This window comes from Uloborus diversus, chromosome 9 (genome assembly GCF_026930045.1).
Source record: "Uloborus diversus isolate 005 chromosome 9, Udiv.v.3.1, whole genome shotgun sequence".
In the NCBI taxonomy this organism is placed as follows: domain Eukaryota; kingdom Metazoa; phylum Arthropoda; class Arachnida; order Araneae; family Uloboridae; genus Uloborus; species Uloborus diversus.
The window spans coordinates 77560776-77632864 of record NC_072739.1 but is presented as its reverse complement, the minus strand read 5'-3'; positions in this window follow the sequence as shown (position 1 = coordinate 77632864).

The window sequence follows — 72089 nt, the reverse complement described above, 5'->3', positions numbered from 1 at the left end:
TAAAATTTCAGCAAATAAAAAAAAATAGGATGACTAGCACAAAGATCAACCTTTTTTGCTTCTTGTCTTGCAATAATAAAATTAAGGGTTTTATCAATTGAATTAATTTTAAAAAAGAGGGAAGAAAAATTAAGTATTGGTGTACATATAAAAAAGAAAAGAAAGCCTAGCATATGTTTAAACACCCGTAAAGTCAAATGCAAACAATTCGTTTGTTGTAGTTTTTAAAATTCCGCTCAACCCAGCACGATGTGTGCAACTAAACACAACAATTTTGTCAATTTTTCAGGAAAAATATATTAACCAAGCATATTACCTTTCGCTTTAGAAAACTTATTTCAAACTCTAGAAATTCAACTTTGCATTCTATCTGCTAATGGATCTACATAATGGGCAATTCTCTTTTTTGTTCTAAAAATCTAACTATAGCAAAAACATTTTTTTCATTCAAACAAAGATTTGACATCTTTTTCAACTTGTTTAAGCTCATTTGGCTGATCAGAACAGAATTCATCAGTAGAGTTAGTTTATGTTTAGATGTTAGAGGTGTTATGTGGGTTACAAGTGCTATCTAAGATTTTAATTGTTTAGCATATTTACTGCAGTGATTGCTTAAATCTATCCCTCATACTATGATAAATTTTATTATGCTAACATAGTTTTGAATAATTAAAGTTAATATCAACTAAGTAAACAACAGTTACATTGTTTTCATTGTGTTTATATTGTCATACGGACACTTGTGATCCCTGGAATCATATGTCCCTCTAAACGAAGGGATCAAGTATCAGTAATATGCAATTTTTACAAACATACTTGTTCTATTATTAACAATAAGTGGCAATTAACTAAAACCATGTCTCAGTCATTAAAGACTGTCTATACTTTAACATTACACTTGGATATATTTTATTTTATTTGTATGGAACGGATAATGTAAACTTCAGAATGCTTTAATTAAAAAAAGTTTCCCTTGACACATTCAGACAATCATTTCTTAAGCTAAAACGAAATGGCTGAAAAAAACAGCGTGTTGCCAGTTTTTATGTAAAAGTATACCTTTAACATAATTGTCAGGTTTCAAATCTCTGCTTTATGATTTTGGTACATTTTTGGCTGTGGGATCATGTATCCCTTGGGATCAAGTGTCCCCAGTCTCCCCTATATGCTTGTAGTTTTGCCTTAACGTGACGTAATGTCAGGTAACTGACAGCTTTTTACTCATACCTATTTGTTTTTCAAATTAATGTAATATGCTAAACAATTATACACCGTTTTTAACATTTTTTAAAAGCATCTAAAATCTATTTTGGGAAAATAACTAAAAATTAGCTTAGAAAACCCAACACTCCAAAAGAAATGATCTTCTGTAAAATGTATTTTTTGCGTTCAATGTTAAAAAATAGTTACTGCTTTGCCTTCAAAATGTCAGTCGGTTATCCCACAAATTGCCCTTAATGGATATTGCTTTACAAAACCACTGAATGAAAAATTAAAAAAGTTCCAAAAATGAAATTTTCTGTTGCTTATTAAATAAACACAATCTTGTCTATGTAACTCAAGTAAATCCTAATAATCAACATGAATTTGAGTAACTAATTAATGCAAATAGCTCTAATTAGTGGCGTTCTTATCGTTTTCAAATGTTAGATAATGTGTCAGCATAACTAAAGCCCCAAATATCTCGCTATCCTTTCCCCACCCATACAACAGAACAGCTTATGTACCTTGCTCACTGCTAATGATTCGTTAGCTTAACAATCTTGCGATGATAAGTGGCGTCGTCCATTCGCAGATTTGCTCCACAATCTTCTTTAAGCGACGACATGTACTAACTGTTAATCTGACCCTCCCTGAATCTCAGGGGGAAAGAGGGGGATTTTCTGCGTTTCTGAATGAAGATGAATATACAAGTGTTTCATATTTAAAGGTTTCATACTTACTAAAACGGTAGAGCAATAAATTAAACGTTGTGTTATTTATGTAAGCTTCTCCGCTCGGCAAACTATTGCATAGTAAATGTAATTACAAGATAAAAATTTAAAATTGTCAATATAATTTGGTAATTCATTCTTAAAATACCAAACTTGAAATATAATTTATTTTAAACGTTTTAGAGTATACTTTGAATATTGTTGGAAAGATTTTGGAGTACAGCATTCATGTTTAAACCTGAGCACATGTGACTTGTGTATTGTTAAGTTGTTGACAAGAAATGCTAGAGGCCAATAGGATTAGTTGGAATGGGAATTAGACTGAGAAAGTAATAGTCTAAATGAGCTGGAGGTTTTTAATATTAGTGAAAGGTTTGAGAATGTTATAGTCTAAATGAGCTAGAGGTTTTTCATGTTAAAAAAAGGTTTGAAAATGTTATAGTCTAAATAAGTTAGAGTTTTTTCATGTTTGAAAGATTTGAGAATGTTATAGTCAAAATAACCTAGATGTTTTTCAGGTCAGTGAAAGCTTTAAGAATGTGATAATCTAAATGAGCTAGAGTTTTTTCATGTTAGTGAAAGCTTTGAGAAGTGTGATTTGTTAGCCTATTCTTCTTTTAACTATACAGAAATAAAATCTTTAAGAAAGTAGGATTTTCATTATAGTCACCGTTCAAGCAAATTCTGTGTCTATTCGAACCACGTTAACACAAGACCGCTAAGCAAGAAATATCGTTTTACATCAACTACTTGTTTAGCTTCTTAACAATAACTTAATAATTTATTGAATAAGATGAATTCTGGTAACATGAAAAAAATATTATAGTCATGTGGATTTTGCGTTAACTAGGTTCAACTGCATATCATTCAATTATTCCAGAAATAATTAATATTCATTTTTATGCTAGTTTTGCTAGCTAAAAATCAGCATTGTAAGCATTGCAGCTGTAGCTGGACACAGAGGACTTTTTGTACTTTTTACGTAAGATATTCTCTGCGTCAGTTTTAAAAAATACTTAAATAAAAGATATGTATCGATCTGTGGATGTAATGTCTTTGTGTTGTATCATGATAAAATATTATTTCGTTTTAACCAATCTCTTTTGTTATTGAGAGAATAGAGAAACATCAATCACACTAAATTCACGAAGAAATATGTTTAAGACAAAAGTTTCAAAGAGCTGAACAGATTGGCATTGAATTTTCACACCGAAAGTTTTGCATTTCAGACAAAAAACACAATTTGATGATCATATATGTTTATAGTTTTTGGTGTCAAAACTAATATTTGAAATTTTTTATTTGCTATTTTAGGTTATGTATCGAAACAATATTTCTTTTAGAACCCACAGGTTTTTCAGAACTGAAAATTTTCTATTTTTGACATAGATATGAGGGAGGCAAAATGTACCAGACGGCTATCTATGATCCGCCATTTTTGATAGATGCTCACATGGGATATTAGGGGACTTTTCAGGATATTTGCTACACATGTTCAGGAACTAATCCTGAAAATTTCAGCTAATTTTAAATTTGTGATGCATCGACCCTATTTTCGGCTAAAATTTGCAGGCTAAATATACCTTTTCCTCTGCAGCCTCAAATACATGTTAAGATTTTGGCAGTTTTTGTACTGCCATCGTGTGAACTTCTTTTCATTCACGTGCCGTGCTTCCATCGCTCAGCATTCAGTTCCAAAAAAACCTTTGCTTGTTCTGCCATTGCAGAAGAGGGACAATCCGTGATTGTTTTTGCGTTTATAACCATAAAAGGTACGAATCGTAAATTGGCGGCGATTTCAAACTATTGGTTTAAAAACTTAGAATCGATACAAATATACATAATTTATAGCGTATGTCACTCAGTAAGAATGCACCTTTCATACAATGAAAGAATTTTTCAAATAGTTTTAAAGGTTTCGGAGATTCCCTCGAACATATAAACATACAAATATTCACTGTGTCTCTTTATAACACATTAGTATAGATTCATTTAATCTTCAATGTTCATCCTGAAACCAAGATTCTTTGTCAAAAAAATTACACGTGGATGTGCAAGAGGACTATATTTATAGGTTTTGCCAACAATACTGCATCATCCACATGAACTCCTTTGTTCCCTTAACTCCTCAGGACTTCTTTTCTTGATTTTAAAATAAGAGGCGATACCCTCATAATTTAATGGAACAACTTTAATTGGCCAAATCTATGCACTGGAATTAGATTTTAATTAAATTCACTATGTAATAATATGATTTAGAGTATTGTTCTTACAGCCCCTGCAGCCGATCAGTTGACTCATATTTCTTGCATCCTCATGGTCCCTGCATATTTCCTTTTCCAGTTTAAGAGATTACAATTTCTAAAGAAAATTTCTTCTGCCACCATCATCATCAAAACTAAAGGCCCAAAACGTACAATTATATAAGTAATACAACGTTACATATGCGAAGATTATATTGTTCGCGGGGAAGTTAAAGTTTATCTCTCTTGATCAGGAAATGACTTGAATAAATTTGTTTCAAAAGTCATATAAACGAAACAAAGCATGTTGCTTACTATTAAATTTAAAATTAAAAAGTGCCTGCATAGTATTTATTCAAGATAGTTTTTTAACCTGAACAATGTGGGAATAGGTGGCTAGTACTTAATAATAGTGTGACTTAAAAATAAAACATAAAGGGTTGGTATATTGTGCATTTTAAATTGTTTACCTAATTTCTACAAATAGTATGGCGTCTCTCCCACTTTCATCCCACCTTATTTTCTCGTGCTTTGAGTTATTTAAGAATAAATAACAAAACCTTCAGCTTTAGATAATAATGTGCAAATAGTGGAAACACTCAGAGGACGGAACTGCTTGACAATTGATATTTTACACTGAAATATTGTGAAATAACCCAGAATATAGTTCCGGAGGAATCCTGTAGATTGTTCTTTAACGCAATGACCTCAAAAATATTTGAATCATTGTCTATTTTTCTGGTTAGTAAAATGCCTACTCAAAATCAAAATAACAATAAATGCTTAGTTATGTGGGCATCCTTATTTTTTTAGTTAAAAAAACGGGGGGGGGGACAACTTCCCTCATCATTTCACGATTACATTGTCCTTACATTTACAAGCAAAATTTCCTATTTTCTCCTAAAAACTAAAGTGTAGAATCTTGGAAATATTCCCCTCTTTCATGAATCTTAATACATTTCCTCCCACTTGAGCTAATCGCTTGACTGAATCTCAACCAAGAGGAGTTTTCTTTCTTTGGCATGTATATCTATTCTGCACACATAAAAAATATCTACTCATCTATTTTCTGGGTATGGTTTATTCTTCTAAGAGACTACGGTATACGAAGATTAAGCCGATAAGCTCATGCCCCAAAAAGTTCCGATTCTTTCTTCCAAGCATGATAAAAAAAAAAAGCATGACAGACATCCAGATTTTGTGCTGTGCATTTTCTCTGCAAGATAAATCACGCCTAGAGAAGATATAACAAACGCATTGGAAAAAAACGGGAAACTTAGCGTAAAGAATTCAATACATTTTTCAACACGTTAAATAAAAAAAAAAAATAACGTAGTGAAGTTTATAGTGAAAACTGCAATGCAAGATCCGTAAACGTTCCTCAGTACTGGGTTTCATAAAATTGCTGTTTTTTTACGTAAATAGAATAGATTTTATCCTTTTTACACATCATTTATTTATTGGTTCTTTACTAATTAACGAATTACTTAAGTAATTACTTAATTCTTTACATTATTTTTTTTTAATTGAAAGCATCCCATTTTTAAGTAGACATTTTGTGGATCCATTACGTGGTGAAAAGTCTCTAATGTATATTAAAGAAATATTTTACTTTTATCGTATTTACATTGCGCAGCACTCGACTGCTGCATGCATATAAGAAATAGAAAATTTTGGGTTTCAATAGATTCACAAGAAAACCCAGGGTGACTTATCGAAATTCTGGTATTAGTTCAAATGTGCAAACAACAATAGTATTATTATTCTCCTTGTCAGATGTACCATATCGCAAATAGTGCATATGCAAGGGTCCCTAGGATATAAGGACTCCGAAATGTATACTCTTACACAGTGGCGTACCTAGCATGGGTGATACTTGGGGCGGTAGTTTAGAGTGTCATCACCCCTCCCCTTCTGGCGAATGAAAAAAAAAGAAGTTCCGTGTTACATGAAAGCATGGAATTCATACAATTTTCAGAAACAACTACATTTGTGAGACATCGAAATGTTTTGGCCAACTTACAAAAGACAAAAAAAAAAAAAACTTTGAACGCTTTTTATATAACTTGCTCAAACGTAAATGTGCAGAGCCGTCGCGAGATCTAAATTGTAAGGGGTGCATGAAATTGAAGGCCTCCTTATTATTTAGAACGTATCTCAAACACAGGGAAAGATGATAGTTCGGTTTTTAAGAGGAGGTTTTTCAGGTTCAAGAAGAAGTCATTACTTGGGCCAAAAGTATTGACAGTATGAACCTAATCCTAAATGCATAAGGGTTTGGGGTCATGGAGCTTCTCCACCTGAAAATTTTCCAACTTAAAAATGCATTTTAGATGACTTTAGACAATGTTAGGAAATAAGAGGTTATTAAGAGCTCCCACGTTCATTTTTCGAAATTGAAACGTAGAAAACGCAAATGTTATCTCCAATTATGTTAGGAATGGAGAGCTTTGTGTCCCCCGAAAATTATTTGAAATTGTAGCTCTTAAAATGCAGTTTTGGACAAAATTTGGTGATGATGCGGGTCAGTGAGACTCGAGAGTCTGCACCGTATTTTTTTCAAATTCATAGTCTTAAATAGTCATTATTGACAATCTTTGGTCTGGAGAATGTTAGGAGTCGAAGAGATTCGGGAAACCAACTCCGGGAGTTATCGAATTTGGACTCTTAAAAAAAAATTTCTTGACCATTTTTAGAAATGTTTAGAGGACCGACAATTTCTCGAAACAGAAGCTCAAAAACCGAATTAAAACGACTCTTTAGAAAGTTGTGACCAATTTGGTATCAGCCCCATTTCAGAGGGTGTCTCCCGGGGCAAGAGCACCCCACCTCCCTGCTCCCGTGGCGATGGAACTGCGTTTGATAGCGTAACTATAATTTGAAATACTGGGAGAAATTTTGTAAATTAAAGTATATATATTTTTAAAAAATTTGCAGTTCCACTTCGGATGCCCCCCCCCCCCCAATCGGGTAACACCGGAGGCAGAACGCCCTCCTCGCCTTACGTAGCAATGCCACGGTTCTTACTCTCTTGGTTTAAGGAGAAAACTTCACTTCAGAATAACACACTTGGAAACACTTCAGTTCAATTCACACTCCAGGGTCCCCCCCCCTACCTACCACTATTTGTGGTATAATCGATTAGATACAGCTGTGAGGACAGTTCTAATTTTATAATGCAGACCAAAAGCCGAGAAATCCCTGGCCCATACCCCCCAGAGTTATTGATTCACTTGGTAGACTTTGCAACCACGACATGTTTAACGTGTCCCAGTCACCACTAATGAACATGGTGGACCTTCGACCAGGCTGGGATCAAAATCAGGGCTTTTCGGTTACGAGTCCGATGCCCAACTAATCAAGCTATCACCGCCAGAGAAAGAAAGGAAAAGGCACCTCCGTTAATGTATTGCAATAGACTCAAAATTATGTAAATCCTCCTTTGCTTATACTATTTTTTACGTACTGTACCAATATCATCAGAAAAAAAAAACAGAACACCATGTTTATTTCCCCAGAACGAAATTATATCATGATTCACAAATTATCATAGTGTTTGGCACCATGAAGTACAATTAAATCAAAGACATTCAATAGACTTCTATTTTCGTCTTGAGGTCTTGCAGCTACTTTTTCAGCTAAGTAGCCAGTTTGGCGATGAATTTTGTCATACACTCTCATATATAAAAAAAAAAAGAAGAAGAAAAGAAAGTCTTTGCGATATTAGTAACTCTGACAGTAGGTACATAATCAATAGAAAAAAAAAGCTACAGAAACTTCGTCTTCATTGCACTTACAGAATTAATGTAAAAATATGAGGGAGATCTTTGAAACAATCTACGCATTATATGCACTAATCGATATCTCTCCTTAATAACTGTCATAACCCTGTGCCTAAAACTTCTTGAGACTGGTAGACCAATTTGTTACAATAGTACCATACAGTTGCAACCCTGTCAATACTTCTAAGTGTGCAGTGTCAATTAAAGTTATTCATTTTATAGTTGAGGAAAAATAAAGTGAGCTTGTGTGTTATGTACGTTTCGTATGTAGGTAAATTATGTGCATATTCTTTTAGTGATTAGTAACATATAACTAAGACAAAGAAGCAAATATGTTGAAATATTTAATTTATTTATTCCAAGCTCGTCGTATTTTTTGAAAAAATAATTGATGCCACCAATTTATAAATTTTTACTTCGCTTACTTCATTTTAACAATGAACTAATATGAATAATGTATTATTTCCTGAATGACAAGAAAAATTTTAATAAATATTTTCGTTTTCAAGAATCCATTAATAAATCTTACTTTAATACACAGAATTCAAAAAGATTTCTGCAAAGGAATTCATAATTAGAATTATCCTCATATGCTATAGAATTTTCGTCCAATGATCATTGATCATAAGGGAATGAAAAGACAACTAGAATAAAACTCTGCAAGTGATTAATGACTTCTGCTTCAAACACGTGAGTTTTCAATTCCTTTTTTCTTTTTTGCTTGTTTTTCTGTTTCTGTTACCAGTTTTATCAGTTAGAATTTAAGAACTTGAAATATCTTTTAACCCCTTTTAGTCGGAATTATGAAATATTGGACCAAAAATATTGATATTTGGTACACAGTGTACTATGGTAAAGGGTATCGTACAGACAAAATTTTGAAGTTGTAGGAGAAAAATTAAAAGAGCTATGGCACGTCCAATATTCCGGACTTATATTTTTGAAATCAATATTTCATATAAAAAAACGATAAAATACCGAACAAAACTTCATTATAAAATGTTCTACAAACAATTATAAAACAAAATATAAGCGTTTGAAACGATTAATTAAAGATTATATATTTTAAAAAAAATCAGGAAAAAACCTCGCTTTTTAGATGAAAATCCATGGTTAGAAAAATGAACCACTCTCTATCTCTCAATCCTTATATGTCAGTGTTGTCAATCCCAAAACGAAAAATTATTTCACAGATTATAATAAGTAGAATGTAAAAAGTCAACTACAAAAAATCAACTAATTAAATCAATTATTAAATGATTAGCAGCTGTTTAAAGTTTATGTCCGGTATACCGGACACCAGGTCTGAAGGGGTTAAGAATTTATTATGGAAGTATTGGAAAGCTTCGAACTTTCGGCTTCTTTTGTATTTTTAGAGATCATGTTTCTTTATATTTCTTTTTTTCTCCTAGGTAATCATCACGCTTGTTTCTATATTGAGAGTAAGTTGTTATAGAAGAAGATCAAACTTCTCCTCTGCAGCGGTTCCCAACCGGTGGTTGGGAACCGCTGCAGTGTGCCAGGAGTTCGCGATTCGCGATTGGTTTTCAGGGAGTTCGCAAAAAATATTGTAAAGGCGGAGTTTTAACATGCCTGTTTCTGATGAAGTCTCGTGTTCAAGCGGTTTCAAGCAAATTTTGCTCATTTTTTATTCATTTGTCTCTCGCCCATTCGATACTCTTAGCATAAAAATATTTGCATACTTGCTGTCATATTTTACATTTAAATAATTTAGTCTGTCATTGCAAAGCGCCGGTTTTAGCGCTTTGCTGACAAAGCTCTACTTATGAATACAATGTCCTCAGATAAAAGAATTTGAAAGCGTTTGTTTCCTCTGAAGTTTTTGATCGGAAAGATTGATTCAACTTGATGAAAACATTACATGGAGCATATGCATGAATCTCAAAGATTTTGATGTTTAGTTTCTTTACCACTTGAGTCCGACGAAGATCTATCGATCTTCTCTTGTGTTGAGTCAAAAATTCATAGAAGTGAGATCGCGCTGTTGTTTTTTGCTGTAATTTTCACACTACATAGACTACAATTTACTTCAAGCTATATTTTAAAGAAAGGGAATAAATGGCTAGCAACCCACAAATACCACATGAAGTATGACAAAATTAATTACTTGATAAAATTTTAATGGGTGAAAGTTTGGCAGTTGAGGTTTACAAAGCAAAGGAAAAAAAACAACGGAATTTAACGATGCGGATTTAAAGCATATGCAAGAATCTCAAATATTTTGATGTTTAGTTTCTTTACCACTTGAGTCCGACGAAGAGCTATCGCTTGTGTTGAGTCAAAAATGCATAGAAGTGAGATCGCGCTGCTGTTTGTTGATGTAATTTTCACACTACATAGACTACAATTTACTTCAAGCTATATTGTCAAAAAAGATAATGAATGGCTAGCAACCCAAAAATACCACATGAAGTATGAAAAATTAATTAGTTGATAAAAATTTCATGGGTGAAAGTTTGGCAGTTGAGGTTTACAAATCAAAGAAAAAAAAAACGGAATTTAACGATGCAACTTAATATGCGCTACATGTAAATAAGGATTTGAAATTTGTGTAGAAAATTTCTCTTGTAGTAAGTAAGCTTAAAAAAATTTGTTTTGTTAAAAATTACATTTTGTGTAAAAATTAGAGTAAATGCGTATATTCAAAAAAAAGACGCTTCTATTTCTTTTCAATATATGCATTTTACTCCGCACTTATAACAGAATTACAAGAAAATTCTTCAGCAATTAAACGATTAATGTATGCAGTATATCTTAATCAAACAGTTAAGCTCGTAATCATTTTCAAGAAGACTTAAAAAAAAAGAGATCTTTCTCATTTTACCAGAAAAAAAGTCCATTTAGTTAATCTGAGACAGTTCCTTGAAAGGTATTTAAAAGATCATTCTTCAATTCACTTCTGATTTAGTGATAGAAATAAATACACCCTTGTGCCAGAAACATTTCAGCCAAACGTTGAGCCTCCACAAATATTACATTTTCAAAATTTTTTCAAAATTGTTTGAAGCTCAACACAGAGTAGTCACTGTGTTTATGTTTTGGTGAACTTATTTTGCATTCATTTTTTAGCGATCATTTTAGTTCGTTGCAATATTTGTAATTCTATATTTTGCAATTATGTTTTCGTTCTTCGATTCACCATCGAGCAGCATCAATCTAAAAAAAAAAAAAACTCCCAACATTATTGTCTATTCTATGTGCGTGCGCGCAAGGAGGTTCACCAACTTCTTTGGGAGTTTGGAAGGGGTTCGTAAGGAGGAAAAAGTTGGGAACCGCTACTCTATAGCAACTACTACTATAAATACCCCGGGAGTGACTTGGAGTTCGTTGATTGATTGGTTGTCGTTCTGGTCGTGAATTCCTATTGTTTGACTCATTTGGTATAAATACCGGTGTCCACGTGGTGACGTTCAAATCTCCCACGACTTTCTCATTGTGAACTGAGTTTTTTGCATTGATGAAGAGGTCCCATTGTTGCCTTGAAATAGCTATATGCGTCATTTTCTTGAGATTTTGTGCTGTATTTACACTGGTTTTTCACTATAATCATATAGCCACCTATTTGACTTTTGCTTTTTTTGGAAACTGCTCTAAGTTTGGAAAAGACAAATCTGGATATGGTATCGCAAGATCAGACAATATCTGACAATCCATCATCGAAAATGAACTTCTGGGTAAAACATTATTAGCAAGGAAAAAAAACGACCACAGAATAACAAACTTTTCGTACGAATCCTTTGTATATATAACGATTAATATCAAAGTCGAATCACATACGGGCTAGTAGATTAAAATGCTTGAAAATTTGAAACTCTTGAAAAAAAACAAGATAGACTTTGTTCTCTTGCGAGTGATACAACAATAACAATCAGTATACTATCACTGCACTATAGTTGTTCATAATATTCCCACTTGCTAGCAGCTCTACTAAGAGTCGAAACCTGGGCATTATATATTTCATGTCTATTTCAGAATATCCTACTAATATCGATATAAATAAAATTTAGTATTAATGCATACTCCGAAAAACTAAGCATTTAAGAAACATAAAACTTCAGAACGCTGAATTTTTCTAAGTTTCATTTTCAAAAAAGTGTTTTCTGCTTTTTCTTCCCTATCTCACTTTAAATTGATTTGGAGTATTTTACTTGGATACTTTGAACTTTTAACTACTAGTAATAAGGATTAGATTACTGAGTTAGCGAGACAAAAAAGGATTGAGAAATCAAACAAAGATCTAACAGAAAGTATAACAGGGTTTAAATTTAATTTTTTGCAAAGCTTTTAGCTAAATGTCATTTGAAACAAGAAGTGAGGAAACTTATCACAATAACATGTCAACTTAACGCATCAAGAAATCAAAACTTTCTAAGATGTAATATGGATCAAACTCTATTTTTCCGAAATCCAGAAACCTAATATGATAAAGAATTTCCTGCATCAACTCTAGTAAAATGTATTTCCCTTTGATTTTGTTGATACTTCGCTTAAAAGAAATTTTTACTTCGAAGTCGACTTGATTGAAGCAATACATTCTGTTTTTATTTTTATCTGGCAGTAGCAGTAACATTATTTCTTGAATTTTGCAGTTTTTGTTACTGTTTTGTCAACTTTTAGTCTCAAAACTGTTACAATTTAAATAATAAAACATCCACGGTATATTCATTAAGAAGCTTACAAAATATTTTTTGTGTTTATTATAGCACCTAAGATTTTTGGATGATTTTTGATATCTGGATGATAAAACATTTAAAATGAAAAAATAAGACTTATGTTCAATTGTGTATGTGTGTGTGTGCTAAAACATTTTAGTTTTTCTTTCTTTTTTTTTTCTTTCTTTTTTTTCGTTCTTTGTCAAAAAACAAAACAAAACGAGCAAAATGCGCCCATAAAACTTTAAAACAAAACAAGTTCATAAAGAATTTTTTAAATAAAGCATTGATAAAAAGAAAAAAAAAAACACAAAACCCTTATTATTTTTCCTTAAATTCAAATCTAAAGTGTTTTGTTTCATTATTATTTGATTTTTCATGTGGAAATGATTTTATTTTACATTAACCTTCACAGATGAAATACATCTTTAAATAAGATCATTAACGGGATTGACAGATAAGTTTTCTACATCATTCTTGTTTTGCTATAAGCAGTTCTTGGTATCAAAAAATAAACGAGAATATATATTGCGTCCTCAATGAATCAACATTCAAAATGATCATCGCACTCCTCCACTAGAAACCTTTACCTGTCCATGCTGTCAATAGGAATCTTGATGAAGGACAACTTCCAAGCACCCGGAGCATCTTCAGCGATAAGTGGAGATTCAACTTGAAGAAATTTTAAGTAATGTGTCGGTGCTGAATGCTTTAAAGCGAATGGAACTATAGCGTCTTCAGCGATTAGTTGAGAGTCATTTGCGAAGGTTCAACAAACGTATCCATGCTGAAGGCTTTAAACCTGACTTCGTTTTAACCATTCAAAGAGCTCTAGCAGCAGATGCAATGAATCATTGCAAAACAACACCCAGGTAACTCAATTATTTATTTACTGCGTCATGACAGCCTCGCGATACAGCTTTCACATCTTTCATCGGCATGTCCTGGGAATGCTTCCGACATATTGGTGCTCATTCTTGTGATGCCTTATCCTTGGTTTTTTTTTCACCACCGAATGTGCATGGGATCAAATATGGCGGTAAGTTGGACATGCTGGGAGTTTAGTTTTGAAATAGTAGTATAGTTACAGCTGCGATGGAACGTGATAGCACATAACATCTTACGCTCTCCGTGTGTCTCAACCGGTCTGTGCCACAGCAAATATTCATAACTAGTGGTACCCGCACGGCTTTGCCCGTCATAGAAAAATCAAAAGGTCTTTTGGTTCGCATGTATATTTACAAACAATGTATGGTGAATTTCCTCGCCGATTGGCTTGTGCCTATGTTACTGTTCTACGTTATGATGATTTCGTATCTCGCCAATTGGCTTGTGCTCATGTTACGGTTCCACGTTATGATAATTTCGTAATTCACTCGTCCATCTTATGAAAATTTTGTTCTTAAAATTGGAGTAGAAAAAGAACCACATCGAATTTTTGAAAAATCGCTTCGAGGTGCACACCCACATGCTACAAACTAAATTTGTGGCAAATTTCATGATAATCGGCCGAACGGTCTTGGCGCAATTTGCGTCACAGAGATCCGGACAGAGAGACTTTTAGCTTTATTATTAGTAAAGAAAACAGGGTACTGTACTGTTTATTCATTTGCATTTTCTCACCTGCTAAAAGGTGCTTCTGCTTAGATTTTGTAAAACGTCCATGATGTAATTAGTTTAATCTTCAAACTTTCGTTAGGTAACCACAGATTTTTTTAAAATTTAATTTTAAGTTTTTTAAAATACCGGATTAAAAATAATTTTTTAAATGTTCAATTCATTTCAACTAAAAGTCATACGAAACGAAAAAGAACAGGTTTGTATTTAACACCAATTATTATTGTTTTTTAATCAGGCATTTTCCCATATTACTTCAGCAGTCTATTTACACCTACTGTGCTGTCACCCTTTTGTAGCACACAGGAATTTTTAAATTAAAAAAACAAAAAATGTTAATTATTTCAATTTACGTAATTTTCATCCAACACATGTGAGAATTAATGACTCAACAGTGTTAATGATGTGCGCCGAAAATAATATGAATATTTCAAAACAGACGTTGATAAATGATGAACTAACTTTTTAACTTTGTAAATTTCTGTTGGAACAGAAACACAAAGCTATTAGCAATTGTTATATTTTGTAAAAATATTTTGATTAATGTTTTAAAATTCAGAACAATAAATTATTTCTTCCTTTGTGCATGAAATATTTTGAATAATGGAGCGGGATTATCAAATAAAACAATGATTATTTTTCTGTATCTTAAATACCTGGAACATGTAAACAAAACTTGTACCTTAGCTGAATTCATTGTCGTAATCTTAATTTTTATATGTTCTGAATTTGAAAAAAGAAGATATTGTTTAGAATATATATGGTCTTTGTTTCAACGAATCTGTGAACCTGATCTCTATGTATTGCATTTAAGCCACAAAGAAATTTAAGACACACGATAAACGAAAATAATGTTAAAAGAATATAGAAGTAGTAATAGAAAAATGATGAAACATATATTCTTAAATTTATTTATTTTACAAGTATATTTTTGACTTTTTGAAGGTATCTTTTGTGAGTGAAAGTGGCCTTGGTAGTAAAGTATGTATTTAAATTCTAAAGACAAATTCTGAAATAACGCTAAATTTTAAATGAATAGCACATTGATAACCTTCAATTCCAATTTTTTTATCCCATACATATTTATCTAGAACATTTTCCTTATTTTTTTAGAATATTTTTCTTATGTTACTCGATTAAATAATATCGAAAACGAATTTCCTTTTAAGAAAACTTTATGGATTAACTTTAATAATGACTTTTCCCAATTCTTCAAAAAGAAAAATCCCTTTTTTTTGTTAGGGGTATACTTTTGTATTTAAAATAACTTTGATCAGTTAACTCTATAAATATATTAGATTTCAAAGCCTAAAATCTGATTTTATCTTTTCATATATGTTGGGATTCATAGGTAAAGAATTCAACACAATAGGATTTTGCATGCTTGTGTTCTAGTGCTCCCATGATTCGATGCATAAGCAGAATTTCCCGATTTATTAAAAGATCTTATGTTGTTAATATTTCTAAATTCTCAGCTAGCTTATACATTAATCTTACAATGTTGGGTGGTTGAGATGCCGTTTTCATTAACATCCAAGCTCGATTGAAATGGAGTGTTGCTAAATTATGACAAAGAATACTCGTAGTAGTGCAATTTTTACTTTGTAAAAAACAATTCTAAGTCATTTTCCCAGTTGATTTTTACAATCTATATTAGCTTTAATCATTGCATCTATGGGAAATAAAACAGAATTTCTCGTTTTAATACATTTCTTCAAATAATTGACGGCTCCATAAACGCCAATTCCCACACACCCCATCCCTCTATTACACGTCCTAACCTCGCTTCTTTCAAACTTCTTTTTTTTTTTTTTTTTTTGCTAAACCATGTCCCTGGTACGGTCTTGTTCGCATTGTTCACCATTCTTTCCACGTTTCTAAAACACTTAGCAAATCCTAAGTGCGTTTAACACTTTTTTTTCTTATTTCTGAAAAAAAAATTACATATCCTGCGGTAAAATGCAAGCTTTTTCGGACCAAAGTAATCCTTTTGATGGCATTTGTAATCCTATTAACTGCACAAAGATGAAAAATGTTCCAATATTTCTATTTCGTACATAATGTTTTTTGGAATATTTTCCTTGTGTTAACATTTAAAATAAATTTTAAAATTAATTTTTGTTTAAATATTCTACAGTTTAAATTTAGTGATGATTTTTACGAGTTCTTCAATAAACATCCTATGAGTTTTAAATATTTCTACGCTTAGAATAACTTTAAACACGTAATTCAACAAATATTTAATGATTTAAACATTAAAAAAAAATCCCTATTATTTCGTCTGCGTTCACTAGGTTGCATCGAAAAACACAACACAAGAACAATAATGTTCGACTTCTCTGTTGGTACGAGTTAACTTGATTTTTTTCTATTTTTTAGGTTTTGTGCAGCATAACTCAATGTGTTTTGATGTGTATAAAATGTGTGGTATACGTGGGTTTGTAGAAGCAACTTTCTATCAACTTGAAATTTTAAATTGCAAAAGAAAAAAAAAAACACTGTTAAAAATCAGCTGCTAGTAATGAAAACCTTTATTTTCTGAGTTTTTCCAAGCAGTTTTGACTAATAAATAAGTAAATGTCAAATTTAAATTGAAGTAAGCAAACCATCCCAAAAGTAACGCATGCGCAGAAAAGAAAGCGGGAGTTGAATTCATCAGTTTCTCACTGCAGACTTCTCACTGTTGTGAAAAATATTTTTAGCTCCCAGTTTAAAGATTAACTGAACGTATTCATAAAGTGTATAGGCTTCAGTTCGATTACGGCCCGTTCATACTGTTTAAGCTCCCAAAGAGAGCGAATAAGTCTATGGACTAATTAGCTTTGCAAGAATTACAGGCGAGCAAAATGCCATACTCAGGATTAGTACCACATGTGTTTATTCTTCAGACATTCGTATTCTCAAACCAATTCAGCGTGTTCACATTTTTGGAATCATCCTATTCTCAGAAATGATATCGTCTGTGCTTATTTCTGAGTTCAAAAATGAGAACATGGTGAATCGTTTTTAAAAAGAAGGTATATTTCAAAAGTAAGAACTCCTTCTTTTCAATTCTAAGCCAAATTGTCTCGAAGCCTTTTTGAGTTAGTTATGCCCCCCCCCACCCAAATAAAATACGATTTTGTCTCAATTTAAAGAACTCTGTTTTAACAGTGCGTGTTTTTTTCCCCTTTAATTTTTTCCGCAGTGATGAAATTTGAAACCTACAGTATACCCCTCTGAGACAATCTTAGATCCTCCACTTCCTCCCTCTATCAATTGGACACTCTGTACTTTTAAAAAGAACACTTGGGAAACTTGGCTCTAGTTCTCAACAAAATCAAATATGCTGATCACAGTTGTACCATTTGCTGTGATTTGAAGTTTATCTCCATGCTTCTTAGTCGGCAAGGCGGATACACAAAGTACTCGAGCTTTATTTTTGAATGGGCCAGCCGTGATGATGCTCAACATCGGGTCGAAAAAGAATGGTCAGAAAGACAAAATCTGGAACCAGGCACCAAGAATATGATTCGAAAAAGCTTAGTTGTGCCAAATACATTTTTGTAACCACCACTGCACATTAAACTGGGCTTAATGAAGCAATTTCTTCAGGCTATACCAAAAGATGGTGACTGCTTCAAATATCTGTGCAAGAAGTTCCCTGACTTATCAGAAGCCAAGTTGAAAGAAGGAATCTTTTTTGATCCAGATGTTCGCAAGCTTATGAAGGACTAACTACTTGAAACTATCTCGACAGCAAAGGGAAAAAACGTTTGGGTTGCTTTCAAAGATGTCCCTCGTAAATTTCGTGGTAAATGCAAGGATCCTGACTTTCAATGCATTACTGGTAAAGCACAATGTTGGAAAAATTCCAAACATTGGGCAGATCCATGTCTATTAAATTACACTTCCTTCACTCATATGTGAACTTTTTTCAAAGAAAGTTTAGAATCTATGAATGAAGAACAGGGTGAAGGATTGCCCCCAGACATGGATAGACAAGATATGGACAGCAATGTCAAGGAATATGGGGCAGAAACATGCTCCCCGATTACTGTTGGATGTTAACGAGGGATGAAACTAGGATTAAACATAAAAGAACGTCAAAAAAAAGTTTTATTGGAAAAATAGTACTTATTTAAATACCCACATTTTTTGCTATATTGTTTTTTGCTGTTTAAAATTTGATGTTTGCTTTTATGCACATAATTTGCTCCACTTAGTAAGTCCACCATTTTACCGCATTACCCTGCATTATACCGCATGCCGGGAAAAAGCGAGGTTGACCAGCATGCAGGGAAATTTGAATTTTCCGGCATGCAGAATAATTCGAGGTTTGTTTTGCAACAAACAAAGGTAAATTTCCCCATTCAGTTCCAATCAGAAAGCAAACCACTGTAAGGAGAAAACTAAATAAAACCCGAAAGTAACCTTCTTTCAAAAAACTGTGTATTGCATATAACGCATGCTTGTTATTTATGATAGGTCATTATTAATGGATTTAATTATATGCCACTAAAGTAATCAATTCAGAAGCAATCATCGTTACTGCGATTTCTTCATAATTTCTTTGAATAAATTATTTTAGGTTCCTTTTAGAGAGGTAAGATTAATTTTATTCATTGGAATAGCTATGGTAAATTCGTTAGCACTAGTTTAGGGGCGGTAACTTACTGCTTAATTGTTTGCTCACTTAGTTTTAATTTTTTTTAATAAAATTATTCGTTATTAAACAATATTTTTTAAAGATTTTCAAAGATTTTCAGAATCAAACTGTTTATCAAGACAAACAAGCTATGCATAGAACTTTCATTTTTAAGCTGAACATATGTTTTTTAAAGTATTAATTATTTTTTCTAAACTCGATTTTTCCGGCATCCCGGAAAGGACCAGACAAGTGTTACTGAAAATCAGGTGACACCCGAATTTTGCGGCATGCCGGATGATGCGGGGTAATACGGTATGAATGTTAAACCTAAATAAAAATAGATTTAAGTATTATGTTGGTGCGATTAAATTGAAAAACCAACGAAAATAAAGTACAAATTCTCACGAAAATGTAGCATATAGCTATTTCAAGACCACAATGGAGCCCCTTGGTTAGTGCAAAAAATTCAGCACACAACCAGAAATTCGTATATAGTTTTTTTAGCACTCCATTTTTTCCTGATATTTAGCTGCAATTTTTATAATTTGCTTCGTCGGGTTGTTCGGTTTCTCCGACTTTTTTTTCTCTTCCCCAGGCTTCTGATTGGTTTTCTCCTCTATTTATTGCGCACCACGTGGCTAACTTGTAGTTTGCTGATTGGTTGGTTGTCGTGAATTCCAATTGGTCCCCTTGAAATAGCTATATGCTGTATTTTCGTGAGAGTTTGTTTTATTTACGTTGATTTTTCAATTTAAGCATATTGTAGCACAAAGCTTATTTCATTTTCATTTGGTATGTTGGTGATTGGTCATTTTCTTCTAGAAATGAAGCCATTAATTGATGCATAAAGTTTAAACTCAAACGAACGTTTAGCTTTTCTCTCAAACAGACTGGTCAAGGATAATGAGAAAACGGTGGTTTTTATCCATTTAAACAATTAAAAAATCTTTGGTTTTTGAAGAATAAGTGTGAATCAATAAGAAAAGATTATTTTACATATATAAATGAAACAAAATTGTGTTGCCAGAAACTACGTGTAAAACTGTTCGAGAAAAAAATTTTGAAGCAGAGTTTTTGCAAAAATAGAAATCAATTTTTCAAAAAATTCTAAATCGACAGAAAGGAAAAAGTGAAGTCATTTTCGAATTCAGGAGACCGAATAACATAAAAATGATCCAAAAGTTATTTTGTATTTTTCTAAAACTTCCATTTTGCAGGGTTGTGTAGTCATTGTATCATTTTTTTCAGTAAATTAGGAAAACTAAAACTAACGATGATTTCGCATCAGTCACAAGACTAACACACTATGTATTTATTCGCATTTTTGCTTTAAACTCTTTTATTTGCTTTTACCAAACGCAGCAGTTTTTCAGACTCAATTTACGTCATTATGCAACCAACAAAACATTTTAACGGGGGTTAAAATGTGTTTCTTAATAAAACAAATAACACTTATTCAATAAGCAAAAGCATTTTATTTAATGTCAGCAAAGATAATTGTCTGATTTTCAAAGCCTCCCTCTACTGTATAAAAACGTTACATATTTAAACAGATGCAGAAGATTTGTCTTTTTTAATAAATAAATACGTGTTTTCGGAACGATACCGTTGGAAAACAAAACGTGTTTCTGCTATTTGTAAATGTATTGTCTCTTATGCTTTATATTTATTCTTTATCATTATGTTTATTGAATGCAATATTTCCCTTTTCTCCCCATCATTTTCTATGATTATCGTCTGCTATATTTATTTTTTTATTGCAATAGCAATTCGCAACTCCAGAGCTCGAATACGCTATCTTGCGGTGAATTACAAAATTAAAGAAAAAGGTAAAACAATGCGCTCCATGTTTGTCTGTTGGTAAACATAGGCAGTTTGTTATGAGTATTTTTTAACGCATTCGATGTGTCTTAGATTGCTTTCAGCAATAGAAATTGTTACGTCCCTTAATAGTATTCTCGAGCTTCTCAAAATAATGTTAGTTTTCCTTATTTCCTTCTAAAAAGTGAGTTGATTGTTAAATGATGAAAGCGTAAACACAGGAAAACTCTGGATTACCAAACTTGGATAACGTTATACCAGTTAAAAATTTTTATTGTTTTGTGTGAATTTGTAAGAATATGGTTTTTTTAATGTTAAATTAATTTAACTAACCACATTTTACAGCAGAATTTAGTGGAATAGACAGTACGCAAAATATTTTCTTCAACCTATTATCGTAGAACGAAATGAAAAACCGAGAAAGAATTTACTTTATTGCTGCATTCTCAGCTTAAAAATTTCGCCGAATTTATTTAGGGTCATAGTGTTAGTATTGTGCGAGCAAAGAACCCTTGGCGAGATTCCGCATGTCAGTTAAACCACTTTTATTTTTTATCATGAGTGGCACAAAATGGTAGAAAGATTACAGAATTCGATAAGTAAAAAGAAACAATGGCAGATCAATTGAAAAGAAAACTACCACCATATATCCGTGAGAAGTTTGTTGATGATTTGCATAGCATGACATAACTAAATCGTAACTCAGAAATTAGAAACATACGAAACAGAAATATTTAAAATTAACCGATTCGGCAATTTGAGAAAAATATCTCAGCTACAAATGCAAAACAATTAGCGCTAGTCAAGCAAAGCAAAGATAATGATATAATAATTCGTAATATTTGATAATAATTCGTAATGTCATATAATTAGATTATCTAGCTTTAATTGTTTTTCTTGTCAGGCTGCAATTATTATTTAGTTTTATCAAGAGAATTGATAAATATCGAATTCAACATCGTGGAGATGGCTGCTTAGAACTACGAACTACGTAATTGGCATTAATTTTTGAAGTTTAGTAATGGTTCTTGAATTCTCATTTCTTTCTACGTGGGCCAGAATATCCACAAGACTTTGTAAATTAATTTAAAAAGAATAAAGCAAAAAAATCATGCATACGAACAAAATTCACTAGGCTTATGAGAATTTTCTACGCTACGGCATGCGTTTGTTTTACCTTTTTCATCCGCCCTTAGACAGTGGCTGCAGTGCCCCCTATAGTTTGTTGGAGTTGCGAATACTGAAATACAACTTGATGGAAGAACTGAAACGTTTTAATGGCGTGCAAATGAACTTCTCGTCCGCTGCTGGTGGGGAGTATTATTTTGTATCATTATGTTATCAAATGTCATTTTTCTGTAAAACATGATCGAATTTGATTTGAAGAAAGCAGACAAGGTTTATTTTTAAATTCCAAGGAAATGGTATTGGAGATACACAAAACGGATTTTTTTTTTTTTTTGAGCAATCGTGATTGCTAATTGTTTTCATTTGTCCGTCCGTGATGTTTGGTTCCTTTTTCAACCCCACCGTTCTCTGTATGCGCGGCATCTCTGGTCCTGTGCACTGTCCCCCGGAATTCGCTTCTCTGGTCGGTGGCGTTCATGTCCTACACACATGCACGCTTATACACATACACACTCACACACATACGCACACACGCCAACGAGCATACACACAGATCTACGCACAACCACAAACCTACACACACAAACTATACACACGTAACCGACCAAGAGGAGGAGCAGGCTTGGGGGTAGGAGACTTTTCTAGAAGCAAAAAATCCAAGTCCTTTTTAAATAAAATTGCGATATCCTAAATTTTCATTAAAGCTTATCATGGCAAAAATGATGTTTAATAGTTATAAGCATTTAAACTGAATATTAAATTTAAAATCACTTGATTTTTTGTATTTGAATTTAACAATATGGTATTTGCTTTTACATCAAGAGATTTCTTTTTTTTTATACTAAAAGTTAACAAATTCCTCAATCGCGCAATTTTTCCCCTTTCCTTACTATTCATTACCGACATTTAGTCAATGATCGCTGGAATCACGATGTTTCTAAGCCTAACAAGAAATGGAAGGTTTTACACAGACCATCAATCCCGTACGACACGGTTACATCTACTGAGATAAAGGAAGAAGTAAGATAAATTGCGTGATGTTCTGTATGCATCCTATCGCAATTCCCTTTGAAAACCGCAAAAATGGGTGTATTTTTGAATGCCGAGGAACGTCATTTTTGCAGTTAAGGCACGTTCGAAAGCAGCTTGGTGGAAGGAACAAAGTTTCTGGTATCCACTTATGCTACTTCAAAGTATTCGCTGAAGAAGAGGGAAAAAAGAGGGAAGATACCGAGAATTCTCAGCCATTTATACAAGGCGTTGGTATAAAGTAATCCCTTTTCTGCCCCATTAAAGCCCTTTGATCCAAGGTTTTGATACCCGATGCGCAAATGGACTTCTTCCAAATGTATAACGTCAACAGAGACTATGTTTAAAGTTGCTTTTTTTCTTGAGGTATTTTCCAAGTTACGAGAAATATCTGCTGTTATTTGCGGAGATAAAGTTATGGCCTATTCTAATCCATTTGCTGCCGAAGCAATACTGGAATGATAACACTTCGGAATGCGTGGTTTAATTTATTATTTGTCTTTTGTTAAATGATTGGGAACAAGTAACTTCGAGAAATAGCAGAGCAGTAAAAGCATACTTTTATTAGAAGTTTGTAAAAGTTTTGTGGTACGTGCTCTGAATTTATTGTATAGTGTTTTGGCAAACATAACTTTTGCCGTTAATTTTAATACATCTTTTTACATTTTTCTGGAATCGTAAAAAATAAATTTCAACTGATGTGGTTTTTACAGATATCGTTATCGTTTAAATGTTTGTGATAGGTTAGCAGTATGAGTTGATCATAAGATATTTTTATTTTTAACTTTAAGATACTTGTAAAATTTTCTTTAAAATATCAGATTTTGAATTTTGTTGAAAAATATAAATCATGCTTTAAGAAATTTGTCGCTGTACGACTAGCTTCAAGTTGTTGTAACTACGTTGACCGCTATCTTCTTGCTTATTCGCTAACATATTGGATGGCATTGTTAAAAATTATTGAAATATATTCCTGATTAACATCATTAGATGCGTAAGATTAAACTTCTCTTAGTGCGCAAAATCACTCGCTGTAAGTTAAATTAAGATAGATTTTGGAAGTGCTGCAGCAATTACTAAAGAACGTTTCCTCTTTAGAAAAAATTATATGCTTGAAAGTATCATATTTGACTCAAAACTTTGGGAAAATCATTGGCTAATATCGGAAATCTGATTAATGATTAAAAAAAATTTTAAAAAGCATTTACGCTCTTTTGTACAACTAGTACACAGTAGAATTAGTTTTAAATTGTGCATACAACGTGTATAACAATTATTTTTTGATTTAATTTTCCCTGCATCTTGACTGAGTTTTTTGACCATCTTCTCCCAGTATCTTCACGCAATTACCCAAACAATCTTTCTATAAAGATGCGCTGATTGGATACTCAAAAAATGGAACTAATGCACCCTCTTTTACCAAACTCAAACGTTACTCAAAAATAACCATCAATAACTCTGTCTTTCAACTGCAGAGTTTGAAAACGGTTTTCAGAATTCATAATCAAACTCTTCTTATGGAATTTCTTTCATTGATCATCAATCTGCGATGAATAAAGAACAGACCGAAATAAAAGTCTGGAAAAGATTAATGAATTTCATTCAAACAAAGCAATCCACTTTTTCTGCCAGTTAACGATTTCTCGAATGTCGCCAATTGAATGGAGAATTATTTTTCTGCTATTTTTCTTGCTATCTTTTAAAAATTTCCAACTACTGAAGAGTGTTCTGGAATTTCATTCTTTTCTATGGAGACAAATTACCTTTTATGAGCATAATGTGGTAAATTTAGGGAGAAGTTTTAAGATGAGAGAAAATCTATGATGTATTTTAAAATGAGAAATATCGGTGCAAAGTAGAAATGTTTAGGTACATTTTAATGAAAAACAGTATGATTTTGCTGATTAAAATCACCATGCGCAGTAGATAAATTAAATCGTTACTTTTCGAAGTCCTTTTCATGAGAGAATGTCTATTTAGCTGGCTAACTTAGAGTTTGCCACACTAATGCAGCTCACCAATGTTAAATCCGTTTCTGGGGCTTATCTCCATAAATACTTACAGTCTGACCCCCGATAATATGGAAAGGCAAATATCCGGTTTATAGGTCACATCTATTAACTAACAGGGGTGATAGTTTGTTCGTTACAGATGTGCGCTGTTGCTTCTTAATTGTTTCGACGCATTGACGTTATTAAAAGGCGCGCATCAATATCCCATCGCAATTTTTCCTATATTCCCTTCTCCTCTGCTAGATTCATTTGGATGGAATCATCTTGATTTGGCTGATTGCCCAATTCTGTACATTTCGTAGTCAAACGGTTTTATTCGATTCAACTACAATATATTTTATATTTGGTCTAGATTGCGAAGCTTCTAATGGAAGCGGAAGTCACCGGATTCCGCAGCTTTGCAAGAAACGAAGGCAAGTGAGATGCTTGGTGCTTAGTTGCGATTCTGTATTGGCTTTTTCCATGGTTGCACTAATGGTACTTCAGGACGGTTACAAACTATTAATAAAAGCCTACTTGAGGTTTTTCTAAAGGTTCCAGAAACGTGACTGGCTTTGACCAGGGTAAGGCTCCTATATAAGGGGAGCTGACTTATTCGGGATTTTGGTTCCAAAATTGTCGGGCGAAAAAAATAGTATTTGTACAAAAGTCCCTTTGCAGAAAACTGGTGTCCACGCTTTAGATGTGTTGCCTGATTGATGTTTGATTATTTTATTATGTAGGTCAAGACGATTTAATCAATACAAATTAAAAACAAATAAGGAGTGAAAATAAGGTTTATTATAATAAACATATTCCTATACATTTTTCTTGAATTTGTGAAATGAGTTATCTTTCTAGATTAACCTTAAGTGACATTTTACTCAACTTATCATCAATTATTTTGTGACATAGCAACCAGCGAATATTATAACGTATTTATAAATACTAGAAACGAGGTTGGATCCAATTTTGTCTTGGAACCAAAATGTCGGATAAGTCAGCCTGTCCTTCTCAAGGGGCTCTAACCGGGGAGATGTCCGTCTTGTTAAGAAAAGCCCAAGGGTAGGTTACTGATTTCTGACTTTTAGCAGAAAATGTTCCTGTTTTTTGCTAGATATGTTACTGGCAGATATTGGGCACATCAGTTGCCCATTATTTTCCAGGAACGTTTCTGAATCGTTTTTACAGGGCACAATATTGTAGCGGATCGGAATTTCAAAGCCCTCTCATAAAAATGTTCACTTTAAAATGGTATTACATTTCAATAATACAAAACTAAACCTTTTTATGACATTCACCAAAGTAACATCACATTATCCTTTAGTTCCAAACAATCGCCATTCAAAACTTTTTTTCATAAGCAATGGATTAGAATGATAATTTATGGTTTTATCTTTCAGAAAACACAGCAGCATATTTCCCAGGATTTACGATTCGAAAATAACCTACCCTTAAACATGTTAAAAAACACAGTCCCTGTTAACTTAATGCATTTGGAAAAAGTCCATTCGCGCTTTGGTTGTCTAGACCTCGGATCAAAAGGCTTTAATGGAGCATGGAGAAGATTACTTTATCCCAAGTTCTTCCAGAAATGACAGATAATTCACAGCATCATATTTTTCTCCCTCTAAACAGAGTAAGGAGGAGAATAATAGGATAACAAAAACTTTGTTCGTTCCACCAAGCTGCTTTGAAACGTGCTCGAATTACGAATACGATTTTACTAAGTTTTCTAAGAACCGACTTTAGTGATTCTGTTAAAAATGAATGTATGCAGTAGATGCGTACGCAATATAATTTTTTTTCGTGCGTTAGTTTGTAAATACTCAAGCAGTATATGTAAATGAATAAAAACTAGTAACATTCAATATATTGTTTTTCCACAGTCTTGTACGAATTTTTCTCCTCCCGACAAAAAGGAAAGATGGCAAAAAAAAAAAAAAAAACGGATCCAAAAGAAAATAAACAAACAGTTTAGAAAACATAACATTATAAATAAAGAGGCATTCTGCTGTGGCCAGGTAAACGGCAGTATCTGCAGAACTGAGTTTTCGAGCTACTAGAAGAAACACGCTTTGGATTCAATGCCAACAATAGGGAAATGTACAAAATACAAAAGTACAATATAGGACAAATATTCAAAGAAATGAACAAGGATAAATTTGCCCTTTATCAGCCCTCGACGTATTACAAGACACCTGTACATTTACGCAGCTGTATTTACTCATTAACTGTCGCATTAATACCGTAAGTTAAGTCAAAGAAACATTTAACGACTTTTTTTTTTTTACATTTCATTTATTTCAGTCCAGTTATTTTTGCTTGAACGTAAAATTGAATACTGTTCTGTAACGTAAAACTGAATACTCAGTTGACAGCTGTTATGGAGACCAAAATGTTCCACGCTGATTTTAAAACGTGTTGTTTTAAAGAGAGGAGATATAGAATGATTGAATTGGACGGGAGGAATGGGACAGCTGTATTCATCCCGAAACATTTTTTTTTAAAGGTAACATTCTAAAGCTGCTACATCACCTGGCCGAGTTAGAAATAACTTTTGTGATTTTATTTCGGCATTAATGCAACTGTACCTTTGTTTACATTCCCACTCTTATACTATGGCAGGCAAGGAAACCATTTTGAATGAAAATAAAAAACAACAACATTTGCGCAAGAGCAGAGAAGCCTTTTTTTATTATTATAATATCTTAACCTCAACTTTTGTTTTAAAAATGTAATGTTGTCAATAACAATATTTACACGAGTGTAGAAAAGCCTTTTTTTTATTATTACTACTGGCTGCATTGCGCGGCTTTGCACGGTCTACCCCGAAAATAAAAGTTATGTCTAGTGATGCGTGGTCAACAATAGACTTCAGTTAAAGGAATAAAAAATAGTACAAAATTTCCGGTCTAAACAATCATTCTCAAAGAATGAAAACGGCAAATCTAAGGTTCCCAAAAAAATTAAACACAACCCTCCATTTACAACTAAAATCCTGAAAAATAAAGAAGAAGATAAATCGTCAGATAATAATCAAAAGGGGAAAGGTCAATCTCAAAACAAAAACAAAATTTTATTTAGTCATAGCCGAGAAAAAAAAAAGTGACAACCTTCTGAACGCTACTTTAAAATAAGGTCGCGCAAACGATGATTTTTCGATAATGTTCCATTAGGCTTAGCAATGTTTTTTAATTTTTCCCCCGGTGGTTTCACATTTTTTTTTTTTTTTTTTTGAAATTCGGAGGAATTGAATGAACTCTTTGTATTTTTCGCGGGCTTTCGAATGGGACCTGAATCAAAGAAATTAGATAAATATTTTGGGTAGAAAGAGTCATTTAATGCCTCTTTTGGGAACTAAAATTAAAACCCGAACGGTTCGGTCCTTTTTTGGCGTTTGAAAACCCCCGACGTTTTTTCTTGAGTGTCCAAGTACCTCTCTACCAAATTTGGTACAGATCCGAAGAACCCTGTGGATTGTATTGGGAACATACATACACTCTATAACAAAAAAATGACGCACCAAGAAGCAATCATCCGATTGTTTTGAAATTTTGTATGCATGAGTGTTTTGACCAGATATGCAAATGAATAAAATTTGGTGTCCAATAAAAGAATAGTTTAATCTCCAGCGCATCGAAACTGTGCATCCAGCAGTTCTATATAAAGAGCAGTTATTCAACAGTTGTTAAAACTCCCGGTTTGATTGCGATTCATATTACCCTTCAAGAACTTAAAAATGCCTCACCACGTGGTTCGTGTTCATTACGAGCAACTGTCAGAGTTTAAAAGAGTTCGTATCATTGTATTAAAGAGGCCTGTATGTCAAATCAGAGAATCGCTCGTCATTTAAGCCGAAGCGATGCGGCGATTCGAAGATGCTGGCAAGGATGGATGAAAAATGGCAGAGTTCAGCGTCAGGATGGTAGCGGTCGACCTAGGGTCACAACAGATCGTGATGACAGAGTGATTGTCCCATCAGCCGTCACAGCGCTTTCTTCATCTCTATGAACCATCAGACATTCAACTCAAACACTAGTGTTCATCATGACCATTTTCAAACGGTTGAGACAGCGAAATCTACGTTCGCGCCGACCGTTACGCCACCTGTCAGTGACGCCTACGCACTGCCAAGCCAGATTACAGTGGTGCATGTCTCGATCAGGTTGGAATGATACCGACTGGGGACGCATAGTCTTCAGTGACGAATCCCGCTTTCAACTGTGTCATGACGATCATCGTGTTTGGAGACACCCAGGGCAGAGGGGGATCCTGTCTTCACTTTTACACACCACACTGGCCCTCAACAAGGCATTATGGTCTGGGGTGCCATTTCCTTTGATAGCTGGACCGCTTTGGTCGCAATTAGAGGCACACTTACTGCAAAGCGGTACGTCGACGAAATCCTAAGACCTGTTTTCCTGCCGTTCCTTTTGCAGTACCCTCGGCTGGTTTTTAGCAGGACAATGCCAGATAACATACGCACATGTTGCTATGAACTGTCTGCCAGCTTGTCAAATTCTTCCGTTGCCTGCCAGATCGCCAGATCTTTCTCCCATCAAGCATGTCTGGGATATGATGGGATGGCGATTGCATCTTGCAAGGAATGTTGATAACCTCGTCCGATAATTAGAGCAAATTTGACCGGAAGTACCGCAAGACATCCTCCGGGAGATTTATCGGTCTTTACCAAGTCGTGCTTCAGCTATTATCCAAAGCTAGAGGCGGTTCAACGCCTTATTGAACTTGTTACTGTAACTCTGGCAAAAATTATTCAATTGTTTTGAAATTTTAATTATTTACTATTCTGTGCATTGTTTACCTATCCACTAATTTTCGTTTCAATCGAACCACTTCTTCTTGGTGCGTCGACTTTTTTGTTTTAGAGTGTATATACACACATATATGTTTTCTGTTTTATTCATATAGATTTCTTAATCTCAACTTTTGTTTAAAAAAATGTAATGTTGTCAATAAAAACATTTGTACGAGTGCAGAAAAGACTTTTTTATTATTACCATACTTTAATCTCAACTTTTGTTTAAAATAATGAAATGTTGTAAATTTCAGCATTTAAGGTAGCAACTGTTGTAAATGATTCATTTTCGAGATCGCATTTTTAAAAAATTATTAGCATTTATCTGAAAAAAATATAGTTTGCCTACCTGAATTTTTGAAACATTACTTGGTTGTTCTTAAAATGTCTCGGATTTTCAGGCCTTCAACCATTCATAGATTCAAGTATTAAAAATTCGACCCTTCCTAACTTTAACGCAAATACTTCACGAGAAAATCATTGCAAAAAAGCGAAAATATTGACATGATTTCCGGGAAAGGTAAAACTGAAAAGAGAAAAAAAAAATAAGTTAAGTCTTTAAATAAAAAAACAAACACCGTTTTTGTTGTATGTTTTCACAATAGGGTAAGATAGGGTAGGGGAAGACTTTGTAATACAAAGTACGTATATTAATAACAAATATCACTACATAAATTTCACATTTGTTATAATTTATGTGGTTTACGATATTTAAAACGAGCTGATGTGTGCATCACATGACTTCCTTTTACTCCAATTTAATGTCATTTTCTCATTATTGGCAGTTTAAATATGATTTAATAGTTTACTCTCTAAATATCACCAACAGTGACCATATTGAAACCAGATTTAAAAATTAAAAAAATAATAATAATAACAAACAAAAATCGCCAAATTTGTCGCCAAGTTGGTGAAAAAACTTCGCGACCAAAAGACTGGCGATATATCGCCAAGTGTCAGCCAAATTATAACACCACTTGAGTTTACATCGAAATTAACAATGATTTCCCCCCAAAAAGGGGCAAAAGACCCCCTTTGGAGCATCCGAATGCAACCAAAAAAAAAAAAAAGTGCACAACTAGACCACACTAGGAGTCTACGTACTAATTTTCAACTTTCTAGAACATTCCGTTATTGAGTTATGCGACATACATACACACATACGCACATACATACGTACATACAGACGTCGCGAGAAAATTTGTTGTAATTAACTCGGGGATCGTCAAAATGGATATTTCTGGTGTCTGTACGTTCCTAGGCACATATCCACGTGTGGTCGGGTTAAAAAAAAAAAAAAAAAAACACTCAACATTCATTTGGGGCTGAGCAAAATGGAAATTAAGGCCGATTTTTGGGTGAAAATTTTTTCGCGAATACAATACTTCCTTTTTTGTAAGAGGAAGTAAAAAGGAATAAGCATTAACCTACGTGCACCAGCATAGTTAATTGGACCCAAAATATTTCAAATTCATTACTAATTAGAATATCTCACGACAAGGTATGATGGGTGGACATTATTTCTACATTTTAACGAAGCATTTGCATGTTTGGTGATAATTTTATAATTTAAATTTTAACCCTACCTAAAGCGAATTATCCCAAACTCCAGTTGATAGCGTTCATTGCTGACCATTTTTTCGTTTCTTTATTCTCTTAAAATGGCAAACTTACCAGTAAAATAGTTAAACTACCGAATCCAGTTCAGCCTTGTCAAAAAAAAAATCTCCCTACATGTCGCATATTACCAAAAAATTTATCATGCTATGGCTGGAGTTTAATTGTTTGTGACGACAGGAGCGTTACTCGATCAGTGAATTGGCTATTATACATATGAGATTGTATTTTTACTCTTAGAAATTGTTTTCCTTGTACGTTTGTATTTAAAAAACTTTAAAAACAAAAGTAATAAATCCTTATTTGCTTTTCCCACCACACGAAATTCCTCAATTTAGAAATAGTAAAACTGAACTTACACCCCACTATAATAGAACTAAGAGAAATACTAAGAAAGTTTTTCTTTTTTTTTCTTTCTGAAGTGAGAACTGCACATTAACGAGAAAGCATCGCTTCAGCCATAAAGCGGCTTAAACGGTCGATGAAGTCGGGGAAGAATTTTTGAAGAGTCCTAAATAGAAATTTAATCAATCAAAGAAAGAACTGATCAATGTTGGAGAGTACTTAAGAGATGAGCTCGGAAGAATTAAATTGATTCCTATCATGATCGAACTTTTAAAGTGCGTTGAATGTATAAAATCTAAGAAAAAGGGGAGGAGAGGCGTAGCCTGTGCCAAAGACGAAAGCCTTTGAGTTTCTGTAAGCATTTACTACACCCTTAAGGTGTGGTATAAATTGTTTACAAACATCTTAATCGATGAGTAAAGTAAATGTTTTAAGTTCTTGAAATTATTTTGTTTGTTTAAGCTTAACCTTTATTTTTTTTAACGTGCTTATTTACAATGTAGATAGTCACTTTGTTTTCTAGCAAATTAATGCTGACAGAAATACTGGTTTAAAGTTAATGTAATCCATGTTCATGGAAAGTTGCTGAAAAAACAATGGCATTTTTTTGCAGTGTGGAAAACTTAGGGAAAGAACAAGCTATTAAAAAATTAACCAGTGTCGTGAACTTTTGCTCAATGTATGCGTATATCGGGTGTCTATAATGCCCACAAAATGTAGGAGCTGAAGATGTAAACTAAAGCATTATTTCACGTTATGAAATTCATAACCTGATTAAAAGCTGTATTATTTGGTACTTGATTTTAAAAACATTATAGTGTTATGTGCAATAGTTAAGGAAAAAGGGAAAGAACGTCTTTGGCTCTAATTTCATTGTTTGTTTTTTTTTTTGGAAGGGGAGGGGTATTGCTAAAGTAAAAAGATGCTGTGACCCAGTGAATGTACATGTCCACACAGTAGAAAAAACAATCTTTCTTCGCGTTTTCTTTTCGGGATTGCATAGTGAGAAGTTATTATCGATTGATCAACGAAAAAGCTTTGTATTACTTACTTTTAAGATCAAAATTGTGAACTGTTCACCAGGATGGAGCAAATAAAAAAAGTTTTTAAGATCAACTTGTAATAGTTGCCAAAAGCTGTATTTGGTGATAGTTTGGAAATGTGTAAAGTTATGAAAAATCGGTTAATATCTTCAGGGGGCGCTGCGGTCGCGAAGTTTTATTATGGCTTTTTTCCTGGATTTCATGATTATAATATGTAAAATAATGCTGTTAACTAATCTCATTGCATTTTTTTTTGCTCATGAGGAATATACATGCATTTGAAGTATATGAAATAATTCACAAAAATTGTTTTATATAATATATTTATATTTCCAGCATCCCCAAAAGAAATAGAAACGCGAAAACTAGCTACTTCTATTACAATTTAAGTAAAAACTGATGGATTTTTACAAAATGTGACATACAAATTATGAAAATGCAAACATATGAGACAAACAAAACTAAACAGCATTATTTAAACATCAATGAAAATATTTTTCAAAAATGTGCCAAATGTACACAACATACATGATTCGAAAATTTTATGAGTCACAGCTAGAGCTTTTACTAAAATCGCTTTTTTTTTTTTTACTTTCAAAGGAAGGCAGTTCCATTTCGAGCCTCTAAGCATGCCCGAATGAAAACATCCTTCGCCCCTATTCCACTTGCGACCAGTGACTCGGCTCGGGCATGGACGTACTTTCTCTCTTCTGTCCATGTCCTTTCTTTGTGTGAATGTGTTGTTATGCTGTGAATGGTTGCCTACCCTATAAACGGGTCCTTATGGCCTGTGTGTACTGTAGAAGTCAGACTTCACACCAGATTACGTACAGTTGGAAAAGTGAAGCAAAGCATCCCAAATTGCCAGACTAGCTGACACAAGACAACAACAGCAGCAATTAGTGATGCATCCATCACCAACTTTAAGCAGCTATCCACGGATTAAGTATGACAGGGAAATTTCCACATGTTTCGAAGAAACTGAGGAACATCTCCGTTTTCACAAAGTCACGTAGCTTGTCTTCATATAGTATCATTGTTATAGGAGGTTCTGTTATAAGCACGTCTTCACACTGCCAATTGATCAAGTCTAAATAGTCGGAAGAAGAATAGTCATTGAAGCTCAAGAATGGTAAAATTTCGGATACTATTATTATTCATAGAATTGATGTCTCGTACTCTCAAAACCTGTACTATAGTCCGACCGAGAACAAATGATCCTTGTCAATCATTTGAGAAAACGGGTCCATTCCTTAAAATATGTAGCGAAGGAAGAAAGGACACGTGCCAAATTTTGGAGTTTAACAATATTTTGGCAATATGAAAAAAAAATTCACTCCAGTATATTTCCTTTATGTGATTATTTAGATCTGAAAGGATTAAATTGCAGCAATAACTGCACTGAGTTGGCGAAAAAGTAAAAACGACAAGCTTTGCATTTTTTATTGCCACCCTACTTGAGCCATTTATCCATTGAAATTAATTATCGGGAGCGTATTATCTCTGACCAATAGCTGCTGAAAGAAGTAAAACCAAGACCCACCCACTTACGTAGGATGTGACCTGTCCAATGAGACAACTGCTAAGTTCACGCAAAATTAAAATGTTTTACCTCTTTGGCTATTTTCTTAAATTCCAAGGTGACGTATTCAATCCATGAAACTAATGATGCACTTGCAAAAATCCGTTCCAACTTTTCTCTCCATCTCGCCCCTGCACAAAAATGGACAATTCTGAAACGGGTCGGAGCAAAAGTTCAAATTTTCGTGGTCAGACAGACACAGATTGTTCCAAGAACAATGTACTATCGTTTCGTTCATGGAAGTACAATTCTAGTACGTCTGCATATTTTGGACCTTGGTTGCGAGACTGCAGTTTTTTCTCACTTTTTAACGCTCCCGTCTCATTTTGCTGCGATCGGTTATACCTGAAGATTTTAGGAGAAAATAAGACTTCTAATACCGATTATGCTAACACGGCAACTGCTCTATTCGAAACACCGTAGCGATTACGCGTTTTCGAATAGTTGTTAAACTAAACCTCGTATGTAAAGTGCTTGCTTTATAATCGATACAACTAAAATTTTGGATCAGTTTCCTCAGTACCTTCTGTTAAACATTCTTTATCGCTTTCTGTTTCTTCAGTACCTTCTTCATGGGTTTTAACTTTAATTCTCCTCTTTGATCTTGTTTCTTCTTTCGTTTTTCGCTCAAAGATCCGTTTTAATACCTTCCCTCTCACTCCCGGCAGATTCATGGACTCCGTCGTTTTTCTCGTGCTCGTGATTTTTCTGGGCTATAGTGCTCAAAGCTCAAGCTAAAAAAATTCCAAAAATTTAAAATACGTATATTGTACAAACACCTTTATTTACTTAGTTTTCTTCAATGAAAAAAAAATCTGCACTTCAATGAATGTTTTCCTGAAACTGAAAGTATTATATTTAAGAGTTAAAGTTTAAATTATGTGCAAACGTCTTACGTTATTTTATAACAACTTACGCAATGCCTTAAATTTTTAATTGTAAAGTGATAAGCAAGTGATGCTGAAACATAACTTCTGCGGTGTCTTTGAAATGAAAAGAAAATAGCATCTACATTTGCAGTTAAAAAATTTAGCTGCGTTTGGCAGAGGCAAAAAAAAAAAAAGAGGGAAAAAAAATTCCTATTTCAAAAAAAAAAAAAAAAAAATCGTTTTTTACACTGCTATTCATCCAGGAACTTCCAGCTGTTCGAATAAGGTAAATGAAGCAGAAATTTTAAACACTTCTTGTTCGTAACTTTTAATGTTATTTTATTTCGATAAAAAATAGTGAAGCTTTTCTTGTTCGACATTAGCTCACAGCTTGAACACGATTTTTACTTTGAGCAAAAACACAATGTTAGAGTAAAACTAAACATATTTCTAAGGTGCTCAAACTCACTCCTTAAATATTTCTTTCTTTTTATTTCCTTGGCAGAAATTGTAGTTACAGTTTTTATCAACATTATTTCTTGGTGCATGTTACTCGATTTGACAAAATGTAGCAAAATAATTGAAGCATTAAATTCATTTTGAAAAGTGAAAATCGGAAAGAAAATGTTTTACACACATGTTTTTCCTTTCTTTTTTTTAAGTTTTGGGAGAGTAGAAGAAAAGAATTGAGAAAATATATTTTTGATTACGATTAAAATTGTTTAAATTTAAACGTTAAGCTTTGCAATAACAATCTCTTCTTTAGGATATTTCAAAAAATCTTTTTCTTGAAACTTTTCTTTTGTTTGTTGCAAAGCACGAAATCGTTTTATTTTGAATGAATAGTTAAAGTGAGATAGTTGAAAAATTCCTGAGGTACAACATATCGTCGTTTCAGAGCGACAGTAGGACATCTTAGTATTATTTCTGGGATTAAATGTCTTACTATTGCTCAGAGGCGACGATATACCGAGGTTTGTTGTGATCTAGTGCAATGTATAAATATATGTGCAAGGAAAAGTTGGGCGAAATCGGGTGAAAGGAGAAAACCGGGCACCAAATGTTTTACAAAAAGTTCCTTTATCTATTTAAGTAAAAGCGATTGAAACTAGTTGCAGACATGTCCAATATTTTTGAGTTACCAATATTACTACCAGCTGCTTATGCTAGTGCAGATAATTTGAAATTAAAACTACACATTTTTGATTGCTATTTGATCAGTTTTGTTGCTGTTTTTGTTGTTGCTTAAATAACTCGGGTATTCGAACCCGAGTAAACAATGCTATTCGGTTTGAGGCAGAGAGGTTTGGCTTTCGTTTACAGATCACCACTAAGGTAGAAGTCCGATTTAACTCAGACGGCACACGATAAATGGAAGCACCATCTCTCAACATTTCGATAGTTTTGATCCAAACCAGAAGTCAAACAACTCATGGTTCAGCAACGCCAGCGATGCTGATTTGTTTGGAGGAATAAATGACCACGACACATTAAGCGTGCCCTAGCGATCATTAGGAACACGGAGGATCTTCGAATGACTGGTATCGAACCTGAAACCATCGAGTTAAGAGCAGTTCACTTATCGGCCGACCGTCCCGTCCATACCGTTTTTTGTCGTGACGGACTGCCGACGAAAACAGAGTAGCATTCAGATACGTTCGCCGCACATCAATCACGTGGCTGAAATCACCCGCTAGAGAGAAGAGCGCGCTTTTTGGCGGAAACCAATGAAATGCTATTCTTTTTTTCACGACCGTTAGATATCAAGGTTCTTCTGATCGAAACCAGTCCCGTTCAAAATGGCTTGCTGTCATGGCAACTAGCAAAGAAAACCTGTTTCGGGTGGAAAAACTCGGGATGGACGGGACAGACAGCCGATAAGTGAACAGCCCTTTAAGAACCCGCCACCTTACCGATCAGGGCACCACAAGCATTTATAATTGTGCCGAGCGCTTTGTGGCATACGACACCGTCCTGCTGGAAGCGCATGGCTACAACATAAATACCTTCCAGTTGCATGTCTGCGCAAATAAACCAGGAGACATTGAGTTCTTTGAAAACAGCATTGAACGCGTTATTGCCTGATTTGCTGCAATGAATGAAAAGTAGAACCAGGTAATATAAAGTACGCACAAAGCAGCTTGGGCCGCATGCTCAATTAATATTTAGACATAAATGCCATTAAATTATCTTCATATAAATAATAGCCGATGATCGAGTAACCCACATGTTTCAACAATGAAACTCTTGCCACGACATGATAGTTTCATAATTTGTTATGGTAATGTTTAACATGCAGAGAAAAGCTTTTATTGTGACAAGGCTGAACTCGATTCGGTAATTTAACTGTTTTACTGGTAAAACTTGTTTCAGGGGAATGAAGAAATGATAAAATGGTCAACAATGAACACTACCTAATGGCATTTAGGGTTAATCCACTGGAGTCAGGGTTACAATTTCGACAATGAAAATATCATCAAACAAGCAATGGCTTCGTTCAAGTGCAGAAGCAATTTTTTATTCGTCATAACTTGACGGGTGACTTTCTAGTCTGCTAAAGAAAGCTAATTTTGTGGATGTAAAGAACTTTTTCTTGAATTTTATTTCAGTTGAAAGTTTGTCGTCTATAAAAAAAAATGGAACAACCTTTGTGTACAAATATTTACTTTCACATCACTTAGATTGATAGGAATTCTGTATTGTGATACAAAAGTTGTCACATATTTACAGATAAAAATGTATTTGTGCGACGAGAATAAAGTTTCCGCTGCCACCCAGAGCAAGATAATCAGGAAGAATAATTATAGACTAATGAAAGTGAGGCACGCTTCAAAGAACGCTAAGAATCTAAATTTTTCGAGACTGCTATAATTAAACAAAATGATAATTAAAGTAAAGCAGTAATTTATACGTGAAGTGAAATGAACATAGCTGCTAATTTTTTTCACAACTTTCAAACTTTAATTAAAACCGCGAAGTTTGTGTGATTACTTTGAACGTCTTGATGAAATATGAAATTAGAGAACTTTCGTTCAGTTGGAAGAAGTAATCAAATGAACGCGCTGAAAATATTTTCTAGGTCTGATGCTGATTCATGACGCTGAGTTAATTAGATCTTCTAAATTAAAAAAAAAAATGTCTACGTAAGTCGAAAGTGATGAAGGAATTTAATAAAAGTGCATCAGGGGAAAATTTACCATCGGCAGTTCGGGAATAAGTAGAACAGATTTTCTCACCCAAGAAAATATGCTTGGCAAATTTTGTTTTTCTTAAATCGTGCAAATTTATTGTAATTTACATCGAGAGCTGTGAATAACTGATACCGATAAAATGTAATTCAGTTTGTCAAAAGTGTAAATTCTTTGAATTGATTTGTAAAATATATAGCTGTTGGAGCATTTACGATCCATTAAAATACTAAAAACTGTATTTATTTATTTATTTATTTATTTTTATTTATTCATTTATTTATTTTTATTTATTTATTTTATTTTATTTATTTATTTATTTATTTATTTATTTATCTTTTTTTTTTTTGATTTTATAGAAATAGAAGAGCTAAGTATCAAGGATAAACGTTGAGTTTGTCTCTCAGTCGGTTAGTTGGTTTATTTGATGGCGCAAGAGTCAAACGATTTTTTATTTTATACTATTTATTTTACATTCAAGAATAAAGTCAGGAAGAAGTAAAAGTAAGCATATTTATGAGTGAACCAGGTATGACCAATGCAAAGTCGAGTTAATAAAACCTATTCACTCCTGGTGAGCTGCGATGATCTGAAACCTGTCGTCGAAGGCTGGATCGAGTTCAGTTTATTTTGTGTTTCTGAATTCCTGGCTCGCTGCCAATGCGACGTAAGACATTCACAAACAGAGTTTTTAATATCTCTCTCAGTCTTTTGAAAATGTTGTTTTTTAGGTTAGTTGATTTTGTACAATGGATAAAATGACCTTTTCTTTGTAAAATCTTTGCAACAGTTCACTCCATATTTTTCAGCAGTTCTTTGCGAAATAAAATACTCTTCGTTTTCGAAATAATTTTTGCTTCTGGTTGTGGGTCAATTCGCAACTCCAGAGCTGGAATACGCTACCTTGCGGTTATTTAAAAAATGCCGGAAAAGGTAAAACATTGCGTTTCACGTGTACCATTTTGGGCAAAACAAGCACTTTGTTATGTGTATTTTTTTTTTTTTTTTAATTTTCTTTTTCGTGATTCATCATTTGGAATCAGCATTCGCAACAGCGTAACATCAAAAATATCTGCTAAAAAACTGCAAGTACACATTTTATTTATCTTGTTCTGAGTGAATTCGAATAAATAATAGTTTTTCATTTCGATGAAAAAAAGCGGACTTAATAACATTGTCTGGACACTAAGCTATGCTGAAAAATTATTACTTTTTCCTTAACCTGATTCCAAGTAATTGATTTAAATACCCTTATTACTACAGCATCTAACTGAAATGGACAGTATGCAAATAAATGTTCTTGAAAATATTTATCGCAGAACGGATTGAAAATCCAGAAAGAACGTAAAAAAAATTTGAACAATAAAAAGTAAAAGCTTGGAACTTTAGGATTATTGTTTTAGTATTGTGTGAAAGAATAATGTATCTTGACGAGATTTCGCTTATCAGTTAAATTATTTCCATGAAGAATGAACTAATTGTATAAATATTTAAAACAGAACTGCCACTTTATATCCGTGAGCATTTTTTAGATGATTTACACAGCATAGCATGACAGAATTTTATCATTTAATTGAAAAATAGAAGCATATGAAACAGCGATAATTAAAATAAACCGATTCGAAGAAATAACTCAATTACATCAATAAAATAGCTTGCACCAACTAAATAAAAGAACGAAATATCATCTTCCTCTTTTGATATTCAATCATAGTCATACAAATAAATTATCTAGTACTGAATGTTACTCTTGACAGTGTGACGGTCACGTATGTGTACAATGTGACAAAAATGTCAACAAATGCCGGAAATGTCACTAAACTCGACAAAATAAGTACTAATATATAGAAAAAAGAAGTACAAAATGAAAATGTTGTTCGAAGTGAGCCAAAAATTTATAAATATCGAAGTCAACATCGTGAAAATGGCTGCTTCAGAACAACTTACTGTGTGTTTTGCATTAATTTTACACTTTCGTAATACTTTTTGATTTCTCATCTCTTTCTACATGGGTCAGAATAACCAAAAGAGTTTGGAAAATCTTTTCAGAAGAATGAAGAACAAAAAAAAATCATACATACGAATAAAAGTTTCTGTCATTTAGTAAACTTAAAAGCAATTTATACGTTACGGCGTGCGTTTTTTTTTTTTTTTTTTACCTTTTTCATCCGCCATTAGACAGTGGCTGCAGCGTCCTCTATATTTTGTTGGAGTTGCGAATTCGTGTGAAATCATCTGGAATATAAAAAAAATCTCGTTGATTCTTTTATTTATTTATTTATTTATTTATTTTTTGCTAGTAAATTTATTGTTACTATGACAGCCCAAAAGAAGAGTTTAAAGCAATTTCAATTCAGGAGGTTTTTTTTTTGTTTGTTTGTTTGTCATAATAACCGAAAATAAAAAAGAATGACAACATCCTACGCGGTATGGTTTACAATGTTTCCTATGTATTAAAACGCATATACTTAATGTATTTTATGCAGACATTAACAGGATCTCGTAACGAATATGTTAAATCATATGTTACCAGCTAAGTTAGAAATGTGGCATACAGTGTCTCATTTCCCGGCAGTATATGAAATTTAATATATTTCACATATTTACCATTTATTCTAAGGAATGCAAAATAAGAAACCGGCAAAATATGAACACCACATGGCAAGACACGAAGCTTTTAACACAAATGCCTTAGGTTCAGAATTTATCAATTTTACTTTGCTGTTGGTTCGGAGAGTCACAGTACGAAACTTTACTTCAATTTGTATAACAAAAAGCTAGATTTTTACTGTGTTTAATCTAGTTTACGAATTACATACTACCTAGGCGTTTATTACATACTTCCTAAGCGTTTATGGAATGCCGAATTTCAATCTTTGCGGTTAACATATACAATAGCCTTATTATGATAATTTTTCCTACTTCGCTTAAATAGCATTTGTCGCTCTATAGAATGCCTAAGTATATTATATATGTTACCGTTAAAGTATATAATGCAGCTATTTTATATAATACCTAGTTATTCCATTGAATAACTGATCGTGTCTGTTAAAGTGTATAATATGTTATTGATACTTTAACTAGTTATTCTATGAAATAACTAGGTATTCTATAAATTAACTAATGAGAGACAGTTAAAGTGTAAAATAAACAATTTATCTAATGTGAAATAACTAGGTACTCTATAAATAAACTAATGATAGACAATTAAAATGAAATATAAGTAATTTATCTATTTTATGCAGCGTATAAATGGTATTTATGGAAACGTACCATAAAATGATTTGTTACAACGATGATTACACTGTAAAAAAAAACTGTAAATTTTGGAGAAGTTATCCGTGTTTTTTACAGAAAAAAACTGTTCGTAATAAAATACAGGATTTCTCTGTTTTTTTTTTTTTTTTGAATCTGTAACCGGTTATACTTTGGTTTTCTTCGAATCTTCGAAATTTCGCCCGCGTGTTTGGATTTTGGTTCTCGTGCTCGAGTTTTTGATCTTATATTTATTCAAAGCGAGTAAGTCTTAAATCGTTTGCAACTTCCATTTCATTGCATCCTAATCAATATTTTATTATTATGTTTTTTTGTCATCTGTTACAGAGGCATATTCGGAAATTTACCTTTGTATACATGTATTTCGTAGTAGTATAGTAAATATTGAAATGGATTTATGAAAGTATAGTTTCATTTTTTTAATCTTCATAAAATAATAAATCAGCTTGAATAAATAATAAAAATACGGAAGATTTCTGTAAAATAAACGGAAGAAAACTGGCGTCCTGGCTGACAGTTTTTTTCTGTAAATTTTACGGATTTTTTTTTACAGTGTACTAAAATTACACTTGGAATTACAAAGAACATTATTTCTAGAACAAAAACATTTTTTGTTGACACACTAATTTTTACCCGAACATTTTGGGGGAGTGGAAGGTAAATGTATTTGTCGTGTAAGATATATGATATAGATTATTTTACGCTTTAAGCGGATCGTTATTCTATGAAATAACTAGTTAAACCATAAAATACAAGAGAGTTTTACACTTTAAGGGACACGATCAGTTATTCCATGAAATAACTAGGTGTTCTATAAAAAAAATGGATTTCATACTTTAACGGTAACATGTACAATACATAAGGAACGTATGATGATTCTCATATATCATACTTTGCCTAATAATATTCGGTCGTCTATACAATATCTACATACTCCATAGAATGCCGTTCTTTCATGCTTTGCCGGTGATATATATTATTATATTTTTCTATCAATATGTATCAATGACTTAAAGTGAACTCTCTCCATAAAGACATGTTACGTTTACACGGATTTTTCTATTTGAAGGCAAATAGTTGAAATTTCTTGTCTTGTCTACTTTTGCAGCTTAACAGTAGAATTAGGGAGGAGATCTTTTTGACTCCAAGCAAACTGTTTTTGCTAACTGCTTCTCTGTATTTTCATGAAAAACTTAACCCATCCTTGACATTTCCTAAATCTTCGTGCTGATAAATAACATTAAGTTTTCGTGAAAATAGTTTTTTTTTTTTTTCAAGCTCAAACAAAGGTGTGAGAAGTTGTCATTTTGACTCCTTTGAGGAAAAGAAATGCTAATACATTTATCGGACCTCAATCAGAGCAGAAACTGAAAAATACCTCTTGGAATAGATCCATGCAAGATCTTTTAAGCATTCATTATGGTTTTGTGTAATAAATAAAACATTAGCGGCTAGTTTCCGAAATACAACTGAAACAGCGCTGAAATATTCTAAGGGTATTTAAACCTTTTTAAAATACTTCATTATATATCCTTAAAATCTCTACATCCTTAAAAAAAACTGCAATTTATTTAAATAGGTTCGTTTTGTACTAGTTTTAAAAATACATAACCTTAAGAAGGGAACTATGCAGATTTCTTTTCTTAGAGTCCAAATGAACCCCGCCGTATAAAAAACATCGTATTTTTTGTGTTAAAATAATAACTAATTTAAGAAAAAAACATTCAAGTATTTTAGACAATATGTGGAATTAGCTGCTTCATAGTCTAAGTCATCAATATGAATGTGTATATGTATTTTCCTGTATAACACGCTTGACCCATAATCCATTGTCGATTATGCAAGCGATACTAAATCATAAAAACCATGTAAGATATATAAGTATGGAATTTAAGGAATAATTCATGGCGAGTGGGAGCATTTTTTGCCGCCTAGTCACGTGATTGATTCCCCGGAAATTGGAAGGAAGTTGTAATTTTATGGGTTTGGGGGACGGCGGGATAAAACGCTCTATTTTGGAGGAGGAGGGAAATATGAACCCTCAGGCTTCTGAAAAATGATGAATTGAACAAGATATCGATTGATGTTGGATTTTTTTCCCCAATCAGAAAGCAATTCAAAAAGAATGAGCAGATAAGAATCATCCAAAAAAAGTAGTTCTAAAACGTTGAAACTTCTCTTAGAATTCTAACACTAAAAGAAGTAATTTTGGAGTAGATCCTTTCGGTGTCTAGAAAAAACGAAAAAAAAAAAAAGGAAAGAAACTGAGAGTAATCATAAGAATGACTGACGTACAGAATAAACTTGTTTGTATATACTTTGTTGTACTGCCGTGAGAAGATAAAGCGCAGTATTTGCACATTTTATTTACTTATTTATTTATTTTTTTTTTTTTCAGTTTTGTCATGTATTGCACTTTAGCCTTATTATAGTGTAAGCTTGCTTAATTTTGTTTCCGCTGAAAAATAAATGCGAAACATGCGTCAAATTCCAGCATTTTCATATCGTTAGTATGGAATCCAAAACGTAATTCTTCAAATATCTCAAAACATCATTTCTGCAGATACTGCACTTTACATTCCCACGGCAGTATGTATAACTTAACCAATAGTATAATGCACCATTGCTAATGAGCGAAAAAAAGTCATTATAAGAAATGTGGTTTCTGAATCTAAAAAGTAAACGTTTCGTAGTTTTTCCTTCTGCCCTTTATTTAATGTCTTTATAATACTTACTAATTTGATGGTTGAGGAATACCGTCCTTATTGATTCCCCTAAGAATAAGAAGCTCGAGTCGCCAAAGGAGAAACAAAACAAAAGTAAAACGTACAGCTTCATACGCCAAATTTAATAAGGAACCGACTCAGGAAGGTAGCTCTTCCTTAAATATAAAAATAATGTTTAGATTATTTATTTTTGATAAAGTTGCAAATTTATTAATTAAAGGGAATGCAATTTATCATGCGAAAATTCCAAGTAAATGTAACGGAAGAAACGTTAGCAGACAAATAAATAAACCAGCAGTATGTATTAAAATAAAATGCAGGGTATTTATATCATGAGGTTAATTACAACAATAGAAACTTTCCAGAAGAATTTGTTTTTTGAAAACTCATTCGGATCTAATTGAATTGTTATTCATGTCTGCATTGAGATTTGATCTTACGCTTATAGCCATGCCTGACATTTTGCTTAAGAGCCCATTATTATCTAAAGTGCCTGCAATGAGAGCCTGTAGGTGTTTGTGTAGGGCACTTTCCACTCAGCCGGTGGTCGACTTGTAAATGAGATTACATCATGCGCTCCATCAAAGCTGGGGCGAAAATACGATGAGACATGCCTTCAGTAACAAGATTTCGAAGGGGAACGGGAAATCAATACTGTTTCATATTCATTAATATTTATCCCCTCGGATGACCTGTGTACTCTATAAAAGCGACTGGGTGCTAATTCGAACATAATTCGGCGTTTTCATGAGAGGCGTGATGTGCACTAACTTTTTAAAAGTAAATTTTGATGTATTAGTTGACGCAGGTGGCGACTGTGGCAGAAATTTTATGCAGTAATGGCTGGTATGCATCGCATCCCACCAAGGAAAAAAAAAACACAGCTATTTTTTTTTCTTTTTTTGAAAAAAAAAAACGTACTCTAACGATTGATTTAAAATCTAAATTTAATTTCCTCAAAAGTTGCGTAATGCTAGCTTGCAAACCTGGTGCGTAGTGGCGTAAAAAAGGTAGAATCAATAAAAACACATAATTAAAATTGCATAATTTAGAAGAAAAATTTTCGAACTTTGAGTACTAATTTTTAATTTAGACAACAAAACCAACAAGTAAACAAAACTATTTTTTTTTTTTTTTTTTTTGCACGCATTGTAATATGTAAGACAAAATCATTTAATACTACTATTGCGTAAAACTTTGATTTTCTCAAATGCTGTTTTTTTTTTTAATTGTGTCACATTCCCTGACGGGGTGCAATGTGTTTTTTCTCATGATGATTCAAATGGTCCTTCCTGAAGGAAGGAAGGGGAGGAGAGACAAAAAAGTAATGGATAATTCTCACGATTTTTAATTGTAGAAATCCTGTCCACAGGTTTGATACATTTTTTTTTTTTTTTTTTGAAGTTTAATTAAATATCACGAATTTATCTTGTTTTCGATTTTCTATTTGTTTGTAGATTATAAAAAATCAATGGTTTGAAAACAGTTTAATTAAATTCAAAGTAATTATTGAGCAATGACGATTGCTTATTGTTTTCATTTGACGATCCTTGGCGTTGTGGTTCCTTTTTCAACTTGGACCGACATCACCACCGGCCTCCGGTCCTGAGCACTGTCCCTTTTTAGCCGCTTCTCCTGGTCGGTGGTGTCCATGTCCTACACATACACAAACATGCATCGTTACGCACATACACACTCCCGCACACACGCCTAATTGCACACACACAACTATACGCACGTAACTGCCCAGGAGAAGAGGCAGGCTTGGGGGGACAGGAGCCGTTTCTAGAAACAATAACTTCCAATGAGTAGGGTCCTATCGTGATTGCGAAAAACATAATTTGAATTCAAAATTTCAGAATTCAAATTAATTTCTTTTTTTTTTCACATTATTTTTATCTTGTTTAATGTACAGTCATTTGGTATAACTCTGTATATTGACGGTCAACTTTGCGCCGTTTCAAATTTCTAGTACTTTTGATTTAAAAAAAAAAACTAGATATCCCAATACTAAACTTACCCTAGCAAGGTTGTAAAGTAAGATTTCAACTCTTCATTTTGCCAAAAACGTTGACAATATTGTACGCAGTTAATTGCAGTATTGAATAATTGGGTAGTTACTGTTTGGAACCTATTTTTGAAAATGGTAAAAGTGTTCTTCATATCTTGTAATCTTGTGAAAAAATTTACGAGTCATGGAAATCTTGTTTGTCGTTCGTTCTTTATACTTATTGCTAATTTACGTTTATGGGTAAGGAAGAAGCTTGATTTTTAATCACGTCAAAGCGGAGGGTTTTGAGTTCTTTCAGTTAAAACAGAAAACGAAATAAAGTAGCGATTGTTTTTCACAATTATTACTGACCCAGGCAACGCCGGATATTTTTAGTAGTATATATATATATTAGTCACTGAGCTGACTGACACACGCTTTTATTGAATAACATAACAAATTTTTGCTTTAGGACTCACAGTTTTCCTAAACAGCTGTTTTATAGATTTATATTTAATTAAAAAGTGATTAATGGTTTAAATTTAATAAATTTTGAAATAAACATAATTGCCTGCAAATTCCGCTGAAGTAGACTCTTAGATATCTCTTGAAAACACTGAAAACTAAGTTATTATCATTAAAACCTTTTTCAGAAAAAGGAACATACAGTTTATCAATTTAACATTACGCGTATACATGATATTATAACTTAATATTACATTTGCCTCAATACCCATCTTTCATTTCTTGTGATGTAGAAGAATTAAAATGGTTCGAAGAGTTTCAGTTTGATGCAATCTGCTTATAAAAGCTTCTGACGAGAGTTCCGACTTTACATGTTACAACTAACACATCTTGTGAGCTAAACAATTTCCGACATTTCTAACACAACTTGCTAAATTCAGGTTGATGTCGGAGACAGTGTAGTGACAGCTACTTAAAAGTCTCTTCGAAATTCGTGAAGCTTTGACAGAAACACAAAATATGCTTCAGCCACCTTACCTATTGCTTTCCATAATGAGCTCATATTCTGATAGGAGCTATAAAATTTTTGGGAATAGTTTTGATAATAATTTTTGAAAATAACTCTGATGTTGTTAATTACTGCTAATTATTTTAGTTAAGATTAATTCTGAATTTGACATGCATTAGCAGTGATAGGGTATTTATAAAGTCTTGCACTGATGGAAAATAAAATAATTTAAAAAAAAACATTTTAGCATTGCAACTTGTGAAGAAGTACTGACCGCATATTATAGCGCTAGTTCTATTGTTAACATTTCATTTTTTTAAAGAATGCTACGAAGTTGATTGTAAAAATTAAAATCTTCAGAAGCAAACAACTTCTCCAGACACAGCAGTCACCAGTAACGATGAAAAAAAAAAGAAAAAAAAATCAATTAATCACCACCCTCTTGAACTATTATCATTAAAATTGAATCAGCACCTGTATCCTATACTGAACCCTAGTTAACATAAAGACCTAATTTTGTTTGATTCCGCTCGTTACTTCCGGAAATATAGCAGGTATATTATGCAGTTATGTAACGTTTGCATAACGGAGGGAAGTTCTTTTGCTCCACTACTTTGGAGGATTTGACGCCAAAAACAATTGGGTACCAACTCACATAGTGGTACATATGTGTACAAAATTTATATTACATTTCATGTTACAGTTTCTGATCTGGGGCGTCCACAAAAAAAAAAAAAAAAAAAAAACGATCACACATACAGACACACAGACAGAGAGACATCTTTAAAAATGGTCAAAATGGGCTCAACACATCACAACCTGTGCAAATTTGGAAAAAATTCGAAATTAAAAATTTTTTATGACTTCAATACGTTTTTCGACATATTACTTTTTGATGAAAATAAATATCATAGCAACAACACGAAAACTACTTAATTGCATACAGAAATTCAGTTCCCTATTTAAAGCCCTAGAGAATTAATTATTTGTACCGACCCATGTTAAACTGGAGTTAAAATAAACCATTATTCCTCTTTCCCATTTATCCACGCAAAGCAACTTGATGTCCCGGAGTTTCCGGAAATTGAATACCCAACAGTTTCCTTTAAGAAGTCATTTAACGGCTTCTCTGCCGCAAATGACCCCAATAAAAGAGCCAGCGAAGGTCCAAAATCTCTTTGTTTGGCTTCACAATATCCCCGCAAATGAAATCAATCAACGCCCAATTCCCATCTCTGCACAACACATTGTAATGAAAATGTATTTTGAATGCAGTTGCAATGCAACGCACATTTTTCAAAAAGCTAATTACTTTATGAAAATTTGAAACACTGATAGTTCGTCTTCTGATGACCGCTGTTTCTTTGTTTAGGCGTTAGTTTCTTGTTTGAATTTTTATGCCGTTTTACTCCCGTGTGGTTTATTACCTTTTTTTCGCAGTTCGTTAACACTTCATGATACATCCTGAACTCTTCTGAATTTAGATGAGTTATTTTTAACTGCCGGATATGAGGATCCCAATGGGAACGAAAAATCTTTTGACATATCAAAAAACAGCAATCTTTCAAAATTATTGCTAAAACGTATTTCAGCTAACGCTTGGAAATTTCTAACTCAAAACACATTTGTTCTTGGTGCCTACCGGAAAACTGCCGCTAAAAATATGCTACAGAAGTTGAAGAAGATAAATCTTGTAATTGTGCCGAACATATTTTTCCTAGTGTTATTTTATCTACGGTCTGTATTTTTCATTAATAAATGAGAAATAAAGAAAATACAAACTTAGTTAAGATAAGGTAAACCATTATAGAAATTTAAACTCTTCGTGTTTTTTTTTTTCCAAAAGTATATTATTTTCGAAAAACAGTTTGGTGTAAAAATAAGTCTCAAATGAAAGTCTCAAATAATATAAATGAAATATATAATAAAATTAATGATAAATCTCAAATAAAAGCCTAACCCACAGTTTTTCTTGAAATTTTTGTAAAGCAAAGAAAAGGGAATACAAGTTAAAAAAAAGGTGAAAAAGTTTTATATTTTTGGCTGAAGAGTATGCCTTTTTTTGCTAGTTACAAGCCCAGTCTAAAACACGTGTTGTCTAAAATTTTAAAATACTTTAGAAATTCAGTAAATCTGAATCGTTTTTTTTTAAGACTTAATTCTCACCCGGTGTTCGACAAGTAAGCGTGTGTGTGTGTGTGTGTGTGTGTTATAATTACACGTGAAAGGACTCTACGGCTAAATTTTTGAAGCTAAATAAAGTCAATTTTGCAATTCTTATTTTTTTTCAAGGAAATCAAAAAAGAAATAATACAGTTAAAAAAAACGCACATTTTGCCTATAAAACTTACTTCTTCAAATTTTAGTTTATTAACATATACTCAAATATTTTATTTACTAATGACTTTTTTTATATACACTCTGTCGCAAAAAAATATATGCACCTAGAAGAATTAGAGCCACAATCATGAAACTCGGCACAAATGCAGTTTGGTAGCCGATATGCAAATGATTAAAATTTCAGCGCCAATGAAACAAGGCTAAGCGCGCTATGAGCATGTGAATTGCGCAGGTGGGAGAGTTTAAAAGCATGAGTACTTGGACCGTAGAGCTATTCAATCGAATCTGTTGACTTTGATTGACTGTATTGTGACTTAAGATGCATCTAAGACGTAACCGGCGGCAGTACGAACAGCTGACGGAGTTTGATAGGGGCCGTATAATAGACCTCAGAGAAGCAGGTTGGTCAAACAGGAGTATTGGCCGCCACCTCGATCGGAGTGATATGGTAGTTGCTCGGTGTTGGCAACAGTGGATCACGGAACGGAGAGTCTATCGTCGCGGAGGGTCCGGGCTTCCCAGGAACACAAATGAACGCGAGGATCGCGATATCAGAAGAGCGGCCACGTCGGCACCGACAACGACGCTAGCATCGATTCAACGCCACTTACCTCCTTTCAGGCATCCGGCGGTATCAAGGGAAACCATTAGGAGACGACTTACCGAAGTTGGCTTAAGAAGTCGACGTCCATAAGATGCTTGCCACTTATCTACATTACAGGCAGTGTCGATTGGATTTTTGCCGCCCTCGGGCAGCTTGGAGTGTAACAGACTGGAGACATGTGATCTTCAGCGATGAATCCCGATTCAGTTTCAGTACTGATGATCACCGTAGACGTGTGTGGAGGCGCACCAACCAGCGTTCCGATCCGGCATTTGTTGTCGAGCGGCATACAGCCATTTCATAAGGTGTGACAGTGTGGGGAGCGATTTCTTGGGACACACGATCACCTCTAGTTGTTCTCCAAGGCTTTTTGACAGCTCTCAGATACGTGAACATCATTTTAACGCCGATTGTTCTGCGCATGCTATCAAGTCGCCCAGGTGCCATTTCTCAGCAGTGGACACTATGCTTGTCCACATACTGCGCGACTCTCTCAACATTGTCTTCAGGGATATGACGTACTCTCATGGCCCGCTAGGTCACCAGACCTTCTGCCAATAGAGCATGTCTAGGAAGTGCTGCGAAGGCAGTTGCAGCCATCCCGGGATACAAGGGAATTAACGACGCAGTTCCAAAGATTATGGCATGATCTTCCACAGGGGGTCATAAGTGACCTAATTGATTCGATGCCACGCCTTGTTTCGGCTTGTATAGCTGCCAGAGGTGGCTTTACTACTTACTGATTTGCAACCTTTTGCATGCTGTAACTGCTTAATAAAATTATCTTTTTTTCTGAATTTTTAATCATCTTCTTATCGTCTTATACACTACATACCTGCCAAGTTTCGTGAGTGTAGCTCAGTTTCTTCTGGGTGCATATATTTTTTTGCGACAGAGTGTATATTTGAGATGCATTGAACCTTTTCTCGTGCTATTTTCATCTTTCGTTTAGTTTATGGGAAATTAGTTGCAACATGGGAAAACATTTTAGAAATGTATTTTCGATTTTTGTGAAGAAAATCTACTATAAAAGTTCAAGTAATATAAGCGTCTCAAATGCAGAACAAAGGACGAAAATACAGCTTTAAATATAGATAAAGTTTCAGAAACCATGATTAACAGTTGATTACTGAGGAAGATTTTTTTTTACATTTCTAATTTCCTAAAATACAATGTCAAAAATTCCATCATTTTTTGAAAAATGGTTCCTGAAACTTTTTGCCCGTCAATATTATTTCGTGAATAAAAAACCGTATCGAACAGAAAATCCAGTGCGGAAAACATTTTTAGTAAAACCTGAATCAGCCAATTTGTTAGCATAATTTTTGATGAAATATAGCTTAAAGGATTTCAGCTTAAAGGAAAAAGTTAAATAAAAAATGTTATAAATTAGGTGTGCGATATCGATGCCGATGTTTTGGAAACATCGATGTTTTTGTTAAAACATCAATGTTTTTAACATCGATGTTTTACTTTCGACGTTTTTGGAACATCGATGTTTTGGGGTTCGATGTTTTTTTCGAAACAAACTTATTTTTATCCAATCTGTCAAAAACAAATATTGGGGGTTATAATACTTATCGACTTCCGCCAGCAAGTCGTCCCTCTATCACTTACAATTTGTGTTTAATTATGTAGCACCAACAGTACAACACATATTTCTTTTTCTTCATAATAATTGTTAGAATTAACACTGCACGTTAAACGATCATTTTAAGTTATTTTTCTTTAAATATTTTTCCTGTATTTTTATTTTCATTTATGTCTTACTCCTTTGTATTTTTCTTTTAACTTTTAAAATAAGAAACAAAAACACGTTTTTATTACGATCTACCCAATATGTCCTTAAAAAAATATAATTTTCTCATTGACACTTTGGTTAATTCACTATTTTTTTTTAAAGCTGTAAGGCTTTTGTAGGCTGTCTTTTCATCCTTAAGCTCATTTATTTTGCATTAAAAAAGGCGTTCCCTGAAACGCCGAAACACGTGTTTGCAGTAATCAGCAATATGTGCCATTTGATGTTGTTATTCTTTATTTTAGTTTTCAGCACAAATGTTTTTATTAAAGTTTTATCTATAGTTAAACTGCAGTGTAGACTGACACATCAAATATGCTATGTTGGTTGATTGATCACTTGTAATTAATTGTACGACCTATGCAGGAGTTTTACACTTAGTTAAAATGGAAAGCCAATGTTTGGTGCTTTTATGCTTTCGTTTTCGCTATCATAATATATAGTTTTAATTTCAGTTTTTTTTTTTTTTTCTACATACTTGCGCCTGATAAACCTAACATTCAGATAAATGGGGGCCAGATAAACGAGATTCGGCAGTGATATAACAATAGATCTTGGTTTGTAATTTTGCTAATAATTTCCTTGTTTCCCCCATACTATCTTGAAAAATTTTAGCATTATCTGTTTTCTGCATCGCGAATTTTTCTTAAGGTATCCTATTATGTTAAAATTGGCTTCTTCAATGAAGTTTCCGTAAACAGTTTTATGATTCCGTTTAGTATCCTAATTCATTAACTTTCTAAAACTCTTACTTGTTACTCTACTCGAATTACACTTGGGGTTTTAGCTGTATAATAAGAGAGTCGTAAACCAAACACAGGAGGTTGCATTTAAATGCGTTTTCTGAAGGATAATATCATTTAAGAAATCTATACTGTAACAGTGATATCTCAAAAAGTTATTCAAATATTAATTTTAAATTTTCTACATTTTTATATGAATAAGTTTAAACAGAAACGTCTTTTTTTTTTTTTTTTTTTCAATACTTTGTTCAGCTACATTTCAGAACTATTTTGTAAAGCAAGCAATCTTTTAGAGCAGGGGTTCCCAACCTGTGGGTTGCAATCCCCAAGGGGATTGTGAAGCATTTCTTAGGGGGTTGCGACATTATTCCTACATTAAAAAATAAAGTAGTTTTAAAATTAAAATACATAGGGGAAAATAGCATAATTTTAGAGTAGCATCAATAATTAATAGCCCAGTCAATGAAGGTAAAAAAATAGGCTTTGTCGCAACTAATTTAGGGAAAGCTGAATTTTTGCAGGATGTTAGCAAATAATGTATACACTAAAAAATACAAAGTCCCGACCCCCACCCCTCTTGCTTTCTCCCCCACCCCCCTCCGAAACATTGCAAGAGCAGTACTATGATTATACGTTTTTCGTGTCGCAACTAATTAGAGGAAATCTGAATTTTGGCAGGATGTTAGTACATAAAGTATACACTAAAAAGCCACAAAGTCCTGACCCCCATCCCTCTTGCTTACCTCCCACCCCCTCCGAAACATTGCAATAGCAGTACTATGATTATACGCTTTTTGTGTCGCAATTAATTAGGGGAAAGCTGAATTTTGGCAGGACGTTAGTAAATAAAGAAAACACTAAAAAACACAAAGTCCCGACCCCTACCCCTCTTACTCCCCCCCCCGCCCTCTCCGAAACACTTAGACCATCAAGAGCAGTACTATGATAATTAGCTGCAAAAAGAAAAGCGAATAAAGATAAAGCTGAATTTTTACAAGATGTTAGTACATAATGTGTACACTAAAATCTAGACAGTCCCGACCCCAACCCCTCTTGCTGCCCCCCCCCTCTTTCCGAAACATTGCACACTGATCAGTTCAGTATTATGATTATACGCGTACAACTTGAAAATTAATGATGTTACCGGGGTGTTCCTTTTTTCATTTCATTCCTAACAATATTAGACAGTAGACCAGTGGTGCCCAACCTAAGGCCCAGGTGCCGTTTCCGGCCCGCGAAGCTGATCCGTGTTGCCCGTTGTTTTGTGAAATGTTACTACTCAAGAAGCACGATTAATGATATTATATTAATTATAATACAGTGTTGGGGACCACTGTTATACACAAATTATGAAACATACACTTTTTATGTAGATACGCAGAAATCTCACAACAAAAACCAAAAAGTAACTTCAGCAAATTAATAGCTTTTTATCATTACGTCTTGGAAAGAAATGTTTTGAACAAAACTTATAGATAATAATATGATAATAGTCATTTTCTTGAAATGGATCAACAATGTAATAAGGGGCCATCTTCTAATATTTCGTTGGTGGTTTGGTCCGAAATATTGTTACAGTGCATTCCACTACATTGTCCACACATAGACGTGCAATCGAACCTAGCTTTACGATAGATACAGTTTGTAACACATAATCTTTTCAATTGCAAGATACTAATTGGAGAAGGTCACTTGAAGCAGAGGTAATCTTCATGAACTTAGGAATCAGTCTGTTGCATGAAGTATAATGCCAACCACACTCTTCTGTTGGAAGTTTAAAACCTAACCGAGTTTGAATCTGGTGTTGACCCTCAAAACTCTGATGGAAACCTTAAAAAGATGTTGACGAGTGACGTCTGAAGTTGGTGGAAGTTTTGATAAATCAAAAGTGGACTTTAGGGACATTTTTGAGATTACTTGCTTTTTACAAACTTATATTCAAACTTAGTTAGGTTTTAAACTTCCAGCAGAAGAATGGATTTGGAAATATATTTCAAGCAACAGACTGATTCCTAAGATCATGACAATTACCTCTCTGCTCCCAGTGAAATTCTCCTACTAATATCTTGCAACTGTAAAACATTGTGTTACAAACTGTAGCTGTCGTAAAACTGGGTTCGATTGTACGTCTATGTGTGGACACTGTAGTGGAATGCATTGTAACAATATTTCAGACCAAGCCAACAAACTGTTAAATGACTCCTTACAAAAGAAAAATTGTAGTTATAATAACTTGATGCCTTTTTTTTTTTTTTTTTTTTTTGAATGCAACCTGTTTTTCAGAAAACATATGCTACATAGTCCTCGAGCTGTAACATTTCGCAAAACAACGGTTCACACTGATCAGTTTCATGGGCTGGATGTGACCCGTGGGACGTAGGTTGGGCACCACTGGTTTATAATATTGTAAGAAGTGAAATAAAAAAAGGAATACTCAGGTATCATCATTAGTTTTCGAACTGTAAGCGTATAATCATAATACTGCTATTGCAATATTCCGGACGGGGCGGGGGAGGAAGGAAGTAATAGGGGTAGGGACTTTGTTTTTTTTTTTTTTTTTTTTTTTTTTTTTGTAGTGTATACTTAGTATATCAACATCTTGAAAAAAAAATCAGCTTTCCTTTATTTAGTTGGGACATGAAAAGCGTATAATCATAGTACTGCTCTTGCAATGCTTCGGAGGGAGGGGGGGAGAAAGAGGGGTGCGGGTCAGGACTTTGTCTTATTTTAGTGTGTACTTTTTGTACTAACATCTTGAAAAACATCCGCTTTGAACAAATTAGTTGCGACACGAAAAGCGCATAGTCATATTACTGCTCTTGCAATGTTTTGGAGGGGGGTGGGGAGGAAAGCAAGAGGGGTGGGGATCGGGGCTTTGTACTTTTTTAAAGAATACATTACATACTAACATTCTACCGAAATTCAGCTTTCTCTTAATTAGTTGCGACACGAAAAGCGTACAATCATAGTACTGTTCTTGCTGTGTTTCGGAGGGGGTGGGGGGGGGGGGGAAAGAGTGGTGGGAGTCGGAACTTTGTACTTTTTTAAAGAATACATTACGTACTAACATCCTGCCAAAATTCAGCTTTCTCTTAATTAGTTGTGACACGAAAAGCGTACAATCTTAGTACTGTTCTTGCATGTTTTGGAGAGGGTGAGGGAGGGGGGGGAGAAAAAGTGGTGGGGGGTCGGGACTTTGTGTTTTTTAGTGTTTTCTTTATTTACTAACATCCTGCCAAAATTCAGTTTTCCCCTAATTAGTTGCGACACAAAAAGCGTATAATCATAGTACCTCCATTGCAATGTGTCGGAGGGGGTGGGGGGAAAGCAAGAGGGGTGGGGGGTCGGGACTTTGTGGCTTTTTAGTGTGTACTTTATGTACTAACATCCTGCCAAAATTCAGCTTTCCCCTAATTAGTTAAGATAACGAAAAGCGTATAATAATAGTACTGCTCTTGCAATGTTTCGGAGGGGGTGGTGGAGAAAGCAAGAGGGGTGGGGGTCGGGACTTTGTATTTTTTAGTGTATACTTTATGTACTAACAACCTGGAAAAATTTAGCTTTCCCTAAATTAGTTGCGACACGAAACCTTTATTGACTGGGCTATAAGAGTAATGGTGAATCCAGGAGTAGAGCCATGGGGCTGCAGCAAATGCTATGGGGCAAATTACCTGATTTCCAGACGTCCTGTAAGATTATAATCTTAAAATTTGGTTTCGGGGACTTTAATCTCTACAAATTCCGTGAAAGAGTCCCGAATTCACCCCCCTTCCCTTCATCATCATTTAAAATAATTCAAAATTTCGTTTTGAAAACTTCAGTTTCGAATAAGTTCTGTGAGATATTCTCTAAACTCCTACCCTTATCCTTGTCCTGTAGTAGCGTTTTAAAAACTTAATTTCGGAAATATTCCGGGGAAATGACCAAACCCCAACTCATCCCCTCTTCATCAAAAATAGCCAAAAAAGGGCTTTTAAGATTTTATTTTTGAAAAAATATTCCAGGGGATTGCATTCTGTCTCCCTTCTCATAATTATGGATCGTAAAAAACTTCGTTTTTTTTATTGGAATTAAATTTCAAAACAATTGCGGTTGAGGGTTTTTGAACATTTCCTCTTGTCATCAAAGATAACCTACTAGTCTGTTTTTTGGATTTTAAGTCCGAAAAATTCCTCGGATTTCAAAAATTTCCATCAATCCTATCTACCTCCACATCATTAAAACTCGTCTAAAATGTCCTGGTTAGAAACCCTGGTTAGAAACCCCGAATACAAACATTTGCAAAACGGACTAAAATTAAGTTTTTAGAACCTCAAATTATAAAAAATTCCAGGGAAATATCACTCAATGCCTTCTCTGCTCTTAACTTCATCAAAAATGGTCTACAACTGAACTCATATAGGGCATACCATTTCAATTTTCGAAAGATTAGAGAACATAACCGATCCACCTCTTCGCTCTCTTATCGTTAAAATCATCTAAAACTGTATTTTTAGGACTTTAATTTCAAGAAATTTTAAAGGCAGATTCTCCGAGCTTGAAGCGTTCATAACATTCCCCGAACATCACCAGATATCGTGTAAACTGCAGTTATAGAACGACAGTTTCGAAAATTTTTGGGGGAGGACCTTTGCGAATGTTAGACTCACGACTATAGATTGAGGTTGTTTATTCTATTTATCCGGTTATATATTTCTCACGTGTTAATAATGACCCGCCCCCCTCCAAGCAAAAAATTTGGCCTCTCTCTCTCTCTCTCTCTCTCTCTCGTTACGCTCCAAAATAAATTAGTGGCTGATAAACGACCGATTTCCCAATCTATTGACGGCTCGACTGCCTTTTTAAAAGAAAATGTGTTCATTCACTTCAATGAAAATTGGAGACACTGATTATATAAGAATTTAATGACCTCATATCCTCCGAAAACCAAATCCTGCATTCGCCACTGATAGGAAGCAAGATTTTTGAAAGTGTCGAAATGTATGTTTAACATTATAGAGACTCTTTTTGACTTATTATTTCTGCAATTATTGTAGAAATATTTAAAAAAAACTTTAAGCATAAATAAAATACCTCAAGCAAGCACCTTGAGTTATTCGGCCGTAGGCAGGTAAAGGGAAGTATCTGCAAATTTTTTATTTTTCTTTTTTCCATTTTTGTCATCTATTAAACGTTAGTTTTGTTGTACAAGCTTGCTTATTTGGTTTCCGTAGAAAAAAAAGCGCTAATAAAACGTCTAATTCAAACATTTCCCTATTGTTAGTGTTGAATCCAACATAGATTTCTTCATATATCTCGAAAACTCATATCTGCAGAAACTGCCGTCTACCTGTCCACGGCAGCATTATGAAATATATATATATATATATATATATATATATATATATATATATATATATATATATATATATATATATATATATATATATATATATATATATATATATATATATAGGAATATAGGAGACACATCGGAGGTCGTAGGTTGTTTAGTTGAAGAAAAAGGGATCACGATGGGAAAAAGGTTGGGAATCACCGTTTTAGATCGAAAAAAAACATGTGTCATAAAAATGTATCCTAAAAGGATTTATGTGTGATTAGAACCTATTTTTTTTTCCCCGTAGCTGTTAGCCTAAGATACGTGTTTTTGCTATTTGTCTTCAAATTTGTCCAATTTTTTTTTTTAATAAAATTTTGAAAGCTTGATTTTCATTTTGAGCGTATTTTTACATTTTGAAACGTATGCAGTTAAAAAATAGCATTCAAAAATATGTTTTTTTTAAACGCATTCAAACACAGTCGGATACCTTAATTTAAAATGCGGCCAGCGGGTAAAAAAGGGGGTGGGCACAACTATTATAAAGAAACGTGTTATTTTGATTGTTTACTGTATGTATTAATCACAAAACACACTTTTAAAGTCTTACGTTTCATTTGCTTAAGATTTTTTTCAAAGCCCTATGATTTAACGACCTTTCCTATTTTCTTACTTAATTCATTCATGCGTAGTAAATGCCAAAATATTTCACTGAATTTAGTTTTTTCTTAATATCTTCTTTTTTTACGGAGAAATGCGAGTTGTTGCCAAAAAAAAGAGGCAAAAAGTCGAAAGTTTTAAACGAAAGAAATAAAAAAGAGTTTTAAAACAAAATGCAGAAAAAATGTCGTTCTTGCTTGGTTTAAGGTAAAAACAAAACATAAAACAAGTGTTTTATAGTACTTCAAATTTCGCTTACGCGTCAATTCACTTTACTACAGAGCGTTCAACTGAATAATTGGAACATAAAGCGCAAAAGAGTGTAAACTTGCGATATAAAATATCACTAAAGAAGAAAATAAAATTGAACAATCAAAAAGAAATGAAAAGCATTCACTTTTATTTGCCTTTTGTTTTACTTTAAAAGAGAAAATAAAAGGTATTCACAATTAAAATATACAGTGCTGGCCAAATTATTAGACTAAGACTGTTTTAAAAGCAAATTCTTTATTGATTACTATAGTCACATTAATGAACAGTGAAATAATTATCCAATATTTAGTATGCATTCCCTTGTTCTTGATGAGCATTTTAAGTTTTTTTGGCATACTTTTCACAAGGTTTGCACCCTTTCTTAACTTTTTAAAAAAGGAGGTAAAAAATAGTTTATACTCCCTATTATATATACTCACATACGCACACTCACTAATTTACCTAAAACTAACTTTGAATATAACACAACACACTAATAAACAGAACTAGTGAACTGTTTAAGCTTATTGAAGTTATGTTCCTGGCAGGTAGATAAACAAAGAACATAAACAAAGCAGACAGTGCTACCACCTGCAAACATTAAATTATGCTAAAATAACGCAATAATCAGTATACAGTATGTACTGTACTTTAAAAGTGAAATAAATAGTATTTTAGTACAAATAGTGTACAAAAAACAAAACAAAAAAAAACTCTTTAGTCTAATCATTTGGCCAGCAATGTAACTCTGTTACATTTCCTTTGGTTCTGAATTTTAATTGAAATCATAGGTTGACTGTTGTAACAGCTGCATGCATAATATTCCAATATGTGTGCATCTATATTCGGTTATATTGCTATTTTACTGTCCTGTTTGTCAAACATGTAATGCTTCTCCATATTTCGCAACAGGCATATTCAAAAATCCTAATCAATCATCATTTAGTATTAGATACTCTTTTGCAACTTTAGGGGATTTACCTAATCCTGCAACGAGCTTAGGCCTCAGTGAAAGTAAGATAAATCAAGGGGGGGGGGAGCAAAGAGTACAAATCTCGAAATGGCTTTATGATGCATGTTACAATTGCGAAATATTAGTAAGCTCAACAAGTTTTAAAACAGAGAGGTAAAAAACAAGGGTACTTACAAAAAGTGAGCATTTTTCACCTCCTTGTATCACAAAAAACATACTCAGGCATGTAAAATAACTGAGGCGATTGGTAACAAAACCAACGCAATCCATACATTTTCAAGAGGATTTTTTTTTCTTAATTTGATGCTTTTTGGTGACTATAATAAAAAGATGTAAGTATTATGTGCACAGCTAATGTAATTTTTTGATAAAATACAAAGATAAAGGTTTGTCCTTACATTTTAGAACTGTATTTGTTTTGTGCAAAATAAAATAATTTACATACTTTTTTTTAGATAAAATATGTAATTTACTTAAAAAATTTCCAGAGCAAAATATTATATTGTGTTTTTTTTTTTTTTTTTTGTTCTGTATTTTCCATTTTTCCACGCTACTTTCTTGTATAATATTAGACATTTTTTCAGATGCTTAAAACCAGACGCTTTCCCCGAAGGAAACATCATTCTTTTTTCATTTGCATCTTTATTTAATTATTCATCCTACAGTGAAACTTTGCATGCAACTATTCCTTGCTATTAATATCCCTAATGCGAAATTTTTACAGTAAGCTTTAATTTTTTACAACTAACAGCAATAAACTTACTAGCAGAATAATTATGTATAGTGCTTTGCTATGAAGGAACAAGAAAATATTTATATGTGGGAGACTAAGACCAGATGTGGAGTTATTACAGTAATGGATGCGCCAAATCTTTCTCTGCGGCGCTTTTCTCACTAGTTCCCTTTCATATTTTCCGCATTACATTTCAGAGTTTGCATGCTACCACTAATATTAGCGTAGGAAAATGAATTATTATGGAAATGAATTAAATTTTGCTATTAGGAAGTTTCTCCATTTTCTGCACCTGGGTTGTTAAAAGTAAATAACATTTCCATTAAGAAAACCGTTATTGACAAAACATGTATGTATAAAAAGCGTAAAATTGAATTTAACCGAATCGCATGTTGAGTGTAATATCATGTAATTTTCATTTCTGTTTTATTATTAATATATGTACTGTTTACGAAACTATGAGCAATAACATTGAATTCTCAGTCTTTTTCGAAAGTGCTGGTTGTTTATCAAGCTTTTTACTGATAAAGAAAATTTTGTTAAAAAGAACTACTTGTGATATAAACATGATAATTTCTTAACTTTTATCCTCCTCTCAAAAAATTTTTTCACAACGTTAACACACTTCTACTTGTTCACCCTTTCAAACTTTGAGATTGAGACAATATTCGACTTTACGCCAGGTAATACGCAGCGAGAATTTATATTCAATGTGGTAAGAGTTTGATCATAAGTCCTAAAATGAATAAATGAATATAAATTGCTACAATATGATTGGTAACATGTGTCAAAACTAAAGATTGTGGTGGTTAAGTCCTCCCCCTCAAAAGAAAAAAAACCCACCGCTTTGCAATACCCTTGGGATTTTTTTATTTTAAATATTTATATATATATTTGATAGACACCATTCAGTTTTCGATGCTAGTGCTAACTACATGCCTTCAGCTATTATGGTGCCAAGGAGGCAAACTTGACGAGATAAATATAAAATTGAAATAAAAAGCAGGTAAGAATCTCAAGTACTTGCAGTACCCCCCCCCCCCCTCCGGGGACTGGTAGCTTACCGATAAATACCCAAGATTTGCTTTCAATTTACGAGTTGATTCCGCACCATGCTGCGGACTCTCGCTGTCCGATATATATTTATTTTTATTTACTAGTTTCTTGGCACTCTCAGTTTCAATTAGATGACTTCTGTCTTCTTCTTGGTTATTCGTTATTCGAGACTGATGAGTCCATAACAAGGACGAAACTGCAGCCTCTGATGTGACTATTATAAAACTTTCGTACGAGTCACATTTTAGTTTTTTTGCAATTAGGATAGAAAAAAACATACAATACATATATGATTTAAAATATAGTATACCCAGAGAAATATACAAGATGAGGGTCATTGGGCTTATAACCCCCCCCCCCCTCACCTCATAAACCACTGACAGTATATATATATTATCCGTCTCCACTGTGTTCAAACACTTTCTGATGTAAACGATTTCAAAAATCTTCTGAATTCATTAATTTTTTTTAAAGTAAATTCTTGAAATACACTGGTTATCATTGATTAAGGAAAAATTACAAAAATAGAGATAACTCTCTCAAAAATAAGCCAAACTGTGTAAAATGTGAATATGATGCTGAGTAAGAATTTCTCACTAAAAAAGCAATATGTAAATTAGTGGCGCAGAAATCGAAGTGCGTCATATGTGAGGAGCATAAAAAATCCATGTTGGAGATCAAGCCTAAAAACTGCGCTGCCCCTAACTGCGCTGTGATGCTGCAATAACAAATCCGAGATAGTCATTTTGTAACCATGACTTCCAGGCATCATTTGACTGCAGAACTACGATGGAGAGCCATTGGGAGACTAGAAGCAGGGCAAAGTAAAACAGAAGTAGCCAGATGGCTAAATTTGAGTCCTTTTGTGGTTCCTAGACTTTGTAGTCAATTTCAAACGACAGATTCGGCGTCCAGTTTGTTCAGTCAAGGACGGCCAACAGCTAAGACGAGAGCCGATGACCGATTTTTGAGGTTATGTGCACGCAGGAATAGAGCCGCTACTCCGACTCATCTCAGATCCTTCTTTGCTGCAGTCACCGGAAGGTTGGTGTTAACGTCAATTGTAAGTAGAAAGCTTCACGAAGTTAGTCTGTATGCGAGGCGACTAGCCATTTGTGTGCCACTCACACCTTGCCTTAGACGGGACAGTTTACAGTGGGCACGACAACAAAACCCTTGGACGCCTGATCAATGGAGGGCTTTTCTGTTCACGGATGAGTCTAGATTTAGTATAGAAAGCAATAGTTGGCGTTATTTGATATGGAGATAACCTGGAACCCGCTATCATCCCACAAGCATTCTCGAAAGAGATGCCACTCCAAACACAGACACTGCCTCTTTAAAAAAGAGGCAGTGTCTGTGTTTGGAGTGGCATCTCTTTAGGTGGACACACAAACCTCCATGTTTTTCAAGGGGAACCGTGAACGCTCAGGTTTATAGAGAAGTCATTCTTGGTGCGTATGTGCGCCCATATGCCGGGGCAATATGTGATGACTTTCTGTCACAGGACGATATCGCAAGATCACACAGAGCTCGCATCGTAGATGATTATCTTCAACAAGCTACAATTCTCCGCATGGAGGGGCCAGCTCGATCCCCGGATTTGAATCCTATCGAGAACGTTTGGGATGCTTTAGGGAGACGTCTAACTGCTCTCAACCAGCCCCCTCAGACCCTTGCTGTGCTTGATACTGCATTACAAGAACAATGGATTCCGCTTCATGTGGAACTAATGGTGTAAACATAATTTACAGCATCACGCATCGCTGTATGTGCTGTATTGCTTCTAGTGGGGAACATATTCCGTATTTAAGTTACTTTTCTTATAGCAAACTGACACTTTCGATTTGTTCATTTTAAGGACGTGTTTATTTCTGTACTGCCATAATTGTCTGTTATTTTCTTTTATGTTATTTTATATCTTACTATGTGTTATATATTGTGTGTAAGTTTCATAAAATTTCGCACGTAACTTTTTGAGTAATCGTCATTTTTGTGATTTTTTTGTTAACTTTTGATAACCAGTGTATTATTATTTATCTTTGTTTATGGAATTAAATAAAAAAAATATGCTCTACTAAGTCTCATTCCAGCCCGATTTGGCACTTTTTATTAACATTCAAGCAATTTCAGAAACGTTTCACACTCAAAACAGTATGTCCGTTCTAGGCAGGGGGTCTTCATCATGACACCCTTCCCCTAAAATGGTAGCATGTACAGTCCAGTCATGATAACTCGAAGCCCTGTAACTCGAATATTTATATATATATCGAAGTTTTTATTGGGTCCCAAACTTTTGAGAAGGTTGTGAGAACTTCCTATAACTCGAACTAACAGTATCTTGAAGGGTATAAAAGGTCCCTTGGGACTTCGAGCTATCAAGAGTTGATTTTATCTTATGGTGGTTTAAAAAAATATAGATTTTTTTATTTCAGAATCGCGTTACCTCTCAAAAGTTGTAGTTTAGTATCCTCGAAAGGAGAAAAATACTAAAAAAAAACAGTTGACATTTGCAGTTTGCGCATGAGGCTGAGTTTGAAAAAATATGTTAAAAATTGAAATTTTCAGAAAACAATAAAATTAGTTTTTTTGCATTTTTTCATAACGCAACAGTCATAAATTGTCAGTATATAGCGTAGTTTGAACCTAAAACATATTTTATGGCTATTACATAAGATTTTTAGTTCACGCATGCGCCTGAGACAGGATAGGAGATTTTAGCCCAATTTAAGGCGTATGCGCAAACAAAAGATCTTATGTAAAAACTATAAAATATTTATTACGTTGTAAACTGGCAATTTATGGCTGTTGTATTAAAAAATATAAAACAATTTCTTTTATTATTTTTAGAAAAATTCAATTTTTAAAAAAATATTTTTTCAAACTTTCAACCTTATTCGCGAACTGAAGGTGTCAACTTAGATTTTTTTTTTCTAACTTTGAGAGGTAACGCGATTCCAAAATAAGGAAATCGATTTTTTCGATCCACCCTACTGTATTCTCCTCTGTGTATACCTAACTTAAAATACTGAACAATAAAAAATAGGTACTACAAAACAAAGAGAAAATAGTTACTTAAGCTTTCAAAACCTTAATAACCTCTTCGAAAGAGAAATTCAATTTAGCTAAAAATAAACCTTCAATAACTCCTGTTTGCAACTTACAGCAACCTACAGAGACGAAATCAGTATTCATTCATTTCGTTCACAGGATATTGTGAAACAAACAAAGACACTTCGAACGTTGTCTTGCTGTTTTATTAAAGCCATTTGCCATAGAACAGTCACTAAATGATTTCTGAGGTAAGCTTCCAGTGGTTCAATTTCCGGAGATTCCTAAGCCGCCCACAGAGTTACACTGCTAGAATAACTATGGGGGAGAATGATATTTTAACATCCCGCTGTTACTAATAAGATCTTGCCCAATATTAAAGAAATTATTCATAGGAATAAATCCAAGATAACTTGTTCAACATTTGATCCTTCTTTTGATCGTCTTACAACGTAAATGCCGTGGTATTTTTAAAAGAGAAATTTTTAATTTTGCAGATAATTTCCAATTTAACAATTAAATATGTCGACTAACGTGAGGTTTTTATCACTAAATCAAAGAGATTGCTAAATAATGATTGTTAATCTAAAAAGACAAAAATATTTTGTTCTAGTGCAATTTTAAAAAAACTCATCTGAAAGAGTACTAATGTTTTAAAAAAAGGACGAGATATATTTATTTATAATTAATACATTTTCTGACAACTTTTCATGTTGAAATACAAACTGACCGGATTTCTAAAAATTAATCTTTTGTGGCGCGAATGTGAAATGAAGTTTATTTAACAGAAATTGTGTGCTCATAAATAATTAAAATTGCCAAAAGTGTAATTATGTAACTATCAAATAAAAGTAATTAACAATTTTTATATTATATAATGAATTCTGATAAAAAATAAGATGACCCTGTGCAATTTTTAGATTTTTTTCCAATTTGTTCTCATGTTCATTGGTCCGATTAAGCGATTGTTTTGTCCCAATAAAATAATAATATTAGGGTTTTGTAATGGGATTTGTTTTGATTCTTCAAGATTTGGTCCTACTAGGGGGCTTGTCCGATTAACCGGTGGTCCAATTAAGCGAATTCCACTGTACTGATCAATAAAAACTAATAATTATCTGTAGGATACATGATTTTTTCATCGACCTTAACTTTACTCAAGAGTGATTTATAATCACTGAAAGTCGTTTTCCCTCGTACATTTTGAACAAAGTCATTTGAATTATCACTATTGCAAGCAACACATATGAATTTTTAATTTTTATTTATCAATACATAATTCATACACGTTCCTCTTGATTTCTCGTAGAATAGCATTTCTCTGATTTTGAAGCTAGTAAACCTATTGAAAATAATCAACCTTTTGTTACAACAATGTTGTCTATTAACGAGCTACAACAGAATTTACACTGCTCTTGATCTATATTGCGTGCTTATGGATCTGAATCAGTAATTTGAGTCCGTTTAATTTCGTATCTTATGTTACAGTTAATATTTTATAAAACTTTGCTGTAGTCAATTAAACACTTGTCAAAATTTTATCTCTTTCACGTGTTTAAATTTCAAAACAGCATACGACGTTTCTCTTCAATATAATATTTATCTGCTGATAATGAATATGTTACACAGAAGCATATGCCTCTATTTTCTAATTGTACTGTGTTAGAAATAAGTTTGTTGTTAGTCTACTATACAATCGTCTAAATATGTAATCAAACTCACGGCATTTTAATTATAGTATTAATCGTATCGAGATGTATTTGTAATTTTTAATAATAATGCAGAAAATTAACTAAGATTTTAAGTTGCTGAATTATATACATTTAAAGAGGACCATACATAGAGATAACTTAAAGTTAAATGCCTTTGTTAACTGACGAGCACAATGGTTTAATATCATTTCTTTCAACAATTTTACTAGAACGAAAAAAAATAACACACGTGTACATCGTACATTATTGTCATGATAATAATCCCTGGTGAACTGTTTCATGTCTTGTCCATTGTTAGAAGCAAAAGCAAGAAAGTGCAAACAATTACAAAAGGGGGGAAATGATCAATACTACAAAAACCAACTGTAAGCTATATTTATACTAAGAAAGAATACAGCTATGAGTCAACAATGAATAATACATAGTACAAGTTTTTACAAATTTATGTTAGGAATTCCTGCAATTTTCACGTATATTTTGTACTATATGTTTTCTTTCCATTTCGGGGAACAATTTTTATTTATCATTGAAACGCTAATAACATTTTTGCACAACTGATAATAAAGAAAAACAAACAAAAATAATATTAATTAATACGTACTAGTTGTAAACGAAAATTTCTTTCTGACTAGTAAGTCGACCGTCAAGGTATGACGGGTGAAAATTGCTTCTCTTTTTCAACATTTTAACGAAGCAATTGCATGTTTCGCAATATTTTGATGGTTGAAATTTCAACCCTAATTCCAGTGGTTTAACCCTTAACTCCAGTATATAGCGTTCATAGTTGACCGTTTTTTCGTTTCTTCATTCTCCTGAAATGACAGTCTTACCAGTAAAGCAGTTAAGATACCGGATCGAGTTCAGCCTTGTCTCAATAAAGCCTTTCCCTGCATGTTAAACATTACCAAAACAAATTATCAAATTATCATGCCGTGGAGCGAGTTTCATTGTTGAAACACGCAGGTTACTCGATCATCGGCTATCATTTATGTGAGGATAAGGACTATTCCCATGAAAATTTGCTGGTAAATCATGATCTATTTGGGATTTTCATCTTCTTGTATTGTCAAGCGTTTAAAACTAGGATGAAACATATCAGATATGTGAGTAAAAATTTGACATACTATATGTAGTGGCGAAGCCTTCATTTCACTGGTACTAAAAGGTTTACAGTAAAACGTTTTGTTCGAATTTGGAAACTTTATCAAAAGCAATTATGAGAAACGGAAGATTGATCAATAGGCACACAAAAATAACTTGCATTTCACATTATTTGTCTGTGTTCAAGTTTTAGTTTAAGTATATATATAATTATTTACTTAGAATTAGTTTTTTAAAAATATTTTTTGCTGGTTTTTTTTTCTTTTGTGTATTACTTTTATTCTTCATTTTCTTTACTTCTTCCGAAATTCTCAATTTTAAGAGAAAATATACGAAACGCACGGGAATTATTATTAAATTACTGTTTTTTACATTATCATTTCACTTCAAAGAATTGTTTGACAGTACTTTTTCCACTTTACTCTATTTTGTTACAGCATCTTTAGTTTTAAAAATATCTGATTAGTATTTTAAGCTATAATTTTTAAAAACAAAACTTTCTATTTGAATTTTTTCTGATGAAATACCACAAAAAGCACATGCATCTTTTAAAATCTTTTAATCTCAAAAGTTGTGAAATTAATGAAGAAATGCCTTTTTGCGCACAACAAATAAACTGAGTCGTTTTTTAAACCTTTCAATTCAGTATCAAGCTTATGTAGCAGTTTTAGCAACAGGAATAGTATAAACAAACTATCTACATGCAGTATTTAGTATAATGGCATGTTTAGTTCCTTTAACAAAGAAACTTACGATTAATATTTTAATATATTGTATATTAAAAAAATAAACCCTCAATGAATAAAAAGTAATGTATCATTTTAATAAAAATTAATAACATTCTTTTACAAAAATTCTAGCAGAATGTTAAACAATGAAAAGTAATAACTTTTCTCTTTTCAAGGAATGAATACCATGCTTTTGTCAAACGTATTAAATATTCGTTCTTTACTATTTCTGGATCTAGAGTATTTCTTTTCATTGTATCCATTAAATTAAAAATTCGAGCCATACTATTATTCTCCTCACAATGGCTGCGACAACCGTCATGGTACGTTGGGAAATTAGCAAAACAAACAAGAAGGATATACGGTTGCGCTCATTTTGCTGAATTGTTGTAGGAAAATCATTTGATATATTTTTAGAGGAAAAGCTTCCCTTCGTACCTAATTGGAAATCCAACTTGCTGAGTTGAATTCGGAAAAGAGTGAGGTTAAATATTTAAATACGCTCGGGAGGAAATGCTTCATTCATTATGTGCATCATTTTGTTGATGCTGTTGTATATTAAAGACATATTCACTGCAGATATTTCTAGAAGTCACAGTTACATACGTGACTATCTCTTACAACTCAAGCAAATCTTGTGTCGATTTTATTAAATAAAAATAATTAAATGACAGCTAACAGTCTATACCTATAGCAATATCGTTAATTGTGAAATGTAAATTATTCTCACTATTTATCCAACAGTCCCTAAGACTAACCAGTTTGTTAAGCATATCTGAAACAAGTAAATATCTTATAATGCAACCATGATAATTCCTGTAAACTTTTAAACGTCAGTTAAAATGTACTTCCGAATAATACCAAACTTACTTTGGTTGTATCCTTAGAACAGGAATTAGTAAATGAAAAAAAAAATCGGAAAAAGGTGCGTTTTGATCAAATACATAGAGACGCAAAACTTTAAACGGCAATTGATCCTTTTGAACGCAGCTGCAGATACGACTTTTGCTCTTATCACGATAGAATTAGTAATTCAGTAGTTGGTATATTGTATTGTTTAACAATAAATATTGGTCAATATTTAATGTTATCTACTTTCTGGCATTTCATTTCGTGTTTATGAAGACTTGTTTTCGAGCTAAAATGTTCATTATGCCACTCAAAAACTGTATTTGTAATTTTAATGTCACAAAAATATTGCTGAATGTAGTGAAAATAAATTTATAATTAATAAGAGTTTGCGTAGATTTTACGAAATTTTACCGATTTGATTTTCTTTTAAAACAATATTAAAATATCTTCTAACATATTCATTTAATAATGTCAATAAAATTGTATGTACCTTTTAAAGCTCGGTCCAGATTGACTACAAATGTACAAGGCACAAGCAATACGTAACAGGTTCAACCATTGAAGAATGTAATGAATATCGATATCATCGATTTTCCCTTCCTTCCCCCTCCGAATCTTATTAGTAAACGCATGTCCCCCTGGATCAACTCGTCAGCTTTGATGGGGCGTATGATATAATCTCATTTACACGTCGACCACCGTCTGAGTGGACCGTCCCCCCTTCAGAACTCACCCAACAGAATCGTTATCCAACTCTCTGGGGATAACGACGATGTTTTAAGCAAAATGACTATTGTAATTACTTCTAGATTAACGAATGGCACTATAAAAAAAACAATAAAAGCAGAAAGCACAAGTTAAAGCAGTAAAAGTTGTATAACTTTTGAACTCTTGTATATGACCTTTAAAGTTTTTAAAAGAAATTCAACTTTCTCTTACGATATTCATGGGTGGTTTAACCTTAGAGCAGGAATTAAAATGGAGGGAGCAACTCCAATCATTGGCTTAGCAAAAGCTGACTCTAAGACTCCAAGTCACGTGACTCAACAACGACGAATGATTGGCACGTTTTGCGTGAAACAAGCGAAATACACATGATTTCTTTCCCCCCCCCCCCAATGCTTTGCTTTAAAAACTATCACGTAACTTGTGGACTTGGTTTCATCAGGGTTGGCAAAAACCCGGGTTTTTTTTTAAAGCCCATAGACCCAGGGTTTTTTGGGTTTTTTAAATAAAACCCAAAAAATGCCCAACTAAAGCTGTGAAGAAGCTAAAAGAAATTTGGTTTGGGGGGGACAAAAATTGTCTTGGGGTAAAAAAAAAAAGCTGGAAAATTCAGCGTCTTCTGAAGAAAAGTAAAAAAGACGACGAAACCCAAGAATGGTGAAGTTTCAGATTTTTTAGTTTCCATGATTACCAACAGTTAGGGCAAAATTACTTCTCGAGTGATAAAATCAAGAGTTCGTTTGTTCGTTTTTAATTACTACAATTTTTTTTTTTTTTGCATTTTACTTTATTGTATTTCAATTTGTCATGCAAAACTATTGTAGAACCTCAAGTAGTTTAAATCCCTTTTTACTGAATTCCAGCTTAATCAAGACATTTCTTTGAATTTTATGTTGCCTGTTTTTCTATTTCTGTGTACAGAGTAAGAAATATTAAACTTTTTCGTAAGATAATGAAAATACTCTACATCCTATTCTGTTTTCTCTCCGACCGATTGTAAAACCTGTCAATTTCTAAAAAATATACCTTGTTTATTTGAGATTTGTGACGTGTTGGTTTGCAGAAAATAATTCACATGAAAAATTTTTAGCTAGAGTAATTTCCTCTGTACAATCTACAAATATTGAGAAAATCAGACGTGACATGACTTAGTCAAGATAATTTGAGTTATTTTTTGACCAGTTAAAAAAAAAGTTAAATATATGCATTTAAAATCTTTGAAGTATTTTTTAATGCCGTTAAGAGTTGAGAGAAATGCTATTTAAGTTCAAAAATCCATTTTTATGTCGATTGTATGTGGTAAGAACAAATAAAAAAGAAGTTTAAATTGTAAAAGTATTTAAATTAATTAATTTTTTAAAAAACTTCTCAGAAAAGTTTAAAAAATCCAAAAGTGGCAAAAAAATGGGTTTTTTAAAATGGGTTTTTTCAAAAAAAAACCATTGGGTTCAACTCAATTGGGTCCAATTTGGCCAACCCTGGGTTTCATAAATGGAAGTATTCACTCCCTCCAGTTATCTATTCTCACTGGGCTTAACCTGTAAATCAGGAGTATGACTTAGATTGGTTTTTACGGGTTAAGCTGTAACATATTTGACAACATTTTGCTAATTAGGCTTGCTAAATAGTATTTTAATTTATTTAACTTTGAGTTAACTATTTTGGGGGACTTTCTGAAATAAGAAGAATGAGCGATCCTATAGACTACAAATTAATTTTGTTTTCTTAATTATTATTTAAAGAAAATGATTAAATGCAATTTGCATTTATGTCGAATTGGGTATTCACTTAGGCTTATTCATTCACTGGTCAGTTTCTACCCTAATTATAAAACAGTAAATTTTGATTTCTAGACATTTGCATTAAACAGTGTCTCATCGAAGCTTCTGTCTAATATTTCTACAACTTATCTATTCACTATCTTCTAGTTTCATAATTGACAGCGGAAAAAAGGCGGACGAGATTTTGATCAATTCATCATCCTCTGGTGCTTGGGGATTTACATGACAGCTCTCCATCCTCCTTTCGAAGAGGATGGCTTTGTTCCCTCTCCGCCCCCCGTGGAACCGCTAAAATTATAACTTCCTTCCAATTTCCGTGCATCACTCCCATGAAAAAGTTGGAAACTTTGCAAGTTATAAGATTTTTTTCCATGCTTTGTTCCGTA